Raw genomic sequence first — 72,089 nt, 5'->3', positions numbered from 1 at the left:
CAACACTTAACGACATCGACGCGGACAAAGTCGCGGGCGGAGACTCATAAAATTATACTTATTGCATAATTGTTTTACCACCGCATTCAGATTTAACTAACCGGGTATTACTCGTAAAATACCTGAACATTGGATTAGCGAATGCGGTTGAGCAACATAACGTGTGTGTAGACACAATACACTCGTTTGGGCTCTTTATAATCCTGTCATGCTAAAACCATCTCTATTATTAATGTCGTAGTAACATGGATGGTTTAAGATAGCAGATACGTATTGCAGTGGGCGCGGCGTTTGCAAAAGTTCTGTCAACTGATCAGTGATCATATCCTTTCAAGGGAAAACAGCCAAATTGCCGCACGCGATTTATGGTTGGCAACTTAACAGGATATTTAGTATTCACACGAATATCTGTCATTTTGCTGGGACATCAGTTATTCGCGACCACGATTAACCTGAGTCGAAATATCGGAAATAAAGTTAACAAAATAATTTCGTAATAGGCTCGATAAACATACTTATGTTTTAATATATGTTCTAAACATGAATGTTTTAAATATTATATAGGTACTCTTTACTGAACATTGACATATCTTAGCCTTACTACGAGTTTGACACTGACTTTATCGGCGTTACCACAGAGTCCACAGACGTTAGCGAATATGTGAGTGGTAAAATCTTGGTAAAGCTACTTATGTCTTTGCAATACAGCATGTGGGCGATTGTAAAGAGTAAGTAAATTTTATTGTCCACGTTTTCGCTTAAATTTATGTCGCTTCAGTATGATTGACAACTGTCACTATGAAAAGCGCCACTAGTCTAGCGGTAAGCTGACCGGCTTCTATCACTGTCACAAGTAGTAGTTCAAATTCCAGCTTGCACTAATATTTAGTGAATTTCTCAGGAATATTTAAGTGCTTGGAAAAATCGTAGGGAGTATAAGTACTACTACATAAAAATTCAGGGGTAGTCAGGTTATATCCGCACTAGGCTAACGTATAAGAATTTTAACACAAACTCTTTTTTATCTATTGGCCTTTGGGCCTACCGTGTAACCAAGTGTCTAAGAACATATAATAATGCAAATAAGGAACACAGTACGTCTTAACCGAAGACCTTTAACAAACCAGATGGTAACTACTTTCTCGTAGTACTTATTTCGTTATTCTGTACATAAGATTCGCAAACCACTTTAACCAATTCAAGAGTAGATCCACTAGACAAGCACTAACTTTAGTCTAAGTATATTTTCGAAAATCTTTAGCCTGTATGAGCCTGTTTAGCTATGTATGTGCTTTTATAGTAAAATATAAATTTTATATAAATATTATATGCATAATTTTACGTACAAAACCATTTTTGCCTACCTACATCTTCCTCGCGTTGTCCCGGCATTTGCCACGGCTCATGGGAGCCTGGGGTCCGCTTGACAACTAATCCCAAGATTTGGCGTAGGCACTAGTTTTTATGAAAGCGACTGCCATCAGACCTTCCAACCCAGAGGATAAACTAGGCGTTGTTGGGATTAGTCCGGTTTCCTCACGATGTTTTCCTTCACCGAAAAGCGACTGGTAAATATCAAATGATATTTCGTACATAAGTTCCGAAAAACTCATTGGTACGAGCCGGGGTTTGAACCCGCGACCTCCGGATTTTTGCCTACCTACATAATTTGATTAATGTTATAGACATTAAGAAAAGAGACTGACCAATTAGAAAATTATTTGTTTTTCTTATTAGTTGCAAGTCAAATCTATGACCTATGAGTTGAAGCTATGATATTAATATATTTTATAAGACAATTTGGTAGTACATGTATAATTTAACCACCACTAGGACCAGGGGCACTATTTACCAAAGGTACAATTTTAACGGAAGTATCTTTTTACTCTTTTGAGTTAATAAGATGTTGCCTTCTATTTGTTTTAAAAGATACAAAATTTCATGAAACAGGCACCAGAATATTTTCTGTCTTCCTCTATATAACTCGGTAGATTCGATGGAGTTATATAGAGGAAGACAGAGAACGCCTTCTTTTCTTAAATCGATCTCTCCCAGAAAACAAGCTAATGCTAACCCTTCTCGCGTTCTTTTTTTACATTTGCCGCCTCTTTCTCGATTACGAGGGTTGCTACTTATATATCCGGAAACAAGAAAACAAACAAACGTACACGGCTGAAAATGGTTTTATTGTTTTTCAGAGTATTCCCCTTGATGATCTATGCACTTTTGCATTCGTGTGAACCAAACAAACGTGTTGTTCGAATGCTTCGACAGCATCTTCAGCGGTCGAAAATCGTTGACCGCGTAATTTATTTTTTATATTGGGAAATAAATAAAAATCATTGGGTGCCAAGTCAGGGCTGTACGGCGGATGACCCGTTAATTCCACATTTTGACTTTCCAAAAATAGAGTTGTTTCGCGTGACGTATGACAGCTGGCATTGTCATGATGAAGAATGATTCTTCGTCGCTGGTCAGTTTTACGAATTTGTTCAAATACATCCGGTAAGCAAATGGTCGTGTACCAATCTGAATTAACCGTTTTACGGTTTTCTAGTGGCACTGTAGCTACATGGCCATTAATACCGAAGAAGCAGGCCACCATTTGTTTCAATGTACTTTTTGGACGAGTAACTTTCGTAGGGTTCAGCTCATTTTGAAACACCCATACCGTTGATTGTTGCTTCATTTCGGGATCGTATGCATAGACCCAGGATTCGTCACCTGTATAGATGTTATAAACGGCCTTTGAGTCACCACGGTTATATTTTTTTAACATTTTATTGCACCATTCGACGCGAGCATCTTTTTGCTCCTTAGTTAAGTTTTGCGGTATCCAACGCGAACAAATTTTTTTTACAGCTAAATGATCATGTAATATGCTATTAATGCTAGTCATAGAAATACCCAGAGTCACCTCTATCTCGCGGTACGTAACATGTCGGTCGTCCATTATAAGTTTTCGCACAGCCTCAATATTTTGTGGTACAACGACCGATTTCGGGCGACCTGCCTTAACTTCGTCCGTAAGCATACTACGTCCACGATTGAACTCACTAAACCAGTGATACACAGTAGTTTTAGATGAAGCTTCATCACCAAAAGTTGAAGTTAGTTGATCTATGCACTGTTGTTGCGTTAAACCACGCCGAAAATCATAATAAATCATAGCACGAATATTTTCACGAGTGAGTTCCATTCTTGCAGCGAGATGACATTTAAAACCCGTCAAAAACAAAACACTAGCGTTAATAAGAAAGAAAAAATATACCGGCCAGTACTTAAAAAAGTTCAAATTTTACCATGGAGGTCAAATAATATACTATTTAAGAAGATTGTAATCCCGGTTTCCGGATATATAAATAGCAGCCCTCGTATTATCGATGTGGATTACTTCACACAATGGCGACAATAATCTAATATCTTTCTATCTTTAGTCTTTATAATTTTAATTATCTTTGTTTTAATAAACATATTTCGATATCCAAGGATATGTTTGGCATATCAAGATGAGCAGTACAAGATAATCTGCAGATTTACAATCGTCATGCCATGCCGGTCATGATCACGACCACAATACTGAATACGCCTTTTAACCGTAAGTGATATTGGAAAATCAATTTGAATTTGGAATGTATTGCATGATAATACGGTTAATAATGGAATAAGTTTTCGAATGTCTCTTAGAATTGTTGCCTGGCGGAAGGGAATATATTATGGAGTGTGCACTTAAGCACTAATTAGTAGAATAAACTGCGCTATTTACTTAGGTAACACCTTTGCTGGTTATTATAGATCATGGAACGTGTTATGACAATAATATTCTCATTATTTACGCCAATAACTAATGAGAAGTTTTGCATTTATGCAGTTTCAAAGATATATAGGTATCTATACAAGGTGTAAAAAAATAGTGGGGATCCGTTAAAGGGTATATTCGGTATCGTGTTCTGATTAGGGAAATATAGAAAAAAGAAAATTTAACGCGATAAAAAATTGTTCTCCGTGCGGCAGGTCCTCCATCTCGGCCAACTCTCCCTCCATACAAAAGCCAAAAAAAATTCGAGGCATTTTTTTTCTACTTTTTCCCAGCCAGAAAACAATACCGAATATGCACTTAAGTACTCGTAAACAGATCCCCACTATTTGTGTTACATGTGTAGGTCAAGAGGCCTATGCTCAGCAGTGGGCGATAAAGGGCTGATGTGAGGATGATGATGATAGGTAGCTATTTATTTTTATGCACACAAATATTATAATTCCTCTATGATGCGTTCAAAAACCGCAAATTACGGCCAGCATAAAAATAAACTGTTTTGTCACAACAAATTTCTAATCTGTGAAAAATAATCATTGCATAACATCACATCATAGAGAGCTTATAATGTGTGTAGATAAACAAGTGTATGTAACTGTACATAATTAGGTATTATGTAGCAGTCAATGCATAAACTACTATTATACTATTAACATTTGTAATGTATTCTGTTAAAATAAGAACCGCACCATTTCGATACTTTTCTGAGATTCCCACGTTACAGGCTGAGCCTAGTGTGGGGATCAATGTACATACTGCTGCTCTTGTAATGCCAAATTCTTGAAATAAATACATTATTCTTATTTTCAAGCCCATTTTCACAGGGTTGCATTTCCATGCTTTCTCTACATGTTTAAATCTCAAGGTCTTACCTGAAATAGTTCAAGTTGTGCACCGTAGTATCTGTCAGTATCCCTTTAACGTGAGATATGACCAGCATTTCTATCGACTGGCTTTGCCACGCAATAGTTAAGTGTGGGTCGGTAGACTCGGTAGGTTTACTCAGTTGAGAATTTCAACTCCTCCTCATTGCATTGGTTTCTTCATTATTGAGAGTCGTGGCCACTTCTATTAGGGAACAGTTTCTCTTGAATAATCTACCGCGATCTCTTTCTGTCTATCACCGATTGTAGGGCATCGTGGAATGTTGTATTAAGAGCTTAGTGAATTTGGTCTGTCTATGGCATTGTATCGGGCTCCTGCGTCTCTCCCGATCTCCTTTGATTTTACTTGTAAAATCAACTTATTCGAAAAGTTACATAGATAATTACATAAAGTTGTTGAAATAAATATTATAGGCCAATGTTTTGCACAAATTGACTGAGCCCCACAATATGTTCAAGAAGGCTTGTGTTGTGGGTACTCCGGCAATGATATACAAATACTTAAATTCAATAAAAAAATCCAAGACTCAAACATCAATGCTCATCACACAATAAATGCCCTTACCGGTGCGGCGGTTTGGTGCTTATCGCTAGTTTGGACAACGATATAACCGCCACGCCACCGGATGAAACCACTTTACTTTTCCAAGGATATAGTACCTATAAGTAATTATATTTTATATAGGATTCATTGAATATTATGTACTTACCTTCTACAATTTGCCACTTGACTACTACAATTTACAATTTGAAACTTTGGCATGGCTTTTATTACCTCAGCGAAGCCGTAAGTTTTTTATGTTAGGTAGGTATTATCCGTGATACAGGTTTATTGTTTGCGGAGGTTTATTTGTACTATTATAACAAAAGCTTATTATAGTAACAAAATATTAAATGTGTTAAAACATTTTTATGGAGTTATCTTGATAGTGGTGTACAAAATTCTCAATAATCAAGCTCAATATTACCTACCTAGTTCTACAGTATTGACCTTTCCTTCTGTGAACGCCGGTACTTGAATGCTGGGATGATTTGGCGAAGAAATGAGTGCTAATACCTTTTCAATAAAAAATTGGTTTAATAACCAGAAAACTACAAGGTGTAAAAAAATTATAGGTTAAATAGCACGTATTCCATTTGGTGGCTTGAGGACGAGTGAAGGACGCGACGCTGTCGGTAAAGCCGTAGGCTCGCGTCGATCGGGCAGGTTTCTTGGCGTATGCGTGTGTGAGTGGTGCATCATATATAGTTTTGCACAAACACATGCTAGGCGTTAACATGTTGCGGCCTCAGGAACGAAGTTCGTGTCTATGACTGGTAGCGGGCACAGTCGGTTGAAGGCTCGTCGAAGAGTCCCCGAGGTGGTGTGTACGTCGGCGACGCGGGTCACGCCGTCGGAGCCGGGGTAGAGGCGCGTCACGCGCCCCAGCAGCCATCGGTTGGGAGGCAGCCGGTCATCTTTCACCAGCACCATCTCTCCTAATTGGAGTTGCTGGCCTTGCTTGCGCCATTTCTGTCTTTTCTGGAGCTCTGTAATATATTCTATATAATATCGGGACCAGAAATGGGCTTTTAATTGTTGAATCCTCATATATCGTGAGAGAGTAGGTATCGCCGCAGGGTCAGAGCTCTGAGGAGAAGGCAACATCGTTAGCGTTCGTCCGATTAAGAAGTGAGCGGGGGTGAGTGCTGTAAGGTCTGAAGGGTCGGATGATAATGGGGTGAGAGGCCTAGAATTAAGGGTAGCCTCGATGGAAGTGAGAACTGAATTTAAATCTTCATATGTTAAGTGGGCTAAACCTAAGACCCTTTTTAGGTGGTATTTTACAGATTTTACGGAACCCTCGGCCAATCCATTAAAGTGTGGACTATATGCTGGTGAAAATTTAAAGTTTATGAACAACTCAGATGCTTTTGAGCTGATGTAGTTACTGTTTGATTTTAAGAAATTAGACAACTCATTACATGCGCCTGTGAAGCAAGTCCCACTGTCTGAGAAAATATTTTGAGGCTTTCCTCTGCGGGCGATGAATCGATCTAGTGCTGAGAGGAAAGTGTTACTACTTAAATCGGTTACAAGTTCTATGTGAACTGCTTTTACGGCCAGACAAACAAATATGCAGAGGTACGACTTTATCAGTCTACTGCCTCGACCTCTTCGGTTCAGTATCATGATTGGTCCGGCGTAGTCACACGCGGTATTAGCAAAAACATAGTCAGTATGTAGCCGTGGTGAAGGAAGATTGCCCATTATGGGTTGAATGCTCTTGCCTGCATAACGACGACATCTAATGCAGTTTTCAACAATTTTTCTCGCCAGGTTACGACCATTGATAAACCAGAATTTGTGACGCAATATTGCAAGTAATAGTTGCGGAGGTGCATGTAAAAACATAGTATGATAGTGTCTAAATATTAAAGTGGCTAAATGATGCTTTGAATCAAGCAAATTGGGTGTTTAGTGTCATAATCATAAAATGAGTTACAGAGCCTGCCACCTACTCGTAACAGTTTATCATTTGTGTTATAAAATGGATTCAATTGTAGCAATTTATTATTGGCAGACAATTGCCTTTTGTTTTTTAATAAGTCATATTCTGAGATAAAACTTTCAAGCTGAACGAATCTGCACATTGAATTCAAGGACAAGTTTAGTTCATAAATTTTTATGTAACCAGTGTGCTTGTTTTGCGGGTTACGACAGTTGTGAATAAACCGATGAACGTATGCGATTATACGTTGAAGCTTACTGAAATTAGAAAACCGCTTCATAAACTCAGCAAAATCTGATGTGTGATCAGTATGGCTTGCATTTAAGTTGCATATGACCTTGAACTCTGGTAAATCAGTATCTTGTAAATGTAATGGCTGTTTAGGCCAAGAGTGTTCGTCTTGAAGTAAATAGGGCGGACCTGACCACCATAAGCTGCAATTTTCTAATTGTTTGGCGTCTGCGCCGCGAGAACCTATATCGGCAGGGTTGCATTTTGTAGGCACATAGCGCCAACTGTTTGGATCAGTTGAGTCGCATATCTCACTGACTCGGTTAAACACAAATGGTTTTAGCTGATGAGCTCTAGGTGAACGAATCCATCCGAGAACTATAGTAGAGTCGCACCAATAGGTGCAAGTGGTTATTTTAATTCTGAGTGCTGATTTCACTTTATTTGCTAGCCGTACAGCCAAGAGCGCACCGGCCAATTCGAGTTTCGGTACAGTCAGCACAGGTTTCAAAGGCGAAATTTTACTTTTTGCTGCCACTAAATGGACAGATACATTATTATTGTCAACGCTACGTAAATAAACGCAGGCGGCGTAAGCTTGTGTAGATGCATCACTGTATGTATGAAGTTCTACTGATAAAGGACAGTCGATCAAGACACATCGAGGGATACGAATATTGTTTATGGTACGTAATGACGATACGAATTTAGACCACATGTTTGATATTTCTGACGGCACAGGCTCGTCCCACGAAATCTTTGCGGCCCATAACGTCTGAAGAATTGTTTTTGCTAAAAGTACACATGGGTTAACAAGACCTAATGGATCAAAAATTTGTGACATCATTGAAAGTATTGTACGTTTGGTTACGTAGTTATTCTCGCCAAGATTAACTGAAAATAATAAGCTGTCATCTTTAGAAGACCAGAGTAAGCCTAATGTTTTTGAATATTCATTGTCACATAAATTAAGTAATTCGTCACCATTACTTTGGCCGATGATTTCGGTCACAATGTGAGCACTGTTTGAATTGAATTTACGTAGATAAAATTGACCACTTTCTAATTGAGTTATTACACCCTTGCAAATACTAATGAGATCCGATTCAGAGGATGCCCCAGTGATTAAATCGTCAACATAGAAGTCATGTTGTATGACTTCTGAGACCTTCTTATCGGGACATTCAATACCTAACTGTGTCAAGCACCTTGTCGCGAGAAAAGGAGCCGACGCAGTACCATAGGTAACTGTATGTAGTTTATATTGTTGTAATTGCTCATAGGGCTCAAAACGCCATAAAATTTGTTGAAGCGATTGTTGGGATTGTGTAACATTGATCATTCGATACATTTTTTCAACATCCGCGGTAACAATGAACTTATGCTGGCGCATTCTTATAAGTATGCTTATAAGGTCGTCTTGAACTGTCGGACCGACCAATTGAATTTGATTGAAGGATACGCCGGATGTCGTTGCCATAGATCCGTCGAAGACGACCCTCAATTTCGTAGATAAACTAGACTCGCGCAAAATCCCATGGTGGGCAAATAAGTACGAATGAGTATCATTTTCGGGGTTTTCATTTAATGACATGTGTTTTAATGCAATATATTCTTTAATGAATTTACAATATTGCTCTTTAAAATGTGGTTCACGTTTGAATCGACGCTCCAACGAGATGAACCTGGACAGAGCTCGTTCATAAGAGTCGCCAAGTTTATCTGGCGTCTCCTTTAATGGGATCGTCACTTCGAAACGACCGTCAGGAAGCCGAGTGGTATTATCTATAAAACTCTGTTCACATTCCTGCTCATCTTTGGAAATTTGTTTACGCGTTGCAACTGATTCTAATTCAAAGAATTGAGAAATTTGATCATTTAACTGTTTATCAGAATGTTGTAAGTGTAAATTAATGTTATGGTTGCAATGGACTGTATTAAATTTTGATGGTAACCTTTGTTCTGATGAAACTGTAACTAAGAAACCCAATTTGGTTTCCCATAAAGTTGGTTTATTTTTACCTAATGGAATTTTATGAGTACCAAGTACTGACCAAAATATTCCTGATCCAAGTAGCATGTCTACTGGAGCAGGTACATCAAATGTGGGATCTGCCAACCTAATGTGTGGCGGTATGTTTAACGTTGTACGGTCAATTCGAGACACTGGCAACGGTTGAGTTATACGTGATGCTACTAAACAGGGCACCTTTTCATGATAGTCATTGAGTAATGACGATATAAGTACGTCGCAACTTTTTGACAAATGTGATGTTTGATAATTTAATCCGTCGACTATTGTCGGAGCTGAAGAAGTAGGTAAGTTTAATTTTGCGCATAAACTTTCAGTAACGTAACTCGCGGTTGAACCATTATCGAGTAACGCTCGTATTGTTTGTTTTTTACCACTGTGGTCTGTCACTTGAATTAAGACCGTTGACAGTAGCATGCTCTTATTATTTACGGCTGACATAGAAATTTCTTGAACTGGACTAGAAAATTGTTCATCGTCGTCAGGCTGCGGCAAAGAATGCAGCGCGACGTCATTTGACGAAGGCGAAGGCGCAGGAGTTGTATGTTCATGCAACAGACTATTGCGCTGTAATCCACATGTGCGACACGAATTCAGCCTACACGTTTTTTCATTGTGGCCCACGCGTAAACAGTTTAAGCAAACCTTGAGTGCCTTAGCTTTATCAACGCGAGCTTGTAATTTTAATGTTTTAAACTTAGGACATAGATACAGTGCGTGGTCTTGATTGCAAAACGGACAAGCATACTTGCGAGAAGTAGTGGGGGAATAGGTATTAGCTGTCAACGCCTTCTGTCGACTGTGCGTAGTGTCGCTAGACCGACGTTTTATATTAGAGATTTCAGTTGATTCTAGTAAGTCAGCCCGATCTTTAAGGAAATCGTTAAACATTTGAAGTGTAGGGAGCTCCTTTAATTTATTCCTATACGATTCCCATTTATGATGTGTAGTTGTATCTAATTTGCTTGATATTATTTGAATTATGAGAACATCCCAATGCTCAGTAGGGAGATCAAGTGATTTGAGTGCTCTTAAGTTTTTATTTATCGTGTCAATAAGGTTTCTTATTGATCTAGACAATTCTTTTGACAATTGTTCTATGTTAAAAATTGCCTGAACATGATTGTTCACTAAAGATCTTTTATTATTATAACGATCGCAAAGTAGTTCCCAAGCTGATGTATAATTATCGCTGGAAAAATCTAAAGATTGAATCACTACCGCGGCACTACCCTTTAGCGCGGCGCGCAAGTAATGAAATTTATTAATGTTTGGAATTGAATCATTTGAATGTATGAGACTACTAAATGTGTCACGGAACTCCAACCAGTCATGATACTGGCCCGAGAAGCTAGGCATATCTATAGTAGGAAGTTTAAGTTTTGTCCCACCTCCAATCGCAGTAACACAAGAACCTGTCTCCGAGCCGTGGCCGCCCGCAGAGGCGCCCGGCGCCGGCGCGGCCGCCGCCAGCAGCTCGCGCGCGCGCGCGACGAGCCCGAAGTACTTGCTCTCGAAAGCCTCGCGTTCTTTATACTGCTCATCTGGAATTTCCAATTCGTTCTCTATATCACACTGAACGGAGTCAAATTCTGAATATATTTCTTCAATTTTTGATAAACGGTGATTTAATTCAGAAATTTGCAATCTACTCAAGCGATCACAACTTTCGACAGTTGTTAGATGGCTTTCAAACAGCGTAAGCTTAGCTTTGAATGAGGCACGCCTTTTAATTAAAGGTTTAATATCAACCATTTTAAAAATTATAAATTAAAGGCAAAATAATGAGTTAATTAATTGAGTATATGTGTCAGTGTAAGTTGGCACTGACAGCTTGTTTATAGCTAAAATGTAATTTATACGAACCAATGCGATGAAATGAGTTGCTAGAAAAACAACAGTTGCAATGCAATTAAGTTCAAAAATAAAGATTTGAAACGATTACTTAAATTAATACAAAAGCAGCGGAGTGAGGGTGCGCGTAAAAACTGCAAAAAGTCAAGCGGTGCAAGCGCGTAGCAACAGCTCGCAGCGAGCGCGCGGTGTCCGAGCCAGCCAGGCGCCAGCCCAACAGCGCGGATATCGGAATGCACTAGAACACGTGAAATATCACTATTTAAGTACGTTGTTATATACAGTTCACACTCACAACGAAGCGATGCCAAAAAACTAGAACACTCTGAAATGCAATTTATTAGAATTATGTTAATTATTAACGAACAAAAGGTATTCCAACCTTTGTTTAACAATGAGGAAAATATGAGCAATAATGCACGAAGCGTAAATGAAGTGATTGCAAAGATAACAGAATTAACCTGTTTATGATGAAAATGCGAATAGGAAATATTGTTGCTAAGTGCAATTAGAAATAACTCGTTAACAGAATAACGGATCGTTAACGTATTTAAGTATGTATAAGTATGAATAATTTGCAAAATAAAGGATTTGCGAATAACGTGCAATACGTTTGTGACGGCAACACAAAATGAAGGATTTGTGAGCGTTAATGAGAAATATCCGTTAACGTTATTAACCTTAACGTTACTAAAAGGTATATGAATATGATATGTCTTGCAAAATGAAGGATTTGCAAGAAACGTGTAATACGAATGTAACGACAACACAAAATAATGGATTTGTGAGCGTTATTAAGAAATATCCGTTAACGTTATTAACCTTAACGTTACTAAAAGGTATATGAATGTGAGAAGACTTGCAAAATGAAGGATTTGCAAGTATAACGTGAAATACGTTTTTAACGATACCACAAAATAACGGATTCGTGGACGTTAATTGCAGAATAAGGGTTACGGGACAAATATGTAATTTAATTGGGAAGTAAATACACAAATAAAGGATTGTGTTTGAAATTAATGATTTCGGAACGAACAAACGGAACGAACTTACGGTTTGCCAGTCTCACTTAGAACTTAACTTATAAATGATATTTCCCTGTGTCGATCTACTTGTCTCCCAACTCTCACTCTCAGATTTCTTCTCCCAATCGTATTTGTCCTCGTAGAAATTATCTTCAAGCCACGTAGAAGTCGTAGATGTGTATAAAATCGGATGACTCGTCCTATTTCCAATGAATCCGATGTTTGAAATGATTGAAAACTTCCACGTAGTAACAGCCAAAATCACGTCAGCGAAGTATTTCCTTTGTTCTTTGTTCGTCGCTGGTAAAATATCCGGGGTCGTAGGTCCAAAAATGTGAACGCCGGTACTTGAATGCTGGGATGATTTGGCGAAGAAATGAGTGCTAATACCTTTTCAATAAAAAATTGGTTTAATAACCAGAAAACTACAAGGTGTAAAAAAATTATAGGTTAAATAGCACGTATTCCATTTGGTGGCTTGAGGACGAGTGAAGGACGCGACGCTGTCGGTAAAGCCGTAGGCTCGCGTCGATCGGGCAGGTTTCTTGGCGTATGCGTGTGTGAGTGGTGCATCATATATAGTTTTGCACAAACACATGCTAGGCGTTAACACCTTCATAAGCAATAAATATTATTCGAGACAATTATTCATTTGTTTAAGTATAGGTATCTTATTAGTTTAATAAATGTTATATTTTACACATGAATGTATTTTTTAAATGTTTAGTTAAATGATAAACTAACTAATGTAGTAGTACTTATTAGTCTTCAATATATACTCGTAGTTAGTGCATTATCATACGCTTGTCATTTATCTTAGCCACTTTAACAGTTCGCCTAATGTAAGTAGATTAAATAAGTAATGCTCAAGCTGACTTAATTATTTTATTCTATAAAAACTTAAATTCCATATCCCCATAATATTTCATGTTCACGAATAAGTCAAAACATTTACTCAAATAAAATGCTCTAGTAGGAATTTAGGTTTTGGTAAAGTGACTCATTAAGTAATCGACGCAAATGAGATATAGTATAGATATAGAAAAAGGAACAAAAATTTGTTCTTAAGACGACGCATTGTACATTTTGGCGTCAGGTACTTATCTTGAATTATCTCAGCAATTACAAAAATCATGAACGTATTGTTTATTTGGTGAACAGGGTTATTCATGGCATCGACTTCATTTCGGTAGTTGCTGTTCCATGATTGGTTAACTTTTATAGCTGAGAAAATCGTATTAAAGATGCCTCTTTCTTACAAATATTGTACAGGCAAATGGGACCAAGCTTCTAAATGTTCTATGTAGATTAGTCTAAACACACACTGTAATGCTGATTAGTTGTGATTTTTCGAAGAACCCGTTTTGCCCCATCCGACTTTATAAAATAAACTAGCGCATATGCAAATTCACTACGCGCGAAGTATCGGGATGAGCGCTCGTTTCGGGAAGCATGCAAGCAAGCCCCGCTTTTTTAGATTTTATTGTTTAACGATGCGTCACCTTAAGATTGATGTATGGGCAAGCTACCTACGCATATCGAGTCCCAAAGTGCACTTGACTTGGGTGTGTTAGGTATGTATGTTAAAGATGTCATCATTGCCATACTCCAAGAACTAATAGCTTTTGAACTGTACTTTAATAGCGTCCTGTTAATGGTATAATTGTAATGTTTACAACAGATACTCGATAAATAACGTTTTCTACGAGATAATAGCAAACTTTGATGATAAGTACCATTTTAGTTAGGTACTTAGGTAAATATCAGGCTGAAAACGCGTGCCGTCTGATGAGAAATTACTGTTAATCGCTTTTTAGTTTAAGGCGTTATAAGGTTTAAAAAGTCCAGAGGCGACGGATAGCCACTCTTTTTTTTGAAAAAAGGTATATTAATTAACTAAAGCGGCTGGCAGCCGGAAATATCCCGGAAATTTTCATTTGGGATGGTCATTAAGTTTTTCCTGAAATGTATAAATATGTAGGTAATTAAGTAAGAGGGGGCGTAAAGCGAAGGAATTATATGTGGCGACGCGCCGAAATTTCCGACGTAAAATGTGGCCATCGTCAGGGTTTTAAAGTTTTACCTCAATAACTCTGAGATAATACTTCTGTTCGAAAATTTTGGTTCATCGCGTCCCTCGGCTATTTCACTAGCTATCCTTTTACTTACATCAATGGCTATAAATAATACTGCTGTAGTATGCAATATGCAATTTGGGATAGGGGTGTGCGATTTACAATTGAATTTAAATTGAACCATAGTTGTAGTATTGCGGGTGTAGCATTGTAGGATTTTCATCGCCTATTACTTACCTACTTGTTAGAACGTGACAGGCATGGTGATAGGCGATAAAAATGCGACAATGATACAACCGCTCGACTGTTAAAGTTGGGTGGATTTGCGGTACTTAGTACTCATTTATGAATATGTTCGTATGTAGAAACTATGACGAGTTTGTAGTGTGTGTAGGTGCAACATTATAGTATTAGCTTACATATGTTAATGACTATTACTTTGTTTCACAAGAGATAATCTGCTGCTTGATGAGCATCTTCAACCAAGGGCTTTATTAAAAAGTTTTTACGAATCAAAGTTTTTGCCGCAGAGATTATTTATTCGTTGGCGTTTCAATGTCAGATGGGACTAATGTGCATAAGTAAATTTCCACTTAGAAAAGTGATTGCTGTAATGTCAAGGCGAATGTATTAGTTTACGATTGTATGTATTATAGTTGGCGAGGCTCCCTTCGTATTGTGACTTTAAGTAAAATGTTGATGTATTCAATTATATCTATGTCAGAGGTTGCTAAAATGTACGCTGCGACGCCCCGGGGCGTTTTTTTAGTATAAAGGGGGCACAAAAATGATGTGGGGAATAATTATTGGAAACCCATGCTATTTGCTTTAATTTTTGTGGAACCCCTTTACGAAATTGTACCTTCCCGTTCCCGTACATAAAGTTGTATGTACACATAATTTTCGGTAATTTTTTCTTGCAGTTATTTAAGTACACCCGCCGTTCTAAATCTGACAAGAAATTCGGATTGTGTTTGAGCTCTCTAGTACATTTTCTTGTGTCTGTTAATTGGCCCTTGCTGATTTGTTTATATGAGTCTGTTAATTTTGTTTATGCTCAAGGTAAACAAACCACAATTACCGCCAATCACAGTAACCTTTTCTTCTGCGGTATTACGTATTATATAGGTATTAGCGGAGGCTAGTAAATATAGAAGACTCGCAACGTCCATACAACGATGACGGGTGCCTCATCGTTGTTGTAGGCGGCATAAGTTACTATTTTAGCATTTAATATTGTGCTTATGGAAACTTTCACCAGTTATTTATAATTTTAATACGTATAATTGGACTTCATAGACCACCGTCACGGACACAAAAATACAACAAAAACGTAAAAATAACCTTTCAAAGCGCCATTTTGATTTGGGAGGGCTCAAAAAGTTCAATGTAGATAGTGCTCTTAAAAATCTGCCCAAAATGGCATTAATAAACTCTTCCATTTTTGTGCCAGAGATAACGGCCAATTCCAAGTCCAATTTTACATTTCAAACCTCTAGAATCTAGTGATGGTCCTTATGATAGTTCCTTTAAGTGTCTTTTAGTTGGGCTTAATTTAAAAAAAAAAACCTGTTATATGTTGGTAAAATAAACGTGTATGCTAAATCTCCAAAATATGTCTACGAACATTTTATTCCATTTAAGAATGAACTGTTATAAGTACCATCATTAGATACGCGAAGAATGGTGTTGGTGGCAGTATTAATTCGCATAAAGCTAAATTGACGAGGCACGAGGGGCTGTATAGGTTGAATATGTTACTACTCTCTGGTATTCGCTTTATGAGCGAATCACGTGGTTATCTTTGTTTTGTTATATCTGGTTAAGTACTAAACAATAGGACATAACACGACACAGGGCAATAACAATAGACAGAGCAATATTACTATAATTATTATGACCACATCACTACCTATGAAATCAAAGCGAGTTGTTTTGGGTACATTATTCAATTTTATATTAAAAACATACGTATCTATTTCAGATAACCAAAGAATCATACATGTCATATAATTTAATTATTCTTATCGTGTGCCTCCATAAGAATAATTAAATTATATACCTACCTAACTTTCATAATGAAGTTTTTGATAAAGATCTAGAAGAGTATTATGAATTATGAAACTGATTTAATCCTTAGTGTTATTTGCAATTACCATTAATAAAATAATAAAACGCTTCATTTGCATTTTATTTTATGTTGTTATAACCGTTTAATAGGTACAATTAATAGGCATTTGATATTCAAACAAGTATTTCGCAGATACACGAAAAAGATAACTTTGACCTTTGCGACTGTTGCAAATAATGTACGTAACCATCCCGTTTAGAACAATTAGCTGTACAGTCGGGGCTGATTTGAATAATGTATATTAGGGTGGGTCACTCATGTATGGATTTCTTTGTCCATTGAATCATTTTTTAATCAATTACATATATCTAAGGACGGCCTTACGGGCACTAATAATGGTGCTAGTTCAGTGGTGCGAACTCATCAACCAACCGCGTTGTGGCGTTAGACTGCACGGTTGGCTTGAATTCGTGTGCATGACACCGCTGTACTGGCCCCATTCTTATTGCCCGTAAGGCCCGTCCGTCCTTAGATATCTGTCAATGTTTTTAATAGTAATATTATGTTGTATTAAGTTCAAACGAATAATATTTTGTTAAGGTCTTCTTCTTCTTTATTTGCCATGCCCTAACGGACGTTGGCGACCACCTTTGCCATCTCTCTTCTGCTCTTGGCCATTCTTGCCAGTATGGCTACGTTATTCACGTTCGTCCATTTCTTAATATTGTCAAGCCAGATGAACCTCCTTCTTCCCCTTCCCCTCTTGCCATCAATTTTTCATAAAAAAAATTTTTTAAGGTAAATTAAGTTATATCTTTAGCACGCGCATGTGGTTCAAAATTTTCGCATTTTCATAGAAAACACGTTTTTAACTTATTTTTAAAATTTTCCATTTCCAAAATACCACAGGAAACTTTCTCTTTGTTTATTTTCTGATATTTCCGCCAACTTTTCCAACTTTTTGGAAACTCTCTGCTACTTAAACTTTATGATCGTTTAAGTTACAGATGTTTAAGTAGCGGAACGTTCTTCACTTGTGCGGGAATGAGCACTTTCCGTGCTTATGTCAAAAATTTCAAGGGCCATATTTACTGTCAAACGCTGTACGATACACATGCGAATAGGTAATTTGCAACTCGGGTCGATTTAAAACAAGATTTATCGCTACTCGTTGCGAATTTCGAAAACGAGTGGCGATAAACAAACACGACCGAATGGAGTGTTTTAAATCGAGACGAGTACAGCACCATATGTGCTGTAAAATAATTAACATTTTACATGTGTACATTAATAATAAATTAATATTAAATCATTTATTATGGATAACAAGAACGGACATAGTATAAAAAGTATTCATTTTAGTAATAGTGTAAAGTGTAAGTTAATCATTAATTTTTAATTACATTATGTAATTAGTAATTTGCAATACAATTACTAATTACATAATATAATTCAAAATCAATGATTAACTTACACTATTACTGAAATTAACACTTTTTTATACTATGTCGGTGGCAAACAAGAATACGGCCCGCCTGATGGTAAGCAGTCTCCGTAGCCTATGTACGCCGGGAACTCCATAGGAGTTACATGCGCGTTGCCGACGCTAACACTCCGCATCCTCGAGCAGTCTGGCAACCTTAACCTTACTCACCGAACTGGAACTATTGAAACTAAGTGTACTATTTCGACAATTTTAATTTTTGTGAACACAGAACTCCTAGTACAATATAGGTGTAGAACGGACGTTCGACAAGCCAGTTTTTAATCGATGTTTAAAGCTATAACAAACGCAGTATAATTAAATTTAATATTTAGGTGTTCGTTTTTATCAACAATTTGATACTGTATTTAGCAATAGATTTTTTAATACCAACCAAAGCTTTGCGCGGACGACCAAATGTAAATATTGACGAGTCTTCTTATTGAGACTTAGTACGTACTTAAGTATTAGTTCCTTGTTGTATATATTTGGTCTAGCATATTTTTTCTAATTAATATAAAAAAACTTAAATGTTACAGCAGACGTAATAGAGATCTTCTCATACATAGATATCGTGGACGTATAAAGATTTAAGCTTGCATAATGGGGACGGGAACTTTTGGAGATAACAAATATATTGCCTTTTCATTAAATCGAGGCTACATATTTTTTGTGCGTACACCCATTTTACATCTTAAAGATAGAAGATACGCTAGTTTGCCTTGGTAGACATCGGTCACGCAGCAGGGAATTAGATGCGCCCTAATGCCCGGGTCAGCAGCCAGTTTAGAACGACCGGTTTCTCAGTATAGCAATTCACAAAGTTTTAGGACCAAAACTGTAGTGTCTAGGTAATTTCGATATGTCATTTAAATAAAATTCGTACCTTCTTTGTACACAACTAAATAGACGAGACTTCAAGTCTGTAGTAAACTGTTTTTGTTTAGTTAGGTTAATCATAAGAGATTAATCATAAAATAGCTTATTATAACCTTGTAGCCTGAGTGCGTGAGAAACTTTTTTTCCAGAGTGACACGAACCCGTCGCCAAAAACCCGCTCCCATTCAATCGAAGGTACTCTCTCAGTTTAAAACAACTAAGTTCAGAATATTGTTTTAAAATTACAGCGTATTTATGTATGGCGGCGCGGCGGCTAGGTTCGGGATTAACAAAAATTATATATAGATACGAGTGTTTCGAGCAAGCAAGTGTGGTGCTTCTTCTCTCATGGTTACTCTAAACTATTACTACTATTTAAATCGAGGTACCTGCAGGTACTCTGACCTAACCAGTTCTTTACGATGCGTCCTCTTTGACGGCCTCAACCCAAGTGAACGGAGCCTGTCCAATATTTTCCGTGTACCCACCCACTTGTTAAAGCTACCGTGTTTCCTTTCCAACATTTTCCGTGTTTCCTTGGTGTTCTTATGCTACAGCATACGGAACTTGTATGTGTAAATTAAGATGGGCAAAAACTTTTTATAATTTATTACATTTCTATAAGTGAGAACCTGTAATTGGCTCTGTAATTCTATTGGAAGTTCTAGATGTGTATAGCGCTGTTGATTTTCCATATACTAAAAAAAAAAACAGTATTTTTATTTTTATTTATTTTTATTAAAAAACTGATCGGCGATTGCCTCTAGTCACACCTGATGGAAAGTGAAGACAGGGCCTAAATTGAGCTCACCGGTTTAGTAGAAGCCTATTCACTCTTGCTTTAAAGAGACCGAGGTCATATTTATCAGGGAATACAGATGGCGGGAGCGCATTCCATGCTTTAGCAGTCCGTACCAAAAAGAGGAGGCAAACCGTTTCGTGCGAACAAATGGAACGTTTACTACGAAAACGGGTGCATTCGCTCCCCACTCCTGGATGTCCGATGATGGAAAGGGGAAGGTGGGATCAGGTCGTGCAGTTCCTATTCAGTATAATGTTATTTCCCCTGTATTAATCGGGATAACATAATAATGTTGTCACATATAATTATTATTTGACTTACACAAGCAAAAAGCGCTCTTTAAAAATTGCATTTACCACTACTGAGTGTGTTAGGTTAGTACTTTAGTACGAGTCAACTTGTCAATACACAAAGTAGCACAATGTACGGTTGTTGTATAAGCCACCAATACAGCGTAACCTTGACCAGATACCAGATCGTTAGATGGTATCAAAACATAATCTTCCTAAACGTCAGTTTAGTAAATTGCTAACTTTTATGCGATTCTTTGCGGTGGCGTAAAAATCAACAAATAATCAATAACAACTACTTTGCGGTTAGGTGTTAAAGTAAACAAACGAATCGTCATGGCAGACATACGACAGATCTTTAAAAGTTGCTTAAGAGCGAAGAAGAGCTTTGCGCAGCGGTTGATGATTTTTATGCAATAATGCGGAAAAAGATGGCGTCCGTTGTACGGCGAATGTGGGCGAGCGGAAACGGGATCCTAAAGATGATAGCAGATAGGCTGGACTCTGCTGTCCTTGCCCGTCTGCATGTACAACCTAATCGGAGAGGCGAGCAGGGAGGGTGGGGACCAAAGAGGCCATTTATTTTATAAGTATAGGCTTAGGTCATAGTTTTAGTTTTTTTGTAACATATGGACCCTGTGTAACAGTATTGTCTGAAATAAATGATTTTTATTTTTATTTTATTTATTTATTTATTTTGCGATCCAAACGAAATAACGGTACTTTTCCTATGCAATTCCATTTCGGGAGGAAACGGTTTCGACTACCTCAAATTTCGAAAAAAAAAGAAAAACCTATAAACCTAGTTTTTTATTGTGTCAATAACATATTAAAAATCATGGACAATGGGAAATATCTAGAAGTGGAAAAACATTTTCTCTTTTCGTATGAACGAGCACGTAGTATTCTTTCATTTTAAGTACGATAACTTTTCTTTATTGACTTTTCATAGGAAACTTATATTATTTTTGTATTAAGTAAATAATTTTACTTAAATTGCTATAGCCTCACAGGGTCTGTATAAGTACATGTAGTTCATGTAATATATATATAGCAACATGTATGTTTGAATATGATCTTGGTCCTAAACAGAAATAGATGTCGTATACCTACGTACTAAAGAAAAAAAGCGGCCAAGTGCGAGTCGGACTCGCCCATGAAGAGTTCCGTACCATTTATGTCGTATTAAAAAAAAAAAAAAACTACTTACTAGTTCTCGTTCAATCCAATTTTCGGTGGAAGTTTGCATGGTAATGTATATCATATATTTTTTTTAGTTCTATCATTCTGTTATTTTAGAAGTTACAGGAGGGGGGCACACTTTTTACCACTTTGGAAGTGTCTCTCGCGCAAATAATTCAGTTTAGAAAAAAATGATATTTCTAACCTCAATTTCATTTTTGAAGACTTACCCCAAAAGTATGGCATTGATGGAAAAAAAAAATTTGAGTTTCAGTTCTAAGTACCCCCAAAATTTATTGGTTTTTTTTTCTATTTTTGTGTGAAAATCTTAATACGGTTCATATAATACATCTACTTACCAAGTTTGTACAGTATAGTTCTTATAGTTTCGGAAAAAAGTGAGTGTGACATAAACAGAATCCATAAGGGTCCGTTTCTTGCCATTTGGCTACAGAACCCTAATAAGGGTTCCGTTTTTTGCTATTTGGCTACGGAACCCTAAAAATTGAGCAAGCCTTCCGGTCTGGTGACCGAGGCCGGACCGGCGTCGTCTCATCTATTTCAATGTGTAATTTATTTAAGTATTTGTTTATATATGTAGTAGTGTGACTACTAGATATATTATATAAACAAATGCTATTTCTTTAAAAAAAAGGTTGAATTTTTCTTTTCGTCTTTTAACTTTAACTCAACTGGGCCAACAGATCTCACGATAACTAAAATTAAATCCGGCACAAAGGTCTAATCAATATGAACTCTGACATGAATATGTCTATAAAATTCTCTACTTCATTAATAATGTCATTGTGAATGTAATTGAAAACAAAATTACCACGACATACTGCAAAGTTTTGTTACATAATCAGATAAGAATCAAAGTTAAAATCGCTCGTCTATTTTACAGCACACGTAAATACGCTCCTAATTGTAAGCGTCACATGCCTTAGAATGTCACGATATTCTCGTAGACTTGGGTCATTATCGGTCGCACTGAGTAACTATTGTTGATGCTTACTCATTGCGCAACGCGTGTGGACCTTAACTTAGGATCGACGTAGTCTAAAGTGGTCAGCAAATACTTTTTCAAAATACACACTTTAACATGGTACTTACTTTACTTTCAAATTTACCTTGACGGCAAACTAGTACTAGGTAGGGGGCAGACTGTTGGTATATTACAAAAATCCAAGTCTACCTTCCATTCATTCATTCATTGTATAAATACATTCACTCATTCGCTCAATCTGTCATTCGCTTAATATCATTATTCTTGCTTCACTTGAATACAGAACGTTGAACAGTCAACACGTATTTTTACTTTGCCGACCCCACCTATACCTATAGGTTATGGGCCCAGGCCACGTGGTTGTTAAAAATCAGTTTGAAAATTACGTTCAAATATAAATACGTAAAAATGGATCAACGTGCAAAAAGAAATATTCAACCGTTCAATGGCGACCGGTATAGCACGTGGAAGTTTCGCATTAAATCACTTTTAGCGGAACTGCAAGTCTCGTCCGTTATCGAAGAACCAGCTCCCGTAAACCCTGACGCCGTGTGGACGCGAAAGAATCTTATCGCTAAAGGTACAATAGTGGAATATTTGGGTGACGCATTTTTAAATTTCGCCCAAGATACGGATTCCGCAAAAACCGTTATTGACAATCTCGAGAAAATATATGAACGGCGAAGCTTGGCTACACAATTGGCGTTACGTAAACAATTGTTAAATTTAAAATTGCAACCTGACGTGAATCTGATCCAGCACTTCACAAATTTTGATAGTTTAATCACTGAATTGATTTCCGCTGGCGCTAAACTCGAAGAAATGGATAAAATATCTCATTTGTTACTTACGCTGCCTGCCAGTTACGATGGCGTTATTACTGCTTTGGAGACGCTCGGCGAAGATAATTTAAACCTATCGTTTGTCGAAACGCGCCTTTTGGATCAAGAGGTTAAAATAAAGAACGAGACAGTCACCGGATTAAAAGTACTTCATGCGGCAAGTGACAAATTCTCTTCTCACATCCCATACCATAAAAGGAAGAGACACGTGGATCATTCATCGAGCTACGTTCCCGATTACAAAAAGAAGAAACCTAATTATCATCATCAGTTCAAGACAAATCATCAAACTAGAAATTCAATCTGATGCATAAATTTTCCATGAGTGATTGCAATCCCTCAAAATCACCGTTCCCAAATAAATTAAACTATGACGCATTGAATAGTGATGTCCAATACAATGCACCCTCTAGACAAGTCATAGGTTGCCTTATGTACGCAATGCTTTGTACGCGCCCTGATTTATGCGCGGCTGTTAATATTCTAAGTAGATTTCAAAGTAAAGGCAATGAGGAATTATGGAAATGTTTAAAGCATCTTTTAAGATATGTGAAAGGAACTTTAAATCTTAAATTGACTTATTATAAATGTGATTATAAACAGCTAATGACCGGCTATGCGGACTCTGATTGGGGAGGCGATGAAACTGATAGAAAAAGTACAACAGGATATTTATTTCAAATGTTTGATAATTGTACAATTTCGTGGTGCACACGTAAACAAAATACAGTGGCCGTTTCCTCAACAGAAGCCGAATATATGGGTCTATTTGAAGCTGTAAAAGAGGCTATATGGATAAAATCGTTACTTATTAGTGTATATATAGAAGTAACTAAGCCTATACTTATTTATGAAGACAACAATAGTTGCATTAGCATTGCTAATAATCCCACGAATCACAAAAAGTCAAAACACATTGATATAAAATATCATTTCACCCGTGAACAAATAAATAATAATGTGATAATGCTAGAATATATTTCCACAGGAAACCAACTAGCAGATATGTTCACAAAGGCGATTCCAATGACCAAGTTTCACGAATTAAGAGTAAGATTGAATTTAATTTGTTTCTATTATAATTGAATTATATAAATCTAATATGATTGCATAAGATAATAATATAAAATGATTAAAATGTATTTAAAATGCGTTTGATTAGAGTGTATATTAAATGTATAAAATACTTGAATTTTTGAGGGGGACTGTTGGTATATTACAAAAATCCAAGTCTACCTTCCATTCATTCATTCATTGTATAAATACATTCACTCATTCGCTCAATCTGTCATTCGCTTAATATCATTATTCTTGCTTCACTTGAATACAGAACGTTGAACAGTCAACACGTATTTTTACTTTGCCGACCCCACCTATACCTATACAGACTAGTCAGCTAAATTATTGTACCTCGTTTGAAAAATTAAAACAATTAGTTATGGAATCAATGTCCACTTTTGACACTGAGAGATAACATCTATAACAAATCCATATCAAATTCACAACCTGTTATTACAATAAGAATACGTCTCTTGGGCAACGAGATTTATTGATCATAACCGAGCTATTTAAAAAATGAAAACTTTACCCCTGTCTTTTCTTAAGTAAGTAATCATTAATGCTGAAATTCTGCAGTACCAGCACCTGACTACTTATATAAAAATTACTCACAGACTTAGTTTTTAGGATTTCGTAGCCAAATGGCAAAAAACGCAATCCTTATGGATTCGTCATGTCTGTCTGTCTGTCCGTCCGTATGTCACAGCCACTTTTTTCCGAAACTATAAGAACTAATATTGTTGAAACTTGGTAAGTAGATGTATTCTGTGAACCGCATTAAAATTTTCACACAAAAATAGAAAAAAAAAAAACAATAAATTTTGGGGGTTCCCCATACTTGAAACTGAAACTCAATTTTTTTTTCATTAAACCTATACGTGTGAGAACAGAAATGATATTGAGGTTTCTAATTTTTTTTTTTAAACTGAATAGTATGCGCGAGAGACACTCACACAAAAGTGATAAAATGAGTGTCCCCCCTGTAACTTCTAAAACTAAAAAAAAATACATGATGTACATTACCATGCAAACTTCCACCGAAAATTGGTTTGAACGAGATCTAGTAAGTAGTTTTTTTTTCTAATACGTCATAAATGGTACGGAACCCTTCATGGGCGAGTCCGACTCGCACTTGGCCGCTTTTATGTCATCCTACATAAATATAAGAAAAAACTATTTTTTCAATAACAATCCCCAAGTTAATATCCCCAACTATTATCACCTTTTTTTATTTTGTATTTTTGGTACACGAGTGATGAAGAAAACATATATTGTACTCCTCAAACGAAAACACTTTTGTTGAATAACTTTTAGAAAGTATGAAGTCTTTAGATAACTTATTTTTCATAAAAAATAAATATTGTTTTCAATGTACGCCATCATCATTGTAATTGACGTTACTTGTCACGCTTTAAACATGATAAAATTCGCAATACATTGCATCTTAGAGTAAACTTTAAACTGTAATAAAAATCAAAACATAAGCAATTTTTTAAAGTCGCTGAACAAATGTTGGTCAGTTTGAGAAGTACAGCCTACATTTTAATTTATTGCCTCTGTTATAGGCAAGGCAACACCCGGTATGAGCCGCGTAAAGGAGCATGAAGGGGCCGTGTCGTACCAGGACACTAAAGGTGGAGACAACTTCATCAAGCTGCACCTTCACCTTCAACTTCAACATTTATTCAGCAAATAGGCCACAAGGGCACTTTTACACGTCAACATGGAATTGACATACAAGCAAAAACAAGCACACCAACAATTATAAAATACAATTCATTGAAAATATTAATGCAAACTAAAATATTATTGTTTAAAGAAAAAGTAAGTAAAATATTATCATTATTTAGAGATGTATCAAGTCTCTAAATGTCAAAAAATTATACTCAAAAATAAAGTTAGTTTAAACAGACCAGTCTCCACACCAGCACCGTCAAGAGCCCAGCTTTTACATTGAAAGATGATGAATAATTAATACATATAAAAAAGTATTAGTTATAAGATTTAGTTATTAGTTATAAGATTGACGTCATGAGTGAGTAAACATATCATACAAAGCGTAGTTTAAATCGTAGAGTCGGACCAAGCTGACTCTGAATGGCATTTGCTATGGCAAAGTGTGGTAATGGCATCATCAATTTCAAATTTATATGAAAATATGACTTTTATAATGAGTAATGACACTAATTCACTTTTTTTGTCAATTCGGCGCAAACTTTGCTTAGACGGACTCTAGCAGCATAATACAGTACCCCTAGTGCAAATTTATTCGAAAGCGAAACGTGACGTACGCGTTTTGCGTTAGGAGACTTAACTTAGTTAACGCAAACGCGTACGTCATGTTTCGCTATCGAATAAATTTACACTAGGGGTACAGAATGTAATTTGAGTCACCTGCAATAATTTACAATGTGAATATATAGGTCATCCTAAGCTACTTTTATAGGACCAACCTCAAAATCATTAAAAAAAACTTGGCTGTTTCGTACATTGTGGCTAGTCTGACACTGATTTTTTTCTATCGGAGAGTCAATTTATTTTCGCAATTTTGGGGTTGGCCCCATAACAAAAGTTGTTCAGTATGACCTATATATTCATACCGTAAATTATTGCAGGTGACTAATTTTGTATTTGTATACAGGTTGTTTATTTAGTCACCTACAATGATATACAGGGTGAATAGATAGGTTATATTGAGCAAGTTTTACTATGGGACCAACCCCGAAATAGATAAAAAATTGGCTATTTCATACATTTTGGCTGTCTGACCTTGACATTTTCTATGGGAGAGTCATTTTTTTTTCTCGATTTCGCGGTTAGCCCCATAATAAAAGTTGCTCAGTATGACCTATATATTCATACCGTAAATTATTGCAGGTGACTAAATTTATATTTATATAGTGGTTGACAGAAGCGAAGTGTATGTTTGATCGTTGCCACTGATATATTATACTGCGATCCCCACTTACTGACCTGCGTTTGTTCAATGGTCAGCATTGCACATATCTTCCACAGATTATTTAATCAATAGACAACGCATTGAGATGACTTGGGGGCCTAGCCAAGATGACATCGTACATCGACAAACGCTAATCAAAAAGAACAAAAATGTATCGGGATGTCAGAAGGAATGAAAAGTTTCAAAAGTATCTACCATTCTGTAACAACTTCACAAAATGTGGTGATTCTATATGTTAAGACGGTAAAAGATATACTTTTGAATGTAAATTTTAGAGATTTATCTATATTTGGAAAAGTTATCCGGAATATCAGATACTTTTGGCGCGTTGTTTCATCCGCTACTATTGATGCTGATTGTACCAATTTTATTTCAGTTCATTGCATTCCCATACATTATTTAACTTTCGATTGGCATTTTCTATCAACGATTGCCACTTGGCTAGGCCCCCTGTACTCATATTTTGTTAGTATGACTTATATTAGTTTGCCTAAAATAGGTAATATAAAAAGCCGGCCAAATGCGAGTCGGACGTCGCTCGGACTCGCGCACTTAGGGTTCCGTGCCGCTACGCAAAAAACGCCAATAAAATCACATTTGTTGTATATTTATTTTATTTTGTTTTAGCATTTGTTGTTATAGTGGCAATAGAAATACATCATCTGTGAAAATTTCAACTGTCTGTCAAGATTCATGATATACAACTTGGTGACAGACAGACAGTCGATCAGACAGATACACAGACAGTGGAGTCTTAGTAATAGGGTCCCGGTTTTACCCTTTGAGTACGGAACCCTAAAAATTGAGTTTCAGACATGGGCTTTGTCCAAGCAATGAATGGGCTCATATGACTTAATTTTAAACGGTAGACCTAATGGGGCTACATATGGCGTTATAATTGATGTATACATAAGTATGCTGCAGTGTCTACAAAAGGTAATCTATATCCATTCCTAATTATTGACTGCAGCATGTTTCATCTCTCTCTTGTATCGATATTATAGTACGTTCGTATGAAAGAGACAGAACTTTATTTACACGCCTTTATATTTTTTTTCATATAGCTTGGGAACGGTGACAGCTGTCATATCTATACAATTTATAACTTTAAAATGAAAAATATGTATTGAGAAGACAGCTGTCACCGTACCAAGCTAATATATGTGAAAAATATTATAGTATTATGCTTGTTTATTTAACTACAAACAAAGAGTTAGGCATGTTCAAAAAAAAACGTGCTTGTGCCAGTTACGTAGCTTTGCTCATACTATTTTTCGTTGCATCGTCGTCACCGCACCAGCTAGCGAACACCCTAATACTGGTAAATTCCTTTTTCGACAATTTAAAAAATAACGGTACAAAGAAGGATCACACCATACATTCCTATACATGGCGTTATAATATTTATTTTGGCTTATTTCCAACTTTTGAGCCTTGCTATTTAATCCAAGTTTTGGTATAGATCATTTTTTACGACTTTCAATTGTAACCGCGGCCGGCAAAACGTCCCACTTTGTCGCTTGCCATAAGGACGCCTTGACATGTTATTCCTATGAACATACAAGCAAATCTCGTCCTTATGGCAAGCGACAAAGTGGGACGTTTTGCCGGCTTGAACTTGGGAATAAAAAGTGCTTATTTTTTGTCGTTTCTCCTCATATATAACCCAAAAGATAGTTGAAAACGCGAGGACTATTTATTTTCCCATAAGTATTGCTTGACCGCTAGCATGCGCCGCCGGGAATCGTGAATTTCCGTTTGCGATAGATAGGTACCTACTATGCTTACCAGCGCTGAAACCGCGCCCCTAAGGCGTTAAGTATGTATAAATGATTGTAATTTAAATCTTTGTCGTGGCAATAAATTATCTATCTATCTATTTGTAATCGAAAAACCATTAGCGAGAGTACACCCTACTTGACCGTTATTTCTTTTAAAATTCAATTGAAACCCACAAGCGATGTAGGTTAAGTGTATGCACGCGACGCTGCAAACAATTTACACAATTGACAAAATCCTCGTAACGTTTTCATGGATCACCTCAAACAAACTGTTTGCGTGATTGTGATTAACACCTCGGCTTGCCAATGATGCTTCGAAACTTGCAATTGTCAATAATAAACTGGCCATATTTATACGTGGAGGCGCACTCCGAACTTTAGACACTCGGGACTCACCGCTTCAGCAACACATTGGTTGGGACAAATCCAAAATATCGGCAAAATGATGAAGATTGTAAGTTGTTACGTGTTAAAACTTTTTGACTACCTATATATAAGAACTGCTTTAATTTATTACAGATTACAGTATATTTTAATACAATTTCTATTAAAAATGTCTAATTACGTTCTCATGGACTTACTAAAAAATGATACAGTTGGGATATTTGTCAGGTCCTGTTTATCATAGTAAAAATCTAGATTGTTGATTTTAATTACATTTTCATTGGTTGTTTTTTTCTTAACTCGTGCATTTTTGTATTTATTTATGTTTTATCATCTCGATAAATTAAATTTTACTCAATCTCGAACTCTGAATGAAACACAGTCCTACATATAAATTTTAGCGCGAATAAAGTTTGTTTGATGTCAAAGTTCTTGACCGTCTATCCGTAGACTCCTAGTCCGTAGGCTTAATACACAGCTTAGTTAAATAAAAATTGTACATTGCCTATAACAACTCTGGTTTGTCACAGACTTTGTTCGCTCTGGCCGCGCTGGCGCTCGTATGTGCTGTGCCCCAGGACAAGCCAGCAGCCGCTCCGGTCGAGATAGTGAAGCAGGACTCTGAAGTAGACATCAATGGATACAATTTCGAGTAAGTGGTTTAATAAACTGTATCCTGCGGTATTTCCGGACAGATAAGAGCTTAAAACATTAACGTCGACGGCAATTGCTTACCATCAGGCGATTTGTCTGATTGCTTGCTTCCTATATCATAAATAACGTTATACCCATAAAACTCTGCACTTAATTCAGATTTTAAGCAGTGAACCTAAGTAGAAAATAATCAAATGGACTGCTGGTTTTTTGTCTTAAGATGTTAATAAATCATATTTTTTCTCTTTCAGTTATCACATTACCGTCTGAAAAATGTAATGTAATTTTAAGTGTACTTGGTCGTTTTATTCAATACGAGTTACTCAAATAATGTTAACTTCTATGGATTATAAACAATTCTAACTTATTAATACAAACGTGACCCATCTCGGCTAATTTTTCAAGCATCAAGACGGTGAATAATCTTAATAGTGTAATATACTTTGACACTGTACCCATTGGGGCGTTTCAAGTGCGATCATAATTTATTAAGGACTTATATGTATACCTACGTGAATTCACTTGAGTTTGTGAATCTAAAATTCACATTAACCATTTTTTTAGCTTCGAAACAAGTGACGGCACTGCCCGACAGGAGCAAGGCGAATACAAAAACGACACCGAGCAACAAGGCCTTTCTGTGAAGGGCAGCTACAAGTACGTGGCCCCTGACGGACAACACATCTCTGTGACCTTCCTGGCCGACAAGAACGGATACCAGCCCACCCAGCACCTCGGCGACGAGCCTGCTCCAGCCCCGGCCCAACCTTGAAGACCAAAAGACCAGTTCAAAGTACAGTTCGTAACCAAATGTTAATTTTCTAAGAAATCCTATACGCATCTAGTCGCTATGGTGACGTTTTTCACAAAAATAAAGATTGATCAACATCTTGATACCATGATTTTTATTTCTTCACTAAATGCTAACCATTATATTTATAGTCCATTCTTGAGTATCTAGTGTGTAGTTAAAAAAAGTTACTTGTTTGAACTTTTTTACGTTTCAAAGCTATAAATACGAGTAGGTAGCAGTAAAGTGACATGTTTCATACGAAATAATATTTAACGCCATCTAAGACTCTTGATGACGATTCTCGCACCGTTGTATGGGGGTTGTCAGTCTTGTATATAGGTATACTTATGAGACCAAGTTTTGCATTGACAATGTGTGAAAATGTCAACATAAAGGTCAAATTCCTGTGTAAAAATGCCGTATATAGTGTCGCACTGATCAACAAGGTCTGGCTGTGAAGGGCAACTACAAGTACCCGGCCCCTGACGGAAAACACATGTCCGTGACCTTCGTGGCCGTCAGGCGTCAGTTGATATGGCCGAAGGCCAAGGCCAGGGGAGAGGCATACAATTAGTAACAAATTACATTCTCCTGGGGGGGCAGCTGCCCCGCCTCCTCTTGGTGACGCCCTTGCTATCGGCCCGTCCAGCACCTTGGCGACGAGCCTGTTCCTACCTCGGCCCAAACCTTATGAGTTATGACCCGAACTTTAACAACTGATTATTTTTAGTCAATGTTGACGTCATAAACATCTTGATACACATCTTGAACATCTTGATTAAGCAACGTCAGCATTGCTATCCCCGCAATATTACACTGCGGAGTTAGCAACATCAGCATTGCTATCCCCGCAATATTACACTGCGGAGCTAGCAACGTCAGCATTGCTATACCCGCAATATTAAACTGCAGAGCTAGCAACGCTAGCATTGCTACTCCCGCAATATTACACTGCGAAGTAAGCAACGTCAGCATTGCTATCCCCGCAATATTAAACTGCGGAGCTAGCAACGTGCGCATTGCTATCCCCGCAATATTAAACTGCGGAGCTATCAACGTCAGCATTGCTATCCCCGCAATATTACACTGCTGAGATAGCAACGTCAGCATTGCTATTCCAGCAATATGACACTGCGGAGCTAGCAACGTCAGCATTGCTATCCCCGCAATATTACACTGCTGAGCTAGCAACGTCAGCATTGCTATTCCAGCAATATGACACTGCGGAGCTAGCAACGTCAGCATTGCTATCCCCGCAACATTAAACTGCGGAGTTAGCAACGTCAGCATTAATAAAACCACAAAATAAAAATTGCTAAGATAGCTATGTTCAAAATAGGCATCAAAGAAAAATTGGTAATAACTAAATTTGTTAGATTAACAATGTTCATATTACAATGTAAAGGTTTGCTAAATTAGCAATGTTATAAACCACCACTTTTACTATGTCTTATTGTCAACGTTATTTCACAATGTCGGCATTGCTGAATATTCACAAAGTTAAAATTGCGAAATAGGAGCCGACAGAGTAAAATTGTGAAAAACTTGGCTTTGCGAAATTCGCTATGTGCTTTTTCACAAAGTTAACGCTTCCGCTTTGTCATTTTCGCAATATTTTTTCGCAAAATTAAGCTTGCTGCGCCCGCAATTTTACTCTGTCGGCTCCTATTTAGCAACGTTTTTTTGTTATTTTCACAATAGTTTTTTCTGAGTGTACCGGCCCTTATGATACTCTGATAAGGAAAATTCAGAAATAGATGTCGTTCGGGTACTATTTAGAATAAAAGTTAGGTTTGACATTCATTTGCATTTGGCAGTTTATTTTTTCATTTGGCGGGTTTTTTTTTGTCTCGCACTGTTATGGAAAATCGAAGATGTCTGGCCTAAATATATGTATGTATAGTAGGAACATTATTGCTATAATCTTCTGCCTGCAACTTTCAATGAAATGAGCGAAAAATATATAAAAAACAAAATACAGTTTTCCAAGAAAACCCCATACATAGGGCGATCCTCGTCATAGTAACAAATCATCAGATTGCCAAGATCTATTGAATGAGACATGTTTTGTTTCTGTTGGTGGGTGGGGACATTTCTGCTCATGGTCCTTTTAAAAACAAAGTGTACACCTTTAATTGTCCAGCCTGTATTACTTCATGTGGTCTGTGTATACATTATCTGCAATGTCACACTTAAGTTCTGACGTTCAGAAACAAAAAACACAAATCACAGCCCCTAGTGTAAATTTATTCGATAGCGCAACGTGGCGTACGCGTTTTGTGTTAAGTCTCATTTTCTATGGGATTTAGAAACAGCGCGCCAAGCGGAACGTTTTAGAAACTCAAAATCCCATACAAAATGAGACTTAACGCAAACGCGTACGTCACGTTTCGCTTTCGAATAATTTTACACTAGGGGTACAGAACCGAAATATAAACGAACCCAATATTCAAATAATTTTGGCCTTATAATACTGGAAGTAACGTTTAAACCATAAGGTCGCCTTTAAAAACGTGCTCTGAGGATTACTGGAATTAGTTAATCTATCTCGAAACTTAACACAGAATACCTAAATACCTGACGAAACATGATTTGACGTATCATGAGCTTTGCTATTAAAAAACCTATAGGCTACTGTATAAATGGAGAATAAACCTGTTGCGTGACTGGTTTTGGAGATTATTATTATGCATCGTGTCGTATGCGTATGCGAATGTAATACAGCCCGATTCAAACTTTCTGTTCTCAGTACAAAATTTAATACTCAAGCCGTAGTCATTTTGGTGGTGGGCAAGCTTTGTATGTGTGCGTATAAATGTGTATGTGTATGTTTTTAGCATATTTTGTGAATTATTGTAATCATGTTATTTACTGTGACCTGTAATTTTTATTATTAATAAATTGATTATTTTTTTTTTATCGATACTCTCTACACAGTGGAACGGAATAACGATTAATTGAAGCTTCGATATCTTCACTAATCATCATAGAAATGCTAATATATAATGAATACTTTATGATATCATAAAATAATTAATTAAGTAATGCGGAAAACATATTTCAGTTGGTTTTGGCTGTACCATGGATTACCATGGATTTCTGCCGTTGATTATTACAATATCGAACTCACAAAATCATACTGGTAAGAATATATAAAGTAGTTCTGTTCATTTTAGGTAGTTTAAATCCTGTAAAGTTAAATTAAAATTGTAAAAAAAATGCCGATATTTTATCGACATGACCACAACGTCTGGTTACTCATTGTTAATCGTACATAAAAAGGTGGCTGAGTGTGTGAGGCTACGGTAACAGCTGGCTCAGACTCCATCTTTAGGAATATTATATCTATGGTATCGATTGCAAATGTTTGACGTATCTTAAAGTTCAAATCGGGTCAACAGTATTAAAAACATTTTCAATTGGCTACTGTATTCACGCGCAATAAATTCTACATACACAATGGCTAACTATTATTGCGACTTAGAGCCCTGGGTCAGAGTTGCTGTCAAAAGACGTCCAAAATACATATTTACGCCCTAATTCCTAAACACGATACAGTCCTCAATTAGTTTTTATGTTTTATCCCTTTCTTACACATGTACAAGTGCAAATAACTGAGACAAACGATTATTAGCTAAATGAGGCTTGTGGCGCGTTATATTATTATTATTTTTTTATATCACGACGGTGGCAAACAAGCATACGGCCCGCCTGATGGTAAGCAGTCACCGTAGCCTATGGACGCCTGCAACACCAGAGGCATTACATGCGCGTTGCCGACCCTTTAAAAACCTGTACACTCCTTTTTAGAAGAACCCCATACTGTAGCCCCTCGGGAAAACCTCGGCAGGAAGCTCATTCCACAGCCGAAGCGTTCGCGGGAGGAAATTCCTCTTAAACCTGGTAGTATTTAAACTTTATTGCTCAAAATATATACTACAATGTACAAATGCCCGACTTAATGCCAAATGGCATTCAACCATAGGGACAAACAAAGCTACTTACAATTGGTGCAGAAAAAACAATGAATTGAAAAGAAAAGCAAACTATACATATCAACTACATAAATACAAACATACATACATACCATAAATATAATACACACATACATAAGTTACATACTATACATATTATGTTGATGGATGTTATTCGAACTCTTGTTTCACCAAATGTTTATGAAGTTTCTTATTCGACGAATAAGTATGTACTTTACGTAACCCCGTATGTAATGTACCCGTTCTTAACTTTGTCCGCCATCTCGCTATCTGAACGTTGTCTGGAAGAGACCTACTTAATAAGACTCCAATGACTTCTCTGTATCTTTTTCATTTGGTAGTTGCTGTGCAATAAAGTATTATGATTACTTTCTAGGCAACATTGTACTGTAAACTCTAGTACTTATATAAAGAGTCTGAAATGTTTTTTATGTGTATGACTGAAAAACCATGTTCTTCTCCTTTTAATCATTTAACTAACATCGAGTCTTCCACACGCCTGGTACTTGCAACGCTCATGGTCATGGTGAAGTGCGCTTCTGTGCTCTAGATCCAAGTTATTGATCCAGAAACACCTAAAGGAATCAATCTTAGTTGTCGCTTATATCCTTACTTCAGGTGGGTTTAGGACGTTTAGTTGTCAATCATTATTTGTTACCACATCCAGATATACTGAGAATGCAATCGAGAAAATTGCCTTTAAAGAGAAAGAAAATAGAAACTTTTAAAAATATTTTATTGTCCTTTAGCGGGTGAGGCGCGGATGACTGGATTGAAGCCTTTATCATCAGCTGTGAAAGTGACCGTGTACTCCTGGCCATCAGGAGCCACGTACGAGTACTGGCCACGAACACCGATGCCCTGGTGATCGCCCACCGTGATCAGAGAGCCTTCTTCTTGCCGGGAGACGCCGTCGCTTAATTTGTACCTGAAATGAGACAATTTTATAAGGATTTGCTGATGACCATGTTTTTATGATCATGGTTTGAAGAAAAATGTGCTTTAAAATCGCTCAAAAGATACTACGATTTATGGCTAGCAACCTAAAAAAATCAAAATCAATACAGTTTCCAGATGAAAAAGAATACGCGGCAAAGATGCTGGACAGAGTGCGCGGCAGCTCCAACACCATCCTGAGCATGTCCGCTGAGCGGACTGCCCCATGACAAAACACTGGGTAGAAATTATCACTGGCTAAATCCAGTGATGATTTTTACCTAGTGCCGCTAATATTCTTGCGTAATTTTGTATAATAAATAATGAATTAATGTATTTAATAGTTATGTATGTGTTTCACTTTTTTTCATAACATGCATACTCGTACATGGAATAAATGTGTAAATACTTTTTAAATAATTTTGCTTTCAATCACTTAAATACCTATATTTTTAAATAGGAGCATAGCTGTTTGAACTTTATTGTTGTTTAGTAATTATTCAACAAGGACATCGCTAAACATGCACACGTAGTGATAAATATTATGATATGTCTGCACTTCTGCAGCCAAATTAATAATTCAGTCTTCGTTTATACCTAGAAACTAGGTAGATTTACATCATGGAAGTACTTATAATGGTATTACGGTTATGTATACTTGCTGATATAGCACCAATAACAAAAGTATTAAACGATTAGAAAGGTAATAAAGACATATAGTTTATATATTGAAATACGACATCTTTAGTTGTATCTAATTCTGAAAAACTAGAGTGGTGGTGTCGTCTATCTTTCTTTGTATTTGTGTGTCTCTTAAAATGTGTAATTCGTTGAAAGTCGTACGTGACAAACATAAAATATAGCAGCGAATATTTAACTTACTCGAAATTATATCCATCTTCTTTGACGAATGTTCTCTCAGTCAGGACTTCTACTTTTGGTTCGGGTGCGTCTTCAGCAGCCAAAGTGACTGCTAAAACGGCGAGAAACACTACTTTCTAAAAAAAAAAAGATTAAAGAGTATCAGATTTGTCATGTAGTTTAGTGCAATTTATATTTAACATCATTATATTAGTTTTTATGAATCAGCAATGTAAATAGTTCCTAGATTTAATTCTAAAATAATCATTTAGTGCGATTGAAATTTATAAAGCATTTATATATAACTTACCAAAGCAATCATTGTGAACTGAAGACAAAAGAGTATACTGATTCAAAATTGAGAATGTTCTCTTTAAATAGGCCTTTTGTTTGCAAATATTACAGCACATGACAATGTGCAAATGTATGTATATTCGTCCGAGGTGATAACTCGAATCAAGTGATGAAATGTCGCGGGCCTATTCGTACCGAGTCGGCCAAGGATGCCAAAGTGACTAACCAACATGTAACTGTTAAAGATTGCTAGAATGAAGAGTCACATGTCATTGTCAGTAAAGTTTAATTGGTGTATTCCCATCTGTCTCCGTCGGGCACAAACGGGAAGGATCCATTCCCATCTCTGGCTGGCGGAGGCAAATGGGAATGAATCTTTCCCATCTGTGACCGCCTCGGATTCTTCCTGTCCTTTTTATTTTACAAATGTCGATTTTGATATAGCAACTATCAATACAAATTCGTGAAATACTTTTACTTTGAATACTAAAATAGTAATCAAATCTGCTACATAACTCTATACTTGTTATAGGTAGTTGTTATGATAAAACCACTAAAAAAAATCACAATAATAATGCAAATTATTTATGCTGAACCGCGTCAAGTAGATACCCGCAGTTATATGAATTTTATTTCACGAATTGGAATTGCCCGTTCAATATAGCAACTATCAAATCGACATTTGCATAATAAAGAAGACAGGAAGAAACCGAGGTGGTCACAGCTTAGAAAGAATTCATTACCAGTTGTCCCAGCTGGCCACAGATGGGTATCGATCCTTCCCGTTTACGCCCGGCGGGGACAGATGGGAATGAATCATTCCCATTCGTGTCCGCCCCCTGACTGGGGATATAGATGGGAATACACCAATGAATCAAAACCAATATAGTAAACACATATAGTGGACGTGGCACCAATAATGAGAAGTATACAACAAATCCTGCTAAATAAGTATCTAACATCAGTTTTTAAACGCTGGAAATATTTTATCCAAAAAATACATAGAGCTAAGTTTGACGTTTCATTAATTTTAGCCTGTTTTAAAATAATTGACGTCATACTGCTGGGAGGAAAAAACGTGTATTTTATTTATTAATTATGTTAAACCAATAATTGCAGTGTCTTTCATTAAACACGCCAAAACATAAATACGAAAAGGACATTAAACTTTTAACGCGCAAAGCGGGAGATATTTTACAGGTTTCACTTTACTTCATACCGATAAATGCTCAAAATTTTCTCTTAACCTTTTGAACACCAAGAACACCTTTAGTCGTGCCCACAGCGCCAGGGATAACTATAGGTTATGGCAGGTGCTTTCAAAGTAACCTTCACATTTTCAAGTAAGGTTAGTATGAATGAACTATCTGAAATGATGTTTTGGCTCAAACCCGAAGCTATTAATGGAGTGTGAAATTAAAAGGAGTGAAATCTCTTATGGTAGAACTGTTGCAAAAGTGTCCAGTTGTCAGCTATAAATAATAGTTCCAAATCTCTCCAGAGTAGCGCTAGAGTAGCTAAGAACCAAGGCGTTATTTTTTCAAGTATTCTAGGTATTGTAGCGCCACCTATTTAAGGTTTTTTGAGGACACTTTTTGGTACATGGAGATTCCATTCCTTACCTCCATCCCTTCCATACTATTAATGTTAAACACAAGGCATAGTTTTTTTTATGCACCGACACCGTAAAAAGAAAAACATGAGAAAATCCATATAGGGACCGTGCGCGTTGGAGGGTCTGCCATCTTGTGGCCTGAATCGGAATCATAAACATGTACATTTACACGTCACGTGTTTTCTTGTGCATAGTAGGTTCTGCCATCTTGTGGGCTACATTGGAACAATAAACATCACATTTACGCCTCGCGCCAAAAATCTGACGGCTCCTGTGCTGCCTCCTACAGTTCATGCACGCTCCCTATACGTTACACGTATAGCTCGCTTGCACCCGAAACCTAGGCGTGTCAATGACATTTTTGTTTATGACATAAAGCGTTTAAAAGGTTAAAAAGGCGTTACTATACAAAGCGTTGTTTCGGGTTATTTTATACGGTTTACCAAGGCGGCCTTAGATACGTTTGGCGACATAATACCAGCGACTTCCATCTGACCTTCCATATTAGAAGACTTGTTTAAATAAGTCCGGTTTTTCGCTTTCGATGTTTTTCTTTAAAGATTAATGGCTGGTACCTCATTATCAATATCAAATAACATATTTAAGTTCCGAAAAACTCATTGGTATTAGCACTTCGCACACGCGACCTCCGCCCGGTTTGAACATAGCATTCCTTGCCACTAAGCTACTAATAGTTAGACCCGTTTACATTGTTCTTGAGTGTAAAATATACCCTAAGGGCCTGTTTCACAATGTCAAAGTAAAGACCTAAATAAACTACTTGCCACTTATCTGACGAATAAAGTCATCGTTGGCTTTTCATAATTTTCAAATAAGCAACTCGTAGATAAAGTGCTAAGTTTTGCAGGAAGTTTTATCTGGCAGTTAACTTGTTTGTTAATTAGCTATCCAATACACTTTATACAGGCCTTTAATATAATTATATGTTGTACAGTTCAAACATTCACTACAATGGGTCTTAATCGCGTAAAATTATGTTTTAAATTTACCTCCGAACGTTTCGAGGGCGGCGTACAAATCGTTTAAATTCAAACAAGAGCTCCAATATTTTTAAAGAAAGAAATTCTTAAGTAATTATAAAAGCCAACAGTCTTTAAACCAAAATATAATTAACAGTAAAACAATAATTTTAATTTGAAAAAATATACTTAATGAAAGATAAAAACATAACTCAATAAATAAAAAAGATGATATAAATAACTTAAATACTTAGACTATCAATCACTTTGCTTACATTTGATTTAACTCTTTGTGATCAATCAAAACCTACAAAAATCCAGTCTTGTTCCCGACTCTAATATTTTTAGGCTATACACATCATTTTTTTTTGGCAAATTGACAATGCCACAAAATTGACATCCACACAACCTTTTCAGTGATTTAATTCAATTCATTAAAGTTCATATTTATAAGTCATTAATTTGTGTGCGTTTATTTGAAGCAACTTTGAAGTGATTGGCATTAAAATTGCCTGAGTGGATGATAAATGAAAAGTAGCTATTTAATCCAATTTCTCAATGCGGGAATTTGTAATCGGAATTGACTCTGAAACGTCACATTGGCTATCACTAATATTTTGAAATTTCGTTAGCGTTGCGTCACTTTCTTGATAACCGTCCTATAGCCTCTCTTCCCAGCTTTATAGGACATTTCGTAGAGCTGTCCCTTGTTGTCGTACCAGCGCACCGTGCCCAGCACGTCCAACGCCGCCTCGTTCGTGCCGGGATTCAGGATGGCCCCGTGCTCCGTCCGGGACGAACCGTCACTTGTGTCGTAACTGTAAAAGCCAAAAAATGGAATAAACAAATAGGTATAAAAACGGAAGATTTCGTAACATATTAACAGAGTCTCTAAAGTTGTTGAAAATTGATGAAAAAAAACTTTACTCATAACTCCTTACGCACATACATAGCAGTCTCCTATAGTTGTGTCTTAAATCATTACTAGTACTTTTTATAAAAAAAAACAATAACAATATTCAACAAAATAGTTTAATTTATTGCAAGTATTTAAAATGTCAATCTGAGTAATTCAGCAAGCTTAATATGGTTGCCTTGAGTTTCAGAAACTTTTGATACCTACCTACCTCAAATCCAATGACAACGTAAGTCGCTGGTAAAACTTTAAATAGATATCTACCGCTTTAAGATTATTATCTTTAATGACGCCACTTGCATCGTTAGTACCTCTGCGCATATGGTTCGGACGTTAAAATACAATAAACGACGGAATTTTATAACAACATACTAGTGTTTATGTATTACGATATTTTGAATGTCATGGTTGCCAGAAAACAATACCTATGTAATAATTTGTCATAATTATATTCACATATTCATGCCAAAATGACCAGCAATTATTATTCAGGTGGGTTTGTCTTAGGACCATTCCACACTAGCGTCTTTTGAGCGTCTGCGTCTAGTTGGCGCTATGGAAAATGCCGTCGCTACGCAGTTGCGCCAACATTGCGTCGAGCGGCAGCCATGAAGTTGACTAGACGCCGACGCTTGAACGAGGGTCGCTAGTGTGGGGCTCTTAATATGAAATTGCTGAGTAAGGTCTCTTAAGACCTAAACCATGCCGCTGCCATACAATCAAAGTTACGCTCTCGTTTTAAAACGACATTCTGAAATAATACGAAATAACTTTACTCTTTGGTCAACTCTATGGCTGCTGCTCGACGCAACGCACGCGTAACTGCGCAGCGACGTCGTTTTCCATAGACGCCGACGCTTAAAAGACGCTAGTGTGGGGTGGCCCTTAGAGCGAGTAGAGCTATAATTTTTAAGCAAAGGGGACGGCCACTTCTCCATATTAACGTAGTCCCCATATTCCTCTCTGGATGTTCTGGATGTGGGATAATTTGATGTAAATTAGCCGGAACACGGCCATAAGCTTGACTTTTTTTCGGTTTTTTGATTATTGTAAAAAGTAGGAGCGGAAAACAGTTTCCATAGAAATGTTTAAATGCTTTCAAATTTTATAATAATTAAAAATTCGATAAATATCAAACGTAGGGGCATGACCGTGGTCGATATACAATAAATTGTGTCAAAGTATTAATAATATTAATATCCAGAGAGGAAAATGATAACTACGTTTGTATGAAAAGGCGATTTCGTGCTGGTCATCCACTTTCGTCTTAAGAATGAACGTTTTGATAAGGGTTCTTGTTCCGTTACATTGGTATTTAATTTGTTTTGCGACGGACGGGCATTCACCTGAGCGGAGGCGGTCGATCATGTTTTTGTCACTTTGATCCTTACAACGACTTCTCTGTTCTACTTTTTACGACACCATTGTGACACGTCATGTATCAAAGCGGTTTGATTTGTATTTGAATGAATATTTGACAGGTTACAAGATAAATTGACGTGAGTTATGAATACTTACTTTACTCTTTGGTCTGTAACTGTTTTAATCACTAATTATATGACTTTATAAATGCGAACCTAAAGTAACTCTGTCTGTCTGTCCGTTACCTCCTCGCGCTTAAAACAATGAACTGATTTAGAGTAAATTTGGTATGGACATAGTTTGAGGCCCGGGGAAGACAATAGGGTCGTTTTCTCTATCATCATCCCCCCAAGCAGACGAAGTCTCAGATAGAATCTAGTATTTCTATTCCGATACTTATGCTCCAAAAAAGTTTAAGATAGAAGAATAGCTTTGCGATCCTAACGAAATAACGGTTAGTACTTTTTCTATGAAATCTTAACAAATCACTTTGATTTTGATGTCGATCGCTTCAGCATAATATACTAATATAATAATCAGTTTATTTCAGAATTCAATTATTCCATATTCACTTAAAATAACATACTACGAGTAAAAATCATGGAGAATGGAAAATATTTAGAAGCGGAAAAACATTTTCTTTTTTCGTATGGTCGAATTCGTTGTAGCTAGCTAGCTACTTATAGGTAGTTTAAACCGAGGATTGCATTCGACTCAGCCAAACACAGGTCTTTGTTTACAAACGCACCCAAATGTAACGAGACATCCTGGTACTCGTTAAGATTGAAGATAGTATTTAGGTGCGTTGCCCTACTGTGGTTAAATTATATTATAATTGATTTTATCAAGTTTCCGCTTCCTAATTGTCCCATTCTATATATCCTATATCTGAGATTTAGAAGGATATTTTGTGCTTACCGATGAAAAAGAAGCTAAAAGTTAGAGACTTTCCTTACGTAGGTAGGAAAAGTAGGTACCAGCATTATAAGTACAAGCGGAGGCGCATATTAGGTTACACGTATTTACTTATTACTTTAAATATATTTTACTTTTTTAATTAGTTATTTTTCTAGTATTTAGTAAACTTATTGTAGTACTTTGTATTTGTACAAAATTCACTACTTATTATTATTTTTTTCTTATATGTGAATTGATTGGGTATGTATAAGAATAAAAATATTCTAAAGATAAGTCACAGTAAATATGCAACAAGTACAAATCATATACGAGTCAAACTTACATTTTGATGTCAAAATTATATCTGAAATGATGCCATTTTGTAATCAATGAATGGATCGATTACTTAATTCTTATTGTTATTCTGTTCCGTCAGCCAGGGAACAACAGCGAAATTGTTATAACCACGATTTACTAATAAGATAGCTAGGTGAGCAATTACGGAAAGTGCCTAATACTCAGCCTATACTACCACAAAAATATTTTTTATTTGTTTAAATGTCATACACCCAGGGTTATAGTGCCCGAGTTGATTCACGCATCATTCGCTCGTGCGTCTCTCTCGCGCCAAATACATGTACAAACAAGTACCAACGAACAAAAGTGAAACAATAACAATTAAATATCATTTTGACATCAAAATATAAGTTTGAATTGGCCTCAAGATGTGTTGATGGAAAATATCGCCGCACCATGTTTTCCTAGTCGCGGCTAATTACATATCCATGCTTAATTTGCAAACAAATACAACTAATGCACATACAAATATTTGACAGCATTCGATTGATATGCACTTATTTGTCCGGAATACAACAGGGTTATATGTTTTGTGAACGTTTGGCGAAAAGCCAGTGCAAAGTAAGGCACCTCCGAAAGCAAATGATTCATTGTAGCTGGGGAGCCGGCGATGCTAAATGTGAAGTTACTCGAGTGTCGTAGAAACCTATTGGAATCGTAAATATTAGAAGATAGAAAGAAAAAAAGGTTACCTATAAAAAAAATCTTTTCACAAGCAGGAAAGCGTCTACAGATTTTTTTAATGTTCGAGGGGTTGGTGGAAGATTTAAAAAATCATTAAGTAGATTCACAATCTTGTGAATTTAGTCATTTTGGTCCAAATTAACGCTATATTTTTTCTATAACTTAATCTGACAATTATTTTTACGCATTTCCTTAATCTGACGATTACAAGTTCAACGCCTGATTGTCACATTGAAACCGTTAGATTAAGAAAATGCGTACAAATCATTGTCATATTTAGTAATAGCACAATTAAAGAATTAATTTGGACTAAAATGACCGAATCCACAATCTGCTTAACGATTTATTGAACTATCCACCAGGACCAACCAACGGATCAACAGACAGCTAAAAGTGGTTAAGGTAGGCTTCACGGGGTAGCAAGATATCACTCATATCTTAATCTGACGCAATCGAGTAACTACAAAATTCCCCTCTTGAGCTCCCCAATCATTAATTCGAACCTTTGTGAAGAAATGATATTCCTAGTGCTTGCGGAGATTTAACACTTAGTATAACTTTAATATTATTTCGTTTTATCATTGTTTTATAAGGTTTTGTTCTTATTCTATCGTAGCGATATTTTTAAACAACGCAATAATGGTGTAGCCAGTTTTTAAATAGTTATTTACTTGCCAAAAACAATACCAAACAAGGGCATTACACCATACACCACGGACGGACCTACCACTATGACCGTGACCCCTTTTTACGCACTATTGTTACGGTTAGTGAGATCACGCTTATAATGGTTTGCCTAAGACGAGTGCTCGGTAAAAAATACGAAACACCAGCCGGGTTTGGAAAGCACGCCGCTTGGTAATCGGGTTATGCAGCTGCTGAGCACGTGAGGCAAATAAATGGAGTCGGTTATTAATTTATTTACTAAGGAGAAAAAAACATAAACAGTCACAAACTGCTTATATAACTAAAAATCGTTAAAAACGCGGATCATGGTGCATCAGGGTAAAAATGCGGATAAAGGGGTGTCAGGGTAAAACATTCCGGAAAACTGGTGTATTTTTTGTGGACAATACAAAAGTTAACGATTTGAATACATTTTCTTCGTTAATTTAGCCCTTTTCCTAATGCGACTGATGTAGTTAATTGTAAGTTATAGACATCAGTTATATGAACATGTACCTACTGTTTATGCCCAAATAAACATTAAAACATTTTTCTCAGACTTTCATTATATGAATAAATTTTAAAACGTGAAATTTAAAAAGAAAAACATAGTTTTATAGATACAAAAAATATTAAAGTCCGTTAATATGATGTCCACAGAAAAGACAGCTAAACCTTAACTCATACTAGAAAAGCTTATGACCCATCAACAATATCATCACTCGAGAAAAATGAAAACACTTTATATCAAAAATATTATACCTACCTCTACGAAGTATATAATTTTAATATTTATGTTCGATATGAAATATTTTTGTCTCTAAATAGCACTGATAAATATTAGTATGATTTAATGTTGGATATAAATAAAATACCGCACGTGCTTTCTAGGGATCACCACTTCCCGGAATTCACTGAATAATAATGAAAAAAAGTAGAAAAAGGGGTACATTAAATTTGTTACCCTCTCACCCTTAGATTATTCGTGTAGTGTAGGTACCTATTTAACAACGTAAACGCTAAAGTATTAAGTACAATATAAGTTGCCTGTTGCTACCTTTCTTTACATTGTAAATCTGTTTTTTAAATTTGTCTTCTTTGTGGTGCAATAAAGAATATTTACTTACTTACTTACTTACTTACAATATATCCGTGCACAACAACAACATCAATGCATCACAACGCTGTTATAACCCATTAATTCATTCATCTCAAATCGTAGCCTGATATAATAAACAATAATGATGTTGGTGTAATAATTGTTGGTATACAAAAATATTCTAAGTTGCATTTCGGACCCAGGCATATTAAATCATTACAAGCATCATGGTGGACGTGACTGCATCTCTAGACAGTCATTTGATTTTAAAATTATCACATATATTTTGTGTTTATTACTTGTAAATCGATTGCTCATGAGTTGTGATTTCCCGATAACATTACGATATGTTTGAATGAATTGGTTATTTGAACTTTTAAATAATGTATTGACTTTTATGTAAGAACTGGCAATTCTTTGTATTTATCGATGAGTGAATAATGAGTCAGGTTTATGTTAAGAAGATATGCCGTAATTTAATTTGGTATTTTCACAGTACCTAGTGTCATTTTGAGTGTCAGACATAACTTTAATATAAAAATAACAAGTTTGTTTGTGGTTACCATCGAGAATCTTTTGCCCATTAAGCTTAGTTTATTTTCTAATCTTATTTTTTATTTATTTATTAAAATTTATTCTCGAGGTCACTTTCTTCCTGTTCACTGAGGCTAACGCTAGGTCCTGGGAGGATTGTCAATCCTTTGTAATAGGCACTTATGTCAAGCGGTATCTCTGATATAAGGAGCAGATCTTTGGTTAGGCATATGTCGGGGTTTTATGTAAGCTGTGAAATATGATAAATGTGTACTCACTAGAAATTGTAGGAGTTGGGCATATCAGCAGTTTGCATCTCATAGTGTAGAACCTGGGGTTTGGCCTGTCCGTCGACTGCAGGGCTCGCCGAACACTGCGTCAGAAGTGCTCCAAGGACCTTAAAAATACCACTGTTTATTTACTAGAGTAAAGCTGAAATAAGAGTAATACAACTTTATCCACGTCAAATTGGCAAGAAAGAAGCTTAGATATCTACTTTTTCAATTTTTCTAAAGACCGGAGGAAGTATTACCACTAAAACTTTTTACAAAAGTACTAGAAGTGTCAGCAAAGTTGGGGGCTTTTTACTTTTCTCTGCAACTGACAGCACGTTCGATATAGATATTGATCCTTTTAACGTATGGACAGCGTTTCAACGACTTTTACGTCATCTCCGCATAAATTTTTGGTAAAGTCTTTATTTTTCTATATGAGAGGTCCTTGACTAACTAAGAATAGTTATGACAACACTTATACCTAGAGATTTTAACATAAAATCACTTAGGAGTTGTGAAAAATAAACACAATATTCTATTCCTTGAGTCTCTGCTTGGCCATCATCCTGATTCCATCGTCAGATACTGTTTCGGCGCTTATGCTACGCTTGAATTATTTTTTATGGTGCCATTAATTAGCATATTTACGTAACTTTTTCCGGTAGAAAAATGGTATCAATCATTATATTTATTTAAGTATTTGAACTTTATTGCTATTATTTGTGAGGCTCAATATACAGTACAATGTACATATTCGTTGCAATATAATTACAACCTTCATTAACCAAATAAAGTTGCATTTCTTTTATTTCGATACTTTCTCAAACAAACGAAATTTATCCTAATTTACTATACAACTAGGTTCAAATAAAAAATAAGAGAACTTTGTATGGTAACACTTACGAGGTTGGCATTCTCTACTAGTCAACCACGGGGCCAAAAAGTGACATTTGTTAGGTGCAGGCTTTATAAATCATATCATACATTTTTTATTATTTATTAAAAATAATTAATTCTTCACCTTTTGATTGCCAAATGTTTTATGGTAGCAACTTGACCTCATATTATTCATTACATTGACATCAAAATATTAAAGAGTTACTGCGTAGACAAGTGAGACCTATGACATTACCTTGTATACCCGAAGCTAGAACTAAGGACAACCTAAAGGCCACTTATATACTAAAGATTCGCACAAGTATTAAATATTCACACACTAATCCCAATCATTGCGACATCGCGTTTCGTCTGATGACAGATACAACAAATAAACTTTTCGACACTAGAGAAAAACAAAGCGTACCTACCAGAAATAAAAACATGATGATGTGTGAATGAATTGCAAAAGGATAACTTCCTGGACAGGTCGATGTTTGAATGTGCGACGATTTTGCAAGATCTGCTTATATAGGAGGACGCGAGCCGCGGGTGCACGTCGCTCGGGCTTAGCTGAAACTGAGTCAATTACCTGGTGATCGACATATGAATGGGCTGATAGTACCGGCACATTACGTCACTACGTTTGTGTCGGGATTCCGATTGATACCTGTGCGATTAGGTGATAATGGTCATTATGTCGATCTTGAGAGTTACATTATGTCGATCTTGAGAGCAATTTTTTCGCGTAATTTTACACTCGTATAAGTTTAGTAGTGTTATGATTTCTGACAATGAGTGTATTATAAAACTGAAGGAATATATGATAGATTTAGTCTGTATTACTGACAGAGTTGCTCGAATCTATGTCGGTCCAAATATGGCTTTGCCTTTAAATAAAAACTCCGACCTCGAAAAGTAAAAATAGTAATAAACAAAAAAGTTGATTTAAATACTTAGGAAATGAAATGAAGCAAAGACCAAAACATTTAGTCCTAATGGTTTTTAGGGTTCCGTACCCAAAGGGTAAAACAGGACCCTATTACTAAGATTCCGTCTGTCTGTCTGTCAGGCTGTCACCAGGCTGTATATCATGAACCGTGATAGCTAGACATTATACATTTTCACAGATGATGTATTTCAGTTGCCGCTCTAACAACAAATACTAAAAAGTACGGAACCCTCGGTGGGTGAGTCCGACTCGCAATTGTCCGGTTTTTAAATTCGTTATACGGCTCTCTAAAGAGAATTATAACTTATGTACGGAGAACCGAAATACAGCCAAACGAATACAAATATTCTATTATAAAGCTGTTTTACTCCCAAAGGCTGTACAAGTGACTCCATTAATTACATAGTACAGCTAATAAAATTATAATGCTCTCCTATAGGCTGTTTAAAAATTGTCGCCAATTTACAAGAAAACATATTAGAAAATGTAATTGAAGAAATAATTGTAAATATTTCGCAAAAAATAAAGCCGTGTTATGATTACCAGCTAAAATAAATTGACTTTAGCCTTAGACTTAATATTTAATAAAGTTTTTTGATATTATAACCTTAAGAACATACACTAACTTTACTGATGTTTGATATTTTCCTTATGTTTCTCTTGATTATTTCGCAGGTGCGTGAATATTTTGCCCGAAAAGATACAGAGGTTTACAATGGTTCTCTTAATCATCGCCAAAAATTATTTTACTGAATGTCATTTCCCAAACAATTTTTCGCATAATTTCATGTCGCCAAACGCAACTCAACTTAATAATTTATATTATTTCCCAACCTAACAGTTGGCAACTGTAGGTTTGGACAACAACTTTCGCAGTTCACTTAATACGCTCCTCCTCGCTTCGCTCGTCGTCGCACCTATCTTGTCTCTGCCAAATGAGTAGACATTATCGTATTATTATTTTTTTAGCCAAATGAACGATTTGGCGAAAGAAATGTATTCCAAATGTTGTGTGTCATAATAATATTCTACTTAACTATAACTCTATCAAGTAAAACGTTGGTTGCGAAAAATTGATTAGCAAGTGAAATTCGGTCAATTAAACTTTGGCGAAAAGGCAGAACACTGTTTACACTAAATAATAATCGGCACTTACGAGTACCAATAATATAATATTCCGCTCTTCTTTACCACTATATATTTTACTTAAACTACCTTTTACTCATATTTTCTACTTATAACATTTGTCGCCATTACAAATACATATAACAATTTAACAAAGAATAAGTATATATATATATAGTTTCCTGTTACACCAAATTACAGCTATAGTTTGTCAAAGGGCTATCTCATTTCAAACATAGACAGAGGGAGTCATACTATCTTTGTCTTACACTAGTACTAGCATCCAAAAGAAAAGGATGAGTATAGTTTTTATTGTTCTTATTTACTGACAAATTGGTTTGACCAACTATATAATACCTACAGCTATTGCTTCTACAGCTAATCTACAGCTCCAATATCATGAAAAGCTGTATAATTTGGGCCCTCTTTTGACTTAAAGGGGCTGTATTAGCGCTTATACAGACTTTGTAAAGCCTAAAATAAGACAGCTTTGTACAGCTTGAAAGCAAACGATTTCGATTTTTTTTTATACCACGACGGTGGCTAGCAACCACCGTAGCCCATGGACGCCTGCAACTCCAGAGGTGTTACATGTGCGATTTATGAATGTCATGAGAAAAGTGGTCGATTCGATTGTAAGCCTGTGACATTACCGATCACATCCGGAAGTGCGAACGCGAAAATTCAGGTTTGGCGGCAAGTTGTTTATTTCGAGAGGTCGGTTGGTGATTTAATTTTGTACATTTGGCCGGTAGATGAGATTGATGCATATTTAAATGCTGACCTAATTGTCAACTTGAATGACTGCTTGGGGACTGGTCTTTTGAATCGAAGCAATAGAGATCACCGAGATGATTTAATATTTGCGTCCACACTACACAATGCAATTGAGAAATTAATCAGATTGTACGAAAAATTGCCCCTTCTTAGTTGGCCTTATTTGTATTTTGACCCAAAATATTTTTTTAATTACATTAAATGTATCCAATTTCCTTGTCTGTATTACCATGAAATAAAAAAAAATATTTCTTCCAGGTCAAACTATATGCAACTACAACTAAAAATGCCAGATTTCAAAATACCTACGATCATATGTAAAATAAAATTTGAACTGACCGCGCAAAAGTAGCGCTCCTAGCGGTGAATTCTCGCGATATTCTCTAATTCAAACTTTTGAAAAAATCAGTATGAACTGCACTGGCCAAACTGTGGTATCATTTGTGCACATTGACTTGTCAATTTAGTACGCCTGGTTCTGGGGGCAAGTCTAATAAGCATTCGCATGTCGAGCACTAGGATGTTTACATTTGTCAGTTTTTGGGACCCTCCCATACGGATCCAAGTGTAAATAAAAGGTACTAACTAGAATTTTGATTCATTAAATACCTCTAGTCTTTAAAAAAGCGGCAAATTCCTTTTACGGCATGAAATGAAAAAAAAAAATCTGATCAGCAACGGTTGAGGTACATACACTCGTATAGGTACACTTACTGGCTTTCCTGCATAGTACTGAGGACTAAGCACGCCTGCAACACATAGGTGACACATGTGCGTTGCCAACCCTATTCAGCTATCTCCCTATCAGACTCTGTGCTATTACTATCCGAACATTGTACTCTTAATCGTCACCATGAAACACAAAATGACAAATACCTACTTATCTGATTAAGTCATTGTTGTAGTTTCTGTTGTTCCATTGGAAATTTTCCAAAATTGAGAAATTTCACATGGAAATTTTTAGGAAACCTATTATTATATGACGAAGGAAATTGTCCATTAAAAATATGAAAGTTTCCTTTATTACCTCAGAAAAAATCTTGAAATTACCGAAAAGGTTTTAAATCTTTTTAGTAACTTTCGGCAACTTATGCATCTGTGTGGAGATATATTCTAAATTCGCGCCTCGTATAAATCTAGCCCCAGTATGAGGGATTGGCCAACAAAAAGCCTAAATATCGTAATTTGTAGGCGCTTAGCGTACGTTTTATAGCTGTAGCGACAGGACAACAACTAAACGTAACAGCCGGGACTTAGTGTCACGATTCACGGCTCGGCATAACAATTTGCCAGGATTGAGTAAGATGTTTATTGGGTTTAAGGCGACTAGGGAAAATGGTAATGCTATTAGTCGGTATTTTTTTTTTCATGAACTATATAAAAATTGTATTTGAATATAACTACTTACTAAAATCCTTAAATCTAAGAATTATACAATGACACGCAGAACAATATCAGACGTATTACGTAGACAAATTACTAAAGAAAGTCGTTAACTCTTCTATACAGAATGTTTATTTAGTCACCTGCAATAATTTACGGAGTGAATATATAGGTCACACTGAGCAACTTTTACTATAGGACCAACCCCGAAATCGCGAAAAAAAATTTACTCTCCCATAGAAAATGTCAAGGTCAGACAGCTAAAATGCATTCTTCTTCTTCGCGTTGTCCCGGCTTTATGTCACGGCTCATCGTTGTCTGCTCATTGTTGGGATTAGTCCGGTTTTCTCGCGATGTTTTCCTTCACCGAAAAGCGACTGGTAAATATCAAATGATATTTCGTATATATCGGGACATCCGAATTGCAAGTAGCACGCTCTTACCGGTAGGCCTCCAGCGCTCAGACAGCTAAAATTTATGTAACAACAAATTTTGTTTCGCGACATCGGGGTTGGTCCCATAGTAAAAGTTGCTCAGTATGACCTATATATTCACCTCGTTAATTATTGCAGATGACTAAATAAACACCCTGTATGGAGGAGTTTATGACCTACTTTAGTAATTTGTCTACGTAATTAATTTATCAGCAACGCGCATATAATATATCTTACCATCAGACGGGCCGTATGCTTGTTTGCCACCGATGTAATATACAAAAAATATACATAACAAATCCAGATCAAATGAATATCCTATTACAAGTTTACAACAAACAGAATCTAGGTGTTTTAGAATATTAACTTTCCAAGCTGAACGTCGACGTCCCTGGTTTTTTTTAATAATCCGCTCTTTGACATTTTTCTGTTGGTAAACAATCTGTCAAATCATCATTTAAAAAAATACTGACTGCTATTAACATTAAAACTTTCCCTATAGCAAAGCTACTTCAAAATAAAATCAGTAATTTATAATCTAATAGTTATCTAAAATATTTAATATGGTTACTCCGTGATAGGTATGGTCAGATTGGTCAATGTCGTTGGAATTATCAGTCGCCTTAATTTGGAGTAAGTCATGCATGATTTTATGACCCGCTGAAGACATTACCTTTATATAGGTACTTTAATAATACATTTAATTTTCATATAGTTATATAGTATAGTTATTCGCTTCAAATTATCTTTTTACTAAAAAATATCTGTATTGCTATAAATAATCATAATGTCGTCACTTTTAGAGTTCCGTGTTTACCTACAACTAGAGATCCTTATAGTTTCGTCATGTCCGTCCTTCCGACCCTCCGCGGTTTAGCTCTGAACGTTTGTACTAGAAAGCTGCAATTTAGTATGGATATATCAATCACGCCGTATCCAATATTATGACAGCAATTTTTTTCTCGTGACGAATGGGCAATGGCATATCACCTATTTATTTTTTGTATTTTTAGGGTTCCGTAGCCAAATGGCAAAAAATTTTGGGGGTTCCCCATACTTACAACTGAAACTCAAAAAAAAATTTTTCATCAAACCCACACGTGTGGGGTATCTATGGATAGGTCTTCAAAAATGATATTGAGGTTTCTAATATTATTTTTTTCTATACTGAATAGTTTGCGCGAGAGACACTTCCAAAGTGGTAAAATGTGTGCCCCCCCCCCCCCTGTAACTTCTAAAATAAGAGAATGATAAAACTAAAAAAAATATATGATGTACATTACCATGCAAACTTCCACCAAAAATTGGTTTGAACGAGATCTAGTGAGTAGTTTTTTTTTAATACGTCATAAACGGTACGGGGTTCACGGGCGAGTCCGACTCGCACTTACTTGGCCGCTTTTTTGTAATAAGTGATATTAAATTTATATTAATATATTGCAGTGTTCAAGAAGCAAAATTCTTCCAAATCATATGTAAAATTTCAGGTTTCATCAAAATGAAACGTTGTCAATTGTATCTAATTTAATAGAGTGTTTCCTCGCCATTTTGAACTAAAAAAATCAAATCGTCCTTTAATTATAGTTATTAAAAATTCAAATCCTAATTTTAAATATTGTTTATTTCATAACAACACTTTGTGAATTTCGAAGAAAACCGTTAATTCTCATATGTTCAGATATGGGATGAAAGTGGAATTTTCCTTTAACTTTCTACTTGGAAAGTACAGTGAAAGTGTCTTTATAACCACCCAGTTTTTGTGTAAACTTGGCACTTGAAACATGCGAAAGAATTTGGCACTACACCAACTTACATTCCAAATAAGAAAAAGGTGTCTACATACCATCAAGGTATATATTGCCATTATTTTAATATGTGTAAGTGTATAAATAGAACATTTTTTATTGTTTAATACAATTTGAATTGTGTTTCGAACATTTCTATGTCTACAATGCTGCACTAAATACAAGTTTCTATTTGACCTAATGGTTAGTGAGAGTGACTGATAGAGAATGTCTTAAGGCATTACGAGGAAACATTCGTGGTGATTTTTCCATACAAACGTTTTTGCCATTTTCCTCTCTGGATTTTGGCCCTAGATTAATATTTTTGGTAATATAAGCTCAATATTACCAGTACCTGCGTTTGTACGTTTTGCATTTTTTGATACCCTTGGTTTTATAAGAACTAAGTTACTTTCAAAAGCGCTAAAAACGGCCAAATAAATGCGCCGTGTCCATTTACGGCCTAGCCTAGCATACAACATTGGCAACAATAAACGCACAAATCAAAGAGCATATAATCACAAATCAAAACAATCAGACATAGATAATTTCTTTCTCATCCCGTTCCAAAAATATCGGTACGATTGTCAAGTTTTGGAGAAGGAAAATGTCGAGAACGAAACCTCGATTCCTGAGACTTTTATGCGGGATTTTCGCCTAAACTGCAGTTGTCCTTATCGCACTAATTTTAAAAGCCACCCCCGTCAGCGTGACGGAGGTATTTACCTCAAATTTTCAAATCTGAGAAGGGGCTCACCTGGTATTATCTCTTTAAGTCCGCTGTTTGTAAAATTTTATATCGGGCAATAAAGTTTAAATAAGTACATAAATTTATATTAGACAGCAAAACATGACGGATTATGTAAACCTACCTATTAATGTAGGTGTGGTGAGTTAATCGGTTTTCCGCTTGTAAAACCTATCAATTGTTTCTTGGAGTTTGAATAACGTATCCGGTTATGACTGAATCATGATTTTTCATTAGATATGCATAATTTTATTAGTTACAGTTTCATCGTGACTCCCGTGGACGAGTTTATATGGCAATATACTCAGTTGATACGCAATTCAAGTTATCTTTTGCGGTTTACGTAGACTCCTACTCGTAAGTATTTACCCTAGAGGGATAACAAAAACGCGTTATTCTCATTTCTAATAAATTATGATTCAATAAAAAATCCACGATATATGTATATTTTTTAATTCAGATCGAAAATTGTTCCTGCAGGTGAAATGTTATTATTCTTATTCATTTTGAATTTGCTCATTGGTTATGTATACTCAAGAGAAAACAGATTTGAAACTGTCCCATCTAGTCAAAAACATGGGAACAATCTCAGAACCTTAGAATTACTTCCTCTTTATGGAAAACGTTATCCAGATTGGGAACATAGCTCAAGAAAAAGAAATACCAAAAGAAGACATAGAAGAAAATGTAAAGAAGTGTGTCTGCAATATTCTGAGCATGACAAAAATGGTCGCACAAGGTACTCGTCGGTATTATGTAGTCTCAGAGATGTAGCAAAGCTGTTTGAAGACAGATTTGATAATGTAGAAGTTGTATCGGATTAATATTTATTTACAAATAAGTTTTTTTTATCTAATCCTTTTTGTGTGTATGTCCATGTGAGCTATCGATGCCTATTCTATTAATGGCCAGTTCTTGTGAATAAATATGTTACATAATACTTATAATTTATCTGAAAGTAACGCCTAAATATAATAATCTATCACAAATACTTGAGTTTACTTTTGAATGTAAGTATTTGACAGGCGTTGGTAAGAGGATACGCGAAAGTGAACGGCTATATTTCAATTTATATTTTACCACAGCTTATAAGTACTTTTGATGTTGTTTAAGATATTATAATTACTTCACAGGTACATATTAAGGGTTAAATGAAATCATTATGTACACAATATTTTTTCTAAGATAGCAACCAACACCTAAATTGATAAACAAGAGTAAATTTGGTTTGTTACAAAGTACATCTACAGTAGATCTTTGCCTAGAAGTAAGCATTAAAAAAATACAACTGTTGTACTATATTATATGAATATTCGTAATAACGCTGCTTTTACCATCTTATAGATAAGTGCCAGCTCGCCTTACGTGCGCGCTTCTAATGAAGAAGATTGAGATATCGCTGGCAATCATTAAATTTAAAAATATATGTACTGGAGCAGGTAGTAACTTATACAACTAGGGCATAAAACTACCCATTTCATCCTAGTCTAGGCGATTCATCATTTGAGAATAAAATGGGGCATTTATGCCCGAGTTATATAGTTAGTTACTCTACATAGTCTTCACTGCCATTGCGAGGAAAATATACAAAAATATGCAATATTATAGTTTATTTTACCGTATTTATTCAAGACTTAAGAAATTAGTACTCGAGTCAGCGCGCTCTACAAGCCCTAACTTCACAAACTCTACACCTTATTCAAAATATGTGGCTAGGCCGTTTGTCTACTGTCTCATGGGCGTAAGGTGAAAATTTATTCACTATATATTTTTTTTATCATACAATACTTTTTGTAGTAACGAAACTGCCAAGCCATATATTTTGACGTGACGTGTAGGCTTTGATGATCATCATTGAGTAAGTGAGCCAGTGACGAAATCGGGTTTTTTTTTAGATATTAATAAAATCTAAAGTTAGAGAGAGCTATGCAATTGAAATGTTTTATCCTTAATAAGTCTACTATTGACATTATATCCCGAGAATTTTGTTTATCTGGTATAATCCAAACCCAAGTTATGACGTTCGAAAAAAACGATAGCACTTCGAGAAGTAGTAGGTAGTGCCCTTTCGCTTTGCTTTGCTCGTTTTGCCGGGGGCACTACCGGGTCCCCAGTTAAAAGTTTAAGGAAAATGTATTCAAAGTGTTAACATTCGTACACATAAAAGATATCGGTTTTCCTGGACGTTTTTCACCCATTTGTATTTGTACTTATACTTACTTACCTACTTAAGTAAGTACTAATTTATTTCTTATGTATTCTGTATATTTGTGTCCTAGCGGAAATACAGTTATTACATACGGTATATTTTTTGCAATAAAAAATGGGAAAAACGTTAGTTAGGTTAGATAGATAGATATGCCATTTTATAGTATCAACGATAAGGCAAATTATAATTTAAATCGAAAATGTAGCGGTTGTAAAACTTTCAGTATATAACTGTGCCCAACAAAATCTTAGAATCTGGTTTCAGAAAAGTAAACCTATCAAAACTAATTAAAAAAATGGATAAAACTATAATTTCCAAGCGCTAACTGTGCATATCACACAAATCGTCTACACTCATGAATTGTTACGCAAATTCAAAAAATGTCAAAAAGCGAATCTTTAACTTACCTGTTCCGAAAGTTTTCTCCGCCTTCGGTAAACGATTTGGGGACCATCTTAAGGCTTCAACCTACAATGCCATGCTAAAGCATTGTCATCTCAAAGGCAGATCAGTTATAGAGGCCAAAAAGCTTAGGTACCTACACCTTTCTTCAATCACTTAACTACGTGGAGACAGAAGCTATACTAAGTAATATTTTATAATGTACGCAAAGATTTAAGTATAATTTTTAGTAATTTTTGTAACTTGCATGCTACACTTAAGTAACTAAATTCAGATACTGTACAAACGTAACTGGTTCCTCGCGATACAGGTCTCACTTAGTGCGGGGGCCCCTGGTAAATAATGTGAACTTAATTTAGTTGGTAAATAAATGATTTTATTTTATTATTATATGGCCAAGATCAAGTAAATATAGGGACTTTCACATACTTATCTGAGCGTATATGTATATTTAGTTGATGCTAGTCACGGATTCTCATTAACTTCATCATAAGTGTACAATACGAGGACGACCATAATAAGGAAAATGAATGCAGAATCATTATCTTACAAAAACAATATCTAGGTAAAAAAAACTTATAAGAATAACTATAGAATTTCCGTTTAAGGGTCCCCAGCATGCTCGGTTCTCCATACAAACATAGTTACGCTCTCATTTTAAAACGACTAGCTAGATTGCTCTAAAACTTTGTACTTACAATAGGATAAGGTAAGGTATAGTAAGGTAAGGTAGGTATACGAGTATCAAGGGCTGGAATTATTTTATGTAGCTTCAGACACCATAGTAAAAAAAAATACAGCTATAATTTAAGATTTTCATACAAAACTTGTTTTTGCTCTATAAGGTAGGAGGAATATAAATTAATTTCAGCCCTAGATACATACCATCATAACACACGAACATGTCCGAATAGTAACCGAAGGCAACCTGTCCTGACCTTGAACCTCAAACGATATCAAAAGATAACCCGGATATTAGAACATAACAGAAGCATCAATTTGCGTATATTTTGTTACTTTTGTTGTTTTTATATTAATTTAAAAAGATAAATTTAAATATACCAAGTAAGATCTCTTCTAAATCAAATCTTTACACATAATCCAGGAATAAAAAAAATGTTTAGAATGGAAAGCAATACCATACATTAATTTTGTTAGATTATTTACGACAGAAAGGGGTAAAATTTTCAAGAACGTGATGATTTCACAAACATAAATGGTAATAAAACAATGACATAATATATATGAACAGATAACTAATGTGTTGAGTAACAAAGTGATACACAAGGACTTTACGATAGGATTCCTCGTATTCTTAATACCTTTCATAGCTAAGTAATTTGGATCCTTAAACTACGTCCAAAAGAGAGGTATGGGCATTGCGAATGTCATCTCGCTTTGTGTGGTAGGGCACAGCCAGTGGATGTCATTCCAGATAGAGCAAAGCCCAACTGGGGAAGTACCTTCACCTTACAGAAAACAGCAGCCAAATAACACTAGACCCTACTCATAGTGTTGTGTTCCTGCCGGTGAGTAAGCTCAACGAGGGGGGGCGGGTTTAGGGTCGGCAACGCGCATGTAACTCCTCTGGAGTTGCAGGCGTACATAGGCTGCGGACACTGCTTACCATCGGGCGGGCCGTATACTTGATTGCCACCGACGTAGTATAAAAAAAAAAGTCCAGATAAGAAGAAGGCAATCAAAGCACAAACAAAAGTGGCACAAACATCCGATTTCGGGCCAGGTACGCTCCCAGCACACCCGCTACCTGCTCTGTAATTAATGTTATTATTTTCAATAATTTAGTAAAACATGTCAACATTTGTACCTTTTTAAAAAGGTTATGAATTACGGAATCCATTTTTGTAATTTTCACGCGAAGTATCATACACTTTTTTGACCGTGACCATTGAATTTAGACTCCTGGTTGACTGGGCTAAAAACATAGTAAATAAACCCTAGAATAACCCCTTTCAAGGAATAGGTCGAATTAAAAGTTGCTCTGTATACTCATGTCATTGTATGTGCAGAGTTTCGTTACAATACAACACGTAGTTTTAAAATGAGAGCGGAACTCTCTTTGTATGGGAACGTGAAATTCGGCTGAGCTTGCCGGGGACTTTAAATGACGCGGTTTGTAAGAAGTTCTTATGGTCACTTCACTGGGCAAAGTTTCGGATTCATGAAGTTTGTATTAGGTATGTTAACACTTTAGTACCATGCGCCCCATTTCCAATACAAAACGCCTATCGTATTCTTCGCAGTGGATGTGTTGGAAAAGTAAAAAAATCGTTTATTTCACTAAACTCCGATATCTTCTACTGGAAATTAACCGCGCAACTTTTCCAAGCGCCTGAGATAAATGTAAGTACCTAGCTGCGACTTCATCCGAGTACCTACTAGGTTGCTAATACTCGTATCCATCCTTCAATGGTCTCATTCACGATGACGCGCAGATTTGTCAAATCTAACCTTTAATAACATGACAGTACGAGTCAAGGCACGCGTCTTCGTGAATGAACGATATACCAATTTAGATATTCGCTGATATGGACAACCTCAGCCAAATACATAAACATAACATTTGACATATATCTATGTCTAGTACTAATTAGTTTTTAATTTCGATCGTATGGCGGCTAAGTCCATGTGACTCTTAAGGGGAGGCTAACACAAATTTTAACTTTTTATATATTATATAGAATTGTTACAGGTTTTAATCAAGGGCTTATGCAATAAAATATTCAACGTAACGTAAACTAGGTTATATTTGCAACTATTTGACTTAATGTCCTATGTCCCCTAGATGGGGCAGAGGGCGTCCACAGTGTGCCGCCATCTGGATCGGTCTTGAGCTTCGTGCTTGATTTCGCTCCAAGTCTTCCCAATACCCTTCACCTCTACAATAATAGTCCGGCGTGAGGTCTGCTTTAGACAGCACGGTTTTCTCTTTCCTCGGGGATTCCAATTGGATTGGATTAGAATCCTCAAGGAAGGGACAGACTCTAACCAAAACTATACTAGGAAAAATGAAACACAAAAACATGCCTAATTTTCCTTGTCATGCATACCACAACAGTGTAATTTTAGTATACAATAGCTAGTTACTATAGTAATATATAGCCTAGTGGTGTCACGAGCTAAATTTTACTATAAGGATAAAATAAATAAATATTATAAGGACAATCTTACAAGTCGACCGAGTCCCACAGTAAGCTCAATAAGACTTGTGTGGTAAGTACTAGATGACGATAAATATAATACATAATAGGTACACATAAATACTTAAAATACACATAGAAAACATCGGCGAGGCCACTGCGCTATGCAACATCAGGCAGCCAGTGCAAATCATGCTAACTATTGATACAACACATCACCTACCGTTATTTAAGAAAAGGCTACGAATAGGAATATGGAAAGTGAGAAAACATCCATAACTTAGAATAAAATATTTGTGATAAACACACAAATAAATGTCCTTACCAGGATTCGAACCCGGGACCTCCTGCTTCTTAAGCAGGGTCACTACAGACTGGGTTAAGAGGAAATTGGACGGCCGACTCTCCATACTAACGTAGTCCCCATTTTCCTCTCTGGATATTGATATTTTGGAAAATATTTTCATCAATCAATCAATCAATCATCATTTATTGCACCATGGTAAAAATCAAGAGTTTTTACAGCATTTATACAAGTATCTCATGGACCCTATTAGGGTATGGCAAACCTTTCCTTATACTAATATAAACTATTTACATATGTCATGCAATAAAGCATATAAGGTAGCATCGTATTCAATGATAAGACTAAATAGAACTATGTTTCATAATAAAGCTATCTGCGAAGAAATCTTTAACAGAGTAATACACTTTTCTCGCAAGGAAACATTTAATTTTTTTTTATCCTTTTTTGTATCCTTTTCTTCAGCCTTTATATAGTCTGGAATATGATTGTAGCATTTAGCTGCTGCATAAAGAGGGCTTTCCCTATATATTTGTAATTTAGGCGCGGGTAGCAGGTAGGTATAACTAAAAATTCGAAAAAAAGCAAATTTAGGAGCATAGCTGTCGTTGATACATAATAAATTCTATCTAGGCTCCATGTGTACGCTCTTATTCTCTCAACAATAAACTTGTGTACAGAGTATTTAAATATCTTGCCCGTTCAGCAACTTCTGACGCTTATTGTATGTACCTCCAATTGTGAAAGTATAAATTATCTACTTATAGAGATATAATACATCTATTATTTTTGATTTTTAATGTTTATGATTATAATATAACAATATAGTATAACAATTATAAAGTTAAAGACACTAAAAGACATTAAAAACGAAATCAATTGATACCTACCAAAAAACTACCTGTGCATAAATAAAATTAACTTAAATTACGACAAATCATTTTTTTAAATTAATTTCGTATTAGTGTAGTGATGAGGGGTCATAGCCATTTTTGGCCACAGCTATTGCGTGATTTGGCCGTAAATATTATTATAAAACTAATTTTAAATTAAATTCATGTTATGTTACGTTAGAGTCTTGCTTCCAAGTTCAACCAAGAAGCGAGGCTACTATTGCAGGCGAAGCTCCTCCGGTTCCGCCGATACGATTCACCAGAATACCTGTTGTCGTCTGAAAAAATAAAGGTAACCTAAACTACTATGCATTTTCTTAATCTGACGGTTACAAGTTCGAAAATCATTATCTGTCAGATTAAGAAAATGCGTACAAACAATTGTCAGATTAAATATTAGCACAATTATAGCATCAACGTGGTTGGATTAACCAAATCCACAATCTACTTAACGATTTTTTTAACTGCCCAACAACCCCCACCAACCAACGGACATAGACGGATAAAAGTGGTTAAGGTAGACTCCACGGGTAGCAAGATATCATTAATAACTTAATCAGACTCGCTCGAGTAACTACAAAAAACTCACCTGGGGATCCCCTACCAAACGATTTAGAGGGGCCATTTAGATACGAATACCTTCTACCACAGAATTGAGCTAAATTTTCTCAGGGCACAGTATGTAGCTCCACATCTATAAAGTTACTTGGCAAAATATAACGGGATCGTCCATACTAAAAGAGAAAACGTTTTTCCACTTCTAAATATTTTGCATTCTCTATGATATTTACCCGACTGCCAAAAGGAGGAGGGTAATGTTTTTCGAGTGTATGTATGTATGTCTGTTTCTTTGTGGCCTCATGTAGCCTAAACGGCTTCATGGATTTTGATGTATGAGGTATCGATCGTTAGATTCGTCTTGATCACGGGAGCTCATAGGATGGGATAGGATAGGATTTTTTGGGGATAACTAAAAAGTTATAAATAAAAATAAAAATATTATACTTAAAAAACAAAAAAACCCGACTGCACACTAAAAAAGAGGAAAACAAGCCCCACAAGAATATTGTTGTTGATGGTAAGTATCGCAGGCGGGGACCAACAACCAAAATGACTATAAGTAAAACTAGGTTTATAAGTTTTCCATTTTTTTTTTTCAAAATTTGCAAAACAAAGAAAAAAGCAAAAAACGAAACCTATAAACCTAAAATATATTATGCTGAAGCGATCGACATCAAAATCAAAGTGATTTGTTAAGATTTAGTTAGTGGAAACCGTTTTCTCCACGTGGTCACAGATCACCCATCATAGAAAACTAATCGTTGGAAGCCTCGGCCCGGACCCGGACCGTTCTAGCGTGTATCATTCTTTTCTGTGCGGAAATCCATATTAATTAAAACAAAAATATTACTTTGCTAATCGGCGAAATAATATTTTGCAAAGCAGTCAGTGCTAACCCGTTATACTCACTTGCGTTTTACTTACGTATGCGTATTAGGTAACGGTGCGCAAGTAAGTATAACGGGTATGTTTTTGTTTTCATTTTTAAACAAAACTACTTGCCCCTAGCCCCTATCGTCAAGGCACCATTGTGTTAGCTGCATTAGCTAGCATTTTTTTTTTGTTTTGCAAATATAAAAAGCGGCCAAGTGCCAGTCGGACTCGCCCATGAAGGGTTCCGTATCATGTATGTCGTTTGTTAAAAAAAAATAACTTACTAGATCTCGTTCAAACCAATTTTCGGTGGAAGTTTGCATGGTAATTTATATCATATATTTTTTTTAGTTTTATCATTCTGTTATTTTAGAAGTTACGGGGGGGGGGGGGGTACATTTTACCACTTGGGAAGTCTCTCGTGCAAACTGTTAAATAAAATGATATTTGAAAACTAAATATACGTATGGGTATGATGAAAAAAAAATTGAGTATCAGTTCTAAGTATGGGGAACCCCCAAAATTTATTGCTTTTTTTTTCTATTTTTGTGTGAAAATCTTAATGCGGTTTATAGAATACATCTACTTACCAAGTTTGAACAGTATAGTTCTTATAGTTTCGGAAAAAAGTGGCTGTGACATAAACGGACAGACATACGGACATGACGAATACATAAGGGTTCCGTTTTTTGCCATTTGGCTACAGAACCCTAAAAAAAGAAAACCTTTAAACCTAGTTTCTCATTGTGTCAATAACATACAAAAAATCATGGAGAATGGAAGATATTTAGAAGTGGAAAAACGTTTTCTCTCTTTGTATGAATAATCCCGTGGTATACTTCCCTCTTAAGTAAAATGGGACGGGTAGTCTATCTCGCGAGTGAAATACTGTCGCACTGCTCCTGTGCTAGGTCTAGATCGTTTTTCTTTTAGAAAATATGCAATTCCAATTATACTTTACCTCATATTCAGATGTTTCAGTTGTATAATCAGTGCCAGTTTCCGACCAGCTGAGTGTGTAACTATCGGAATCCTGTTCCGATCCAGTTTTCCGATTAGTTTGCACGGGCAATGACCCAGCAGCTTTCTCACTGTAATTAGGGTCATGGCCATCTTTAATTGGAATGCGGGTGTCAGAGTACTGGTCGTTTTCCTGAGTTAATTGGTTAATCTCTGGAGATTGTTGTGGTTGAATTCTGTAAATGCGAAAACACATATTTTTACTTTGAGTCATAGTATGTTTTGCTTAAGTTGTTTTGTTTATTAAGATTCCGGTAAAGGTAGCACTATAGAAAAATACTCATGGTATTAATTAAATTGAAAATTAGACTCGACAATTCGACAAAAGAAAAGGTAATATGGATGAATACCATTTACAAGTTATTGTGATATGGTTACTTTTATGAATATTGTTGAATTAAAAAAAAGTCAAAATAATTACGAATTTAAGTTTATTTGCGACTTTGTATCAGAGAAGGGTATGTTAATGCTTCATCTGCAATAAGGACCTTTTTATCCGAATTTTCATTGGAATTTCAGATTAAAACTTCCTTATTGCCCTTGAAGCATTAGGACCCTTCTGTGATGGAAAGCCACATTTATGATAGTAACGTCATCACCTGGCACTTTCTTAAGTCGAATTGAGCTACTGTACTGTACCTACTAAACTAGGTACAGTTTCTGTACTACAAGTAAATATACAATTTCAAAAGCAGTTAAGTGAAACAATTAGAACGTCGTCACCGTTTGTGTTGTTTCTGCTGAATTTGTGTATGTTGTTAGTTGAATATAGTTAGTGTCATCCACGATGGCGCGCAGATTTGTCAAATCTAACCTTTAATAACATGACAATACTATTGAAGACACGCGTCTTCGTGAAAGACACGATACACTTAATTTACTTACATTTCATATATGCCTACAGGAGCTGGGTAAAAGTAGTCCCCGTTTTGTTCGCTGTTGTCATCATTGGAAAACCGATTGCTCCTACCAAAAGGAAAGTTGGTGTTTTGTGGCTTTTGGATCTTAAATACTTGTGGACTGGGGACAAAAATGCAGCTTAGAAACAATAATTAGAACGTAAACAAATGGTTGGCTTAAATTAATGACACGTCAAATTATACAATCCATGAGTTTTTTGTCTAGGGTACGTCTCGGTGTAAAATTGCTTCTGATGTAATTAATCTTGCCAAAAATATAAAAAAAATCTAGTTAGCAGCTTGTCTTTTGGTATTTTTATGGCTATGTATTTATGTAACCTATTTATACCTATCTCACCAGACGAGCGGTTTGTATTCATAATTATCCTTTGCTACTCGTACTAAATACGAACTAGAACTACTAAGAACTACGAGTAGAGCACTGACTTTTCAAAATAACAGATGTGTATTGGACGTGTCACACTTGTCTATCAATTCTGCCCTACCACGAATAGCACTTTGAATTTGAAATTTATTATACAATAAACAATTGAATATGTTTTCCAATCTCTGTTCTGCGGTAGGGCAGCAGAACTCCCCATATTTTATGAAAAATATTTTGATGAAATACGGTTTTACTTACATTTCCCCGATTCCAGTTTTTACTTTTGCTGGTGCTGACGTACCAAACGCATAATAAGGAGCACTGAATACCAAAGCGAGCAAACTACACGTTATCATTAAAAATTGCACCTGCAATAAAAAAACGCACATTCTTATTCATTCGGTTTTTAAAGGGTACTGAACAGAACCCCTAGTTTAAATTTATTCGATAGCGTGACGTAACGTACGAGTTTGCGGGACGTTTTGGAAACTCAAAATCCCATACAAAATGACACTTAACGCAAATGCGCACGTCACGTTTTGCTATCGAATAAATTTATACTAGGGATACATTTTATGTAAAATACCATAAATTTACACTACTTAATCATTATAGTAATTTAATGACTTGTTAATTTATGTAAAACCAAACGGATGACCTTTCCAACGCAGAAATTTCATTAAACATCGATCGTATAAGTATCATTAAACATTATAATAAATTATTAGTATATCACAGAAATAACAATGAATGGAAGGTACGTATTCTTGACTTTATTTTCATTAAAGTTTTATACGATAACTTTTACTTACCACAATATTTATACCAGGAGACTTATTCATTTTCCTGGATTTCAATTAAATCAAATCCACAAATACAAAATGGAGATGCGACTTGGCCCCTGTCGTTAAGAGGAGTGACTAGTGACGCTTTTTTACCTCCTTATGAACGACGCATATTTTTTAGAGCGTTTTGTCTTTTTGTCATACCTAATGACTATACCCGTAATGATTTTCCTACTGGCGTCTACGTTTGTATTCAAACCGGTAATTATATTTAAATTAAAGTGTGTATATATTTAGTGATTGTTTGGTAAATATAAATTATTAGCGCTGTCGATAACTATTAAATTTGAGCAGCCATTGAAAAAGCCAAAAAAAAATAATAATAATAAAAAGACACAAAAATAACAAGATGGTAGAAGTAACCAGTGGTCAGTGCTCACTGATTGGTATTGGTTGATTAGTTAACATCAGAGACAAGTAAATAAAAAGTCTGTCAATCGACAAAAAATCGCCCCGACCCGGCAACTATTGTTTCTCTTTATGGTCGCGTCACTTTTGTTTACGAATTGAAAACATTGGGGTTAAAAGGAATAACTTTCCAGTGTTTATTAAATATAAAAGAATTGTATATATTAACGATATAGAGATCACTATAAATTAATATAATTTACAAAAAAACTATAAGACATTTGTCAAGCAAGTAATTTAATTTTAATATTAGCGACCCTTAATCAAACACGGACATCCAAACGTTGGTTATTTATTCTTTAAGTACAGAGCAAAATATTCCGGCATAATATGGATTGTCACAAGCGATTACACTTCGAAAGCAAATAAAATATGTTTCAATACAATCTAAATGCAATAAATAAAAAATAAAAAAATCCTAGTATAGAAAATTAAAGTTAAAAATGAATAATATAAGTGCACCCATGATTCAACCACTGCCAAGAAGCGACGCTAAGACCGCGGGCGGAGGACCTCCGATGCTGTTTATATCAGTTGTTGTCTGAAAAAAACAGTGAAATATTTGTAGATTAAATATAAGAAAACTATAGTTTACATTCAGCGTTCATATCAGCGAAAAGAACAAGTGCTTGCAATCTTATGTACCTAATATATGTATGTATGTTGTGCACTTCGCTTTTCAAAATATCTTCCAATTCTAAAGCCATGTATTCACTATAAACATTTTGTTTCAGAAACATAACCCTGTTTGGTTTTAGAAACAGAAATCCTCGTGTTTCGGAAACACAGAAACAATTGCGGTAACGGTAACCACAATTGTTTATTTAGTCATAGAAAAGGTAAAAGAAATGGAAGCACAGAGAGAATGGGAAGAAGAGACTAGCTGCAGACAGTCTAAGATGATGGTCAAGGGCATTGATCACAAAAGAACCAGGTATCTTCTGAAACTAGGTAAGAGCAGTCTGAGAATATTGACAGGTATCATTACTGGTCACAATACTCTCAACAGACATCTCAAGGTAATGAAAATAAATAGAGACGCCTCCTGTCCACACTATGGTAAGGAGGAAACTAGCTTCCGTCTACTAGCAGAATGTATAATGTACGCGGCACTGCGATATAATACATTCGGTAGAGACTCACTAATAGAAAACGAACTAAAGGACGTCGAACTTAAAGATGTCCTTCTGTTCTGCAGGAAAACAAGAAGATTTGAGGAGATTGGTATGGGAATGCCGCCGGGACAGTAACCTGCAGCTCCAACTTCAGGGAATTGGGCTGAATGAACGCAACACGCGATCGACAGCCCGCCTGCTTCCGGCCGGGCGTCCCTAGGTCCCTACACTACATCTACATCTACATCTACATTGTTTATTTATCGCCAAGTTCATTGTATCTCAGACCATTCACACTTGTGAGCTGAAATATTGTTTATGTAAACATCTGCATAGTGTTTCAGAAACAGTGTGTCCCAAACATTGTTCATAGTAAATACGCACCTTAATGGTTTTACAAATGTAGGCATATCCTTTGTAATGATACTTTTGACCCGTAGTATCATCAACTACTATTGATGCTGACGGTATTAATACCCAATCTTGGCTACATACAAAATAAAAATATCAATTTATTGATTATTCATAACTCTTACTGCAACGAGATAAGGTCTATCGATGATTAACAAAGTGTGTTGCACACCACTACAAACTTGAGCTGAGCTACGGACTGGATGTAGCCAAAAGAAATGATGATGACCAGACCCTCTAGCATGCTTGAGTCGTGCGCGAAAACGCAAGTCATGCTAGAGTATCTGGCTGACTAAAATGCAGATCATAGCGGAATTACATTTTTTTTCAACAATATCTACTTGCCTAGTACAGGCTTATCGACGTAAATAGAGTGATAATGAAAATGACCGTCTTTCTTAAGATGAAAGTTTATATGTTTATAGTAAGTGTATAAATAGAATATTGTTATATTGTTGAGAATAACTTGATTTGTGTTTCATATTCCCTCTCATTGTGTACAATCCTGCACTAACTGCAAGTTTCTGTTTGACCCCAATGGTTGACTGGTAGAGAATGCCTTAAGGCATTAAGTCTGTCATTTGTACAATTTTATATCGTCCAATAAAAAAAAGTGCACTACCGCGAGAGAACACTTTTGCATACAAACGTAGTTCCCATTTCTTATTTGTACATACATATTACTAGCTGTTGTCCACGATTTCGTCCGCGTGGATTTATTTCCCGAAACACACTTATTAGGGGCTGAATTTTAAAAAAGCACTTAAAATTATTTTCATATATTTTCTTGTTTTGATCGGTCCGGTTTTGCACTGTTTCGGTTTCTTTAATCAGTGAGTTTCAGGTAAGCGAGAGATTAGCCCACTGTACCCTAGCCCAATGGTGGGGCTGCCACCTTGGAGCCATTGGGCATGCTCGGTTTTGTTTCGGGTATCCTCCCTAGTGAGTTAGTTCTGCTTTGAGGCGCAGAAGATTCGCCTTTCGCCCTGCATCCTCAGCTCAGCTGCAACACAAAGGTAGCGGTCGCGCGGCGGATGATGATCGGATGACCTTCGAAGTGAGGCAATGAAGACGGGACTCAAAGTTAACATCCGGAAGACCCAGGAGATGAGGTGTAGGGCGGCAAGTACCGTGCCGCTCCTTATTGGCACAGAGGCTGTGGAGCAAGTCCACAAATTTACTTTCCTCGGGAGCGTCGTGTCAGAAACTGGAGGGACCGAAGAAGACATCGCTTCGAGAATAGCCAAAGCAAGAGCAACCTTCGCACGGCTCCGACCCGTATGGCAATCAAGTAAACTGACTCGGAGAGTCAAGCTCAGAATATTCCGATCAAACGTAAAAACCGTATTGCTGTATGGATGCGAGACGTGGACTGCCTCCGCCGCATTCTCGGTATATACTGGCCCGAGAAAATCTCTAATGCCAGCCTCTGGAGATGCTGCAATGAGACCCCGATCGACCAGCAGATCAAGCGTCGGAAATGGAGTTGGATTGGGCATACACTCCGAAGGGATCCTAAACACATACCGAGGCAAGCCCTAGACTGGAATCCCCAAGGAAAAAGGAAATGTGGCCGTCCAAAGCAGACCTGGCGCCGGACTATAATTACAGAGGCGAAGGCTATTGGGAGGACTTGGAACGAACTCAAGCACGAAGCTCAAGACTGATCCGGATGGCGGCGCACTGTGGACGCCCTCTGCCCCATCTAGGGGACATAGGACAATAAGTAAGTCCATATTTTCTTATTCTACTAATTTCAAGTCCTGACTCAAATCGTTCTCATTTCAAACTTTTAGCCCCTTTTTAACCCTATTAGGGGATGAAATTTCCAAAACGCTCAAAATTACTTTTCTCGTATTTTATAAAAATATCTTATTACGGAGTTTCAAGTTCTTAACTTAATATACAACTCCATTTCCATACAAATTTTCACCCAGATGTCAATATCCTGAGAGAAAAATGGTCACTACATTTGTAACAAAAAGTGGTCATCCACTATCCTCTCCCGAATCTTCATTCGGAAATCACGCGTCAAATCTCAAATTGTTTTAATATCGTCCCGATAAATTAGAAAAGAAATCTATATAAATAACCCTTTACACGTGTAATGCCGTCATTCACATTCGCGCAAATACGCAAACAGTACATTCGCGAAGGTGACGCGAATATTATCCCGTTGAGCCCATCCATACGGTATCGTGACGAAAGGAAAACTTGACTTTGAGAGTAAGTAGATTACTTTACCTCATTATCTGTTTCAGTAGTGTAATCAATGCCAGTTTCCGACCACCCAAGTGTGTCAATATCGGACTCTAGTGTTGAACTATTGTTCGAACTAGATTCTACAGGTCTGGACACTTTCTGAGTGTTGCTAATAGGGCTATGGTCATCTTTGATTGGCTTGCGGGTAGAGAGCTTGTTTTCCTGGGTTAACTCGTTAGTCGTTAATGATTGAAGTGAAGGTTGTTGTGTTGAAGGTGTGTGTTCTGGTTTAATTCTGTAAAAAATATAGTTCAGTTACTATATTTGTGACATTCTATGATGTAAGGTACGGTGTACATTCTGGCGGTCGACGCCATTATTAGCAACGCCTCAATACTAATGCGGTACTACGCGACGTAAGCACCGACCGTCATAAGGTAACTTTTTGTCGTGGAACGTCACATTTTATTCCGCTAGATAGAGAATTAAATAACAATCCAAATGGAGAAAATAATATTCTTATGATGATCAAAGGTTACTTTAATTTAATGGATTAATGGTGGCGATGTCAGGGTCGAAATGTAATTTTTTTTAATTTGCCGAATTGTTGAATTGCAAAATTAATCAGTTTAGACGTGACATGGCCACATCTCATAAAAATAGCAAACTATTGGTCATATTAATACTGTCATAATCTGGTAGCTAGCACAAAATACTGTAAATTGGTAAAGCGGATAAAAACGAAAAAAAAGTCTTGAAAACTCGTCGCGTTCCACTTTACGTTGTTAGGTCGTTACCCATTCCCATTTGAAGCCACTTCACCCATGTCACTTTTAGAAGTAAAATAAGTAGCATTTCATAATATACAATATTCTGTTTATTTATGTAATCAGGATAATACCCCTGTCATTTAAAAGAAATAAATTATAATTTGACTTACATTTTTCGGATTTCGGTTTTCACAATTTTTACTGGTGCTTTTAAATCGACACCAAAAAGAGAAACACTGTATGCGGAGCCGAGCAAACAACACGTTATTATTAGAAGTAGGATCTGAAAAGGAAAATCATAGATATTTTATCATTGAATCTGCTTTTAAAAGGCCTAATTTAATGACTTGTTAATTGATAAAAGTATTGCACATTTCAAAAACATGTATAAATGTTAAAAAAGGATCATATTATCATAAAAAAGGATTAATAATAGATTACATTGGATAAAATAGAGCATGTAAGTGTTAAAATAACAAGTAATCGGACATTGCGCAATGATAAAAATGAAACATGTCTAAAAATAAACATTGTATACCTATTTCATTAAAGCGCTCACGCAAGCTCATTTAAGTAAGACAAAACGGTCACTAACCTTGATAGTTTTTAGAGGAACTTTCATTTTTCTGGATTAATATTATCAAACTCACAAACTCCAAATACTGTTGACGTTGTGGCCTCTATCGTTAAGTTACTACAACGTATGACTGAGTACTCTGTGTGGTTGCAGTATTGAAAATAAATAGTTTAAAGTGACCACTTGCTCTCTACTTAGGGCTGGTTTTATAGTTAGCGCCACAGACAAGCAATTAAAAGCCTGTCAATCTCCGTGCATAACTGTTTTTTCGTGGCACCGTTTTATAAGAACTCGGGCTCATATTTAATTTTTTGCAGCTTATTTCTGCTTAAAGAGACTGTATTATATTATTCATTTTTGGTAGTCTAATGTCTTGGTTACAGATCGCACGCTTCGAGCGTCATGAGCGCGCACGCTTCGAGCGTCATGAGCGCGCACGCTGACCGACCGCCATACATTTGTGGCGTCAGCGTCGAGCGTGCACCTTTCTGGACGTCTAGCCAAGATGACAAATGACAATGGCTTCCCTAACATAAGTACCCCCTTTTCTATACAATTAGTATGCCTACTTAAGTTGGGGCACCGACCGTACATCGACAAACGCCAAAATTGTATTGGAATGACCGACGTCACGAAAAGTGACGTGACTATTTCCATACATTATTTAAGTTTCGATTTAACTTTATCAATCAGCAATTGTCATCTTGGTTACGGGTAGGCCTCTTGACGCTCATACCTTAGAGCCACGAAACGCATGTCTGCAGAATAAGAAGAATGATTGTAAGTATCGTGTATGATGATCTGCCTGTTGAAAATTATTTGTAAAGCAACGAGTAATAGGATCTCTTAGGGTCATTCCAGTAAAAAAAAGCATCGAGGTTTTGAATTGAATGAATGCTTATTTGTAAA

At 36.2% G+C, this 72,089-nt stretch overlaps 6 protein-coding genes and 1 long non-coding RNA gene across 7 annotated transcripts; 2 read left to right on the top strand and 5 right to left on the bottom strand.

The window, feature by feature from the left end:
* Positions 1–5,759: 5,759 nt before the first annotated feature.
* On the bottom strand, positions 5,760–6,967 carry LOC133520092 (uncharacterized). Its single transcript, XM_061854394.1, has one exon. The coding sequence runs from the start codon at positions 6,950–6,952 to the stop codon at positions 5,975–5,977; it is 978 nt and encodes a 325-aa protein (XP_061710378.1). The 5' UTR covers positions 6,953–6,967; the 3' UTR covers positions 5,760–5,974.
* On the bottom strand, positions 6,235–11,715 carry LOC133520091 (uncharacterized). The gene has a single exon (XM_061854393.1). The coding sequence runs from the start codon at positions 11,209–11,211 to the stop codon at positions 7,126–7,128; it is 4,086 nt and encodes a 1,361-aa protein (XP_061710377.1). The 5' UTR covers positions 11,212–11,715; the 3' UTR covers positions 6,235–7,125.
* Positions 11,716–29,114: 17,399 nt separating this feature from the next.
* On the top strand, positions 29,115–30,696 carry LOC133520090 (endocuticle structural glycoprotein ABD-5-like). Its single transcript, XM_061854392.1, has 3 exons — positions 29,115–29,218; positions 29,679–29,800; positions 30,367–30,696. Exons 1-3 carry the CDS (start codon positions 29,207–29,209, stop codon positions 30,572–30,574), a joined length of 342 nt encoding a protein of 113 aa, XP_061710376.1. The 5' UTR covers positions 29,115–29,206; the 3' UTR covers positions 30,575–30,696.
* Positions 30,697–35,309: 4,613 nt separating this feature from the next.
* Positions 35,310–37,302, bottom strand: LOC133520089 (endocuticle structural glycoprotein SgAbd-5-like). Its single transcript, XM_061854391.1, has 3 exons — positions 36,698–37,302; positions 36,409–36,524; positions 35,310–35,518 (listed from the first exon to the last, which is right to left on the bottom strand). Exons 1-3 carry the CDS (start codon positions 36,707–36,709, stop codon positions 35,326–35,328), a joined length of 321 nt encoding a protein of 106 aa, XP_061710375.1. The 5' UTR covers positions 36,710–37,302; the 3' UTR covers positions 35,310–35,325.
* Positions 37,303–39,406: 2,104 nt separating this feature from the next.
* Positions 39,407–47,836, bottom strand: LOC133520088 (endocuticle structural protein SgAbd-6-like). The gene is made up of 3 exons (XM_061854390.1): positions 47,374–47,836; positions 46,070–46,188; positions 39,407–40,094 (listed from the first exon to the last, which is right to left on the bottom strand). The coding sequence occupies exons 1-3, from the start codon at positions 47,386–47,388 to the stop codon at positions 39,905–39,907; spliced, it is 324 nt and encodes a 107-aa protein (XP_061710374.1). The 5' UTR covers positions 47,389–47,836; the 3' UTR covers positions 39,407–39,904.
* Positions 47,837–52,685: 4,849 nt separating this feature from the next.
* LOC133520087 (uncharacterized) lies at positions 52,686–54,986 on the top strand. The gene is made up of 2 exons (XR_009799698.1): positions 52,686–54,502; positions 54,606–54,986. It is a non-coding gene; the product is annotated as an uncharacterized LOC133520087 (long non-coding RNA).
* A 4,813-nt stretch (positions 54,987–59,799) lies between these two features.
* On the bottom strand, positions 59,800–71,472 carry LOC133520086 (uncharacterized). Its single transcript, XM_061854389.1, has 8 exons — positions 71,199–71,472; positions 70,774–70,886; positions 69,876–70,128; positions 65,665–66,646; positions 65,111–65,220; positions 64,454–64,588; positions 63,510–63,744; positions 59,800–61,392 (listed from the first exon to the last, which is right to left on the bottom strand). Exons 4-8 carry the CDS (start codon positions 65,692–65,694, stop codon positions 61,312–61,314), a joined length of 591 nt encoding a protein of 196 aa, XP_061710373.1. The 5' UTR covers positions 65,695–66,646; positions 69,876–70,128; positions 70,774–70,886; positions 71,199–71,472; the 3' UTR covers positions 59,800–61,311.
* Positions 71,473–72,089: the final 617 nt, after the last annotated feature.

This window comes from Cydia pomonella, chromosome 7 (genome assembly GCF_033807575.1).
Source record: "Cydia pomonella isolate Wapato2018A chromosome 7, ilCydPomo1, whole genome shotgun sequence".
In the NCBI taxonomy this organism is placed as follows: Eukaryota; Metazoa; Arthropoda; class Insecta; order Lepidoptera; family Tortricidae; genus Cydia; species Cydia pomonella.
Note: the sequence above shows the minus strand (reverse complement) of the source record. Positions and strands in the feature narration are given on the sequence as shown.

What these genes read in the sequence shown, in the direction of transcription:
- LOC133520092 (XM_061854394.1), bottom strand. Translation starts at nt 6,952, where the DNA reads ATGGGCAATCTTCCTTCACCACGGCTACATACTGACTATGTTTTTGCT.
- LOC133520091 (XM_061854393.1), bottom strand. Translation starts at nt 11,211, where the DNA reads ATGGTTGATATTAAACCTTTAATTAAAAGGCGTGCCTCATTCAAAGCT.
- LOC133520090 (XM_061854392.1), top strand. An exon ending in ATCAATGGATACAATTTCGA is followed by an intron (nt 29,801 to 30,366) that starts GTAAGTGGTTTA and finishes CCATTTTTTTAG; the next exon opens with CTTCGAAACAAGTGACGGCA.
- LOC133520089 (XM_061854391.1), bottom strand. An exon ending in GAAGATGGATATAATTTCGA is followed by an intron (nt 35,519 to 36,408) that starts GTAAGTTAAATA and finishes GTCTCATTTCAG; the next exon opens with GTACAAATTAAGCGACGGCG.
- LOC133520088 (XM_061854390.1), bottom strand. An exon ending in CCCAACTCCTACAATTTCTA is followed by an intron (nt 40,095 to 46,069) that starts GTGAGTACACAT and finishes TGGCTTTTACAG; the next exon opens with TTACGACACAAGTGACGGTT.
- LOC133520086 (XM_061854389.1), bottom strand. Translation starts at nt 65,694, where the DNA reads ATGAATAAGTCTCCTGGTATAAATATTGTG. An exon ending in CTCCTGGTATAAATATTGTG is followed by an intron (nt 65,221 to 65,664) that starts GTAAGTAAAAGT and finishes TTTTTATTGCAG; the next exon opens with GTGCAATTTTTAATGATAAC. An exon ending in CCTGTAGGCATATATGAAAT is followed by an intron (nt 63,745 to 64,453) that starts GTAAGTAAATTA and finishes TCGCATTTACAG; the next exon opens with AATTCAACCACAACAATCTC.